The sequence below is a fragment of the Argopecten irradians genome, chromosome 3 (genome assembly GCF_041381155.1).
Source record: "Argopecten irradians isolate NY chromosome 3, Ai_NY, whole genome shotgun sequence".
Lineage (NCBI taxonomy): Eukaryota > Metazoa > Mollusca > Bivalvia > Pectinida > Pectinidae > Argopecten > Argopecten irradians.
In genome coordinates this window covers 16006483-16078571 of record NC_091136.1, presented here as the reverse complement: position 1 = coordinate 16078571, position 72089 = coordinate 16006483, and the positions used below count along the sequence as shown (strand labels likewise).

General features: G+C 35.2%; 2 protein-coding genes across 13 annotated transcripts; one reads left to right on the top strand and one right to left on the bottom strand.

Annotated features, from left to right (window-relative positions):
- Positions 1–31742: 31742 nt before the first annotated feature.
- On the top strand, positions 31743–62157 carry LOC138317668 (uncharacterized). 10 transcript variants are annotated; one of them, XM_069259481.1, is made up of 18 exons: positions 31743–31901; positions 39211–39234; positions 40927–41169; positions 41886–41948; positions 44431–44481; positions 45645–45683; positions 46986–47024; positions 48364–48423; positions 48858–48905; positions 50044–50088; positions 50653–50697; positions 51552–52118; positions 54180–54275; positions 55027–55059; positions 56901–57118; positions 57764–58024; positions 59773–59885; positions 60120–62157. In XM_069259481.1, the coding sequence occupies exons 1-18, from the start codon at positions 31889–31891 to the stop codon at positions 61297–61299; spliced, it is 3138 nt and encodes a 1045-aa protein (XP_069115582.1). In that variant the 5' UTR covers positions 31743–31888; the 3' UTR covers positions 61300–62157. The 10 variants fall into 10 exon arrangements, with proteins under 10 accessions (XP_069115582.1, XP_069115585.1, XP_069115586.1 ...); XM_069259482.1 differs by lacking the exon at positions 31743–31901 and adding an exon at positions 38914–38936; XM_069259484.1 differs by lacking the exon at positions 45645–45683.
- Positions 62158–64094: 1937 nt separating this feature from the next.
- Positions 64095–71823, bottom strand: LOC138317670 (NXPE family member 2-like). Of its 3 annotated transcripts, none has more exons than XM_069259494.1 (5): positions 71603–71823; positions 69213–69307; positions 67956–68912; positions 67540–67592; positions 64095–66274 (listed from the first exon to the last, which is right to left on the bottom strand). In XM_069259494.1, exons 2-5 carry the CDS (start codon positions 69302–69304, stop codon positions 65478–65480), a joined length of 1899 nt encoding a protein of 632 aa, XP_069115595.1. In that variant the 5' UTR covers positions 69305–69307; positions 71603–71823; the 3' UTR covers positions 64095–65477. The 3 variants fall into 3 exon arrangements, with proteins under 3 accessions (XP_069115595.1, XP_069115593.1, XP_069115594.1); XM_069259492.1 differs by lacking the exon at positions 71603–71823 and adding an exon at positions 70034–70761; XM_069259493.1 differs by lacking the exon at positions 71603–71823 and adding an exon at positions 69712–69973.
- Between the last annotated feature and the right edge of the window lie 266 nt (positions 71824–72089).

Sequence of the window (72089 nt, the reverse complement as noted above, 5' to 3'; positions counted from 1 at the left end):
TAAAGTTACATGCATTAAGAATTGGTAATTGTTAATGCCGTCATATCTATGCAACTCGATCTGAACATACTGGCTTTACACCATCGGTACATTGTTGTTTAACACAAAATAATAATGAATTAATTGTTTTGCTAAGTCATATAAATAGATGAATCTTTTTAGAGACAGATAGACATTATAACTAAGGATATACAATGTATACGGAATGTCAAATATTGATATAATGATAAAAGAAATACACGTACTTACTTAGTCCGCTAAACATGCCTATATTATTAGTTTTTCGCCATTTTTCCTTATTATAAAGTCTATATATTAGGCCATTTTTTTAAAAGCCTAATAATATTGGCAGGTTTAGCGGAATAGTACATAATATCATGACAAATGAAAATAAAATAATGGTAGAAGCAAGTATAAAACCATATAATATAATGAAAACCCTTCTTTATGGCTACAATAAACCTGTACAGTATAGGATTATTTACACTTAGAAACTCTTCACAAAACTTTTGCATACGTTTCAACGTTTATTAGATTAACACAGTAATCAGGAACCTGTAGTCGATAAATTTGTGTTTTCAGTCGATAGTAGACATGTCCATTAGACAGATGATATTTCGTTCGATCGGATGTTCGGAATGTTCACGCGTCGCGCATGCACATAGGGGTTGTTTACACTCGCCGAAAGATAATAATATGAAATAGTGACTAGGTCGGTCCTATTTATTTTCAGTTTTTCTCCATTTTGAACAAAATTGTTATACAAACTTTTAAATATTGTTATTAACACAAAGTACACAACTTTTACAATTAATTTTAGTCCTATAATTCTTTTTATCTTTTATTACATGATTTTTTAGCGATTTAGTCCCTTTAAGGGCAGTCAGTTAATTAGAAGACACATATTCCCTTCTTTTGATGATTTATATATGTGGCCATGATTTTTAGTCCCCTGTCGGTGAAAGCGGAGGGGACTATAATGTTGTCTCCGCCTGTCTGTCCGGATTTGATTTCCAGATGATAACTCGAGAACGAATTAATGGATTTAGATCAAACTTTACACAATCGTAGCATATGAGAAAATACCGTTTGAGATTTAATTTGGGGCCAAAAGATCAATTACAATGGTCACTGCGACATAATTTGTTCAAACTTCATTCAATGATAGCATAACTAAGCAATAATAATAACCAAGATTAGAAAATATAATTGCTAGCAAGGGACGTGCGTTGCTTGCAACACTTACTGAAGGCTTAATTCAATAGTTGGCTAAACGAATTGCGGAAAGTAAAAATACTGTTAACCCGCCTTTCACATTCTTCTGGATCCGACCCTTTTATTGGTATTATTACCCTAACATTCCCTAAAAGGAGTATAGTTTACTCTAATAGTTTACCTCACTTTTTTAACTCATTTAAACAATAATTGGCGTTTAATCGTGTATGTATATGTCTATTTAACACAAAAAAATAATATAAAATAATTTATTTTGCCTTTTGTGTGTGAGCAATCAGTACTTATTCTATATAGGATATAGTGGCACGGATTTTTTTCGGGATGCAATTAATTATTATTCATAGTTTTAACCTATAGTAAAATTAGAAGCTCAAACTTTTCAATGGTGGTAAGGCTGTAAAGTAAGTAACTTTTGTAACTGAAGAAAAATACTAAATGGTCTGCTGTTGTTTTTGATAGTGAAAAAATAATATTTGTCAGTGGTGGAGCATCTTTAGGTAAGGAAAAAAAGACTAGAGTCTGTTTGAGAACGTGCCATAGATACATTAATTGATTTGCTTGTTGATCCTGTTTATTAGTTCTACTGACAACAAAGTTATATCGTTATGTTTTGTGAGTGGTTAAGGAAACAGTCAGACAAATGTGATAGCATGGTTTTGGAAAAATCAATAGTCGTATCTAAATATTTTATTGGTGCAGGATCGATGGAGCGAATAAATATTTTGGATCAAATAGGGCATAACATTGTAAGATGTTTAAATCACAAGGTTCCTAAGACTTATCCTTACACGCTCAAGTTATTAATATTAATGCCTGATTTGACATTAGTAGGAAAACCAATCCGTGACTCCATTAAGCCATAATGATGAGGCATAATGCTTCTAAAAATCAATGTTGTCCAGTCAAAGCATCAAAAGTGTAATCATGTTTGTTTTACTTTAATTTTAACACTGGATATAATATCATTTAGTGTTTCATGCTGAGAACGAATTGTTTGACTAATTTACGAACAGATACATACCATCTACCAGACAACCAGATGGTGGTCATCACAGCTCTGAAGATGATAGTGATGGTATTGATCGCTATCAGATATGTCTCTGGTGGATGTCAGAATGTATCACTTGTCCAGACAGGTAACCGGGCAAGGACCATACGTCAACAAATCACCACCGTCTCCATACTCAGCTGTACCCGGGCATGTTCACGTACGGACGGCTGTACTTCTATCAATTTCAACAAGAAAAAGAACATATGTGAGTTGTTAGAAGGAGGGGACCAACAATCTATCTATTTGAATGAAGACTTCGACTTTGTTGGCGACGGAATAATCAAAGAGGTAAGATAGTAACAATGGTATATGAAAACTGACTTTAATAGCGATTGGAAGAGGTCGAAAAGTTTCAAATCTGAAAAAAATATTTTTAAAAAGAAGAACTTTTCAAATGCCAGCTTTACTTAACTGATGGTGGGAAGACAAATATTCACGAATTTCTTTGAATGTTTTTTCATCTTAACTCGACTTATACTATCTTTGAAGTAATTACCAAGAGCTGAAGATCTATTAAATATTTACTCTTGTTTTTTTCCAGACAGGTAAGATATATTCGGACTGATGACTACGGACTCACGAGCGGATATTGCTAAGTATACATTTAACGCTATTATCATTTTACTATTCTCCCCACAAGAAAGGTGAGAGGACATGAAATACTTGACTCATCCTGTCTTCATGTCGTCCGCAAATATCCTCTTCCACTTCTGGAACAATTCCAACGAAACTTCACGGCTTTATATTCTACATTTTGGTTGTTATAGTAATCAAGTAACTATATACAGGTTTTGTAAAATTGTAAATAGCTCACCAATATATTTTGTTTAAACGTGTTTAAGTGATGTGATCAAAATGGAGGTTTCTGCATGTTGAAAATATGAAGAATGTGCGTTTAAGCTGAAAATGGCTAAATAGAGGCTTTTTAAGATGGTTTTGAAGACGCCACATATCATTTGTCTACTATGTTTACAACATGGAACAACAAAATGAACATAAGTTACATTTGTTTATGGATAATTGGTTAGCATGTTTGGTCATATCCAAATAGATTTGGTTGTCATGGTCTCAAATGAGGGCTAGCGACGGTATTGGTAAGCCATTGGATTACATTCTAGTTATAATTTTATGTAAGTTATTATACATATACTTTTAATAATTTCATTTGCGAAGTTGGTATGTATTTATATTTGTATGATTTAATTAGCATCCATAAACAATCAAGGTCATGTTTGTTTGTTTATTTGTTTGATTATTTTAATGTCCTATTAACAGCCAAGGTCATGTAAGGATGGCCTCTTATGTATGCGATATGCAGCGTATGTCATGCGTGTGGTGCGTGTTTTGGGAAACTGGTATATCATTATGTAAGAATGGGACTTGGTAGAATGCGTGTATTTTACCATGTCCCTGTTAATTTCGAATGTTTATCTTTACCCTTTCTCTTCTTCCCAAGTAACGTTCGTCTCCCTTGATACCACAGCACTTTGGTAGTGGTGGTGTCTGCTCCTCTCTGGTGCTCAGTATAAAAGTAGTATAATGTGACCAGGTGGGGGTTCTTTTTGTGATCTCAGGGCATGATTGAGGCGGTGTTAATAGTCGCATTTTACGATAATATACAATGAGGACATCAGGTAAATTCTAAAGCCCTACGTGGAGGGCAACTATTTTTCGCTTAGCTTTGATGGTTGATTATATTAACAGCTCATTTAAGGACGAAATCCCGTTAACGCGGTATGTCCGAGATGTACGTCGGATGGGGTGTGTTGCTTGATGTCTTTGGCGGCATGCTTCAGTGATATATCACTGTAAAAAGGACGGCAAGAGTTCCAATATACAAGAAGAGATAACATGAATATACTGCAGTCTCCCAAAACTCGCACCACGCATTTCATATACACTACTCACCACATACATAGTATTATTATAGTGGATCTATTTATAGAGTTATCCCACAGAAGCATACCGCCGATGACACCAAATAAGTACACTTGGTCACATTTTACTGACAACGTACAATCTAGTGTGTTGCTTTATGTTTTCGGTTGCATGCATCAGTGATATAGCACTATAAAAAGGGCAAGAGTCCTGCTATACAAGAAGACACAACACGAACATACCGCAGTCTCCCAAAACACGCACCTCATAAACACTATATACCGCATACATGGGAGGCCGTCCCTACATGACCATAGCTGTTAATAGGACGTTAATTAATCAAACAAACAAAGTTTGACTCATCCCTTTACCCTGAGTGCTAAAGTCGAAGCAGAAAATAACACTAGTAGCGGGCATGGGAGACAGTCTACCTCAAAGGGACGAACGCTCAACCAAAGGCCGAATGTGAGGCGGTGTTAAGGGAGACTTTAAGGGGTAAAATTCAGTTACGAAGAAGAGAAAATAATTATCCTTTTATTCGCCTTTAACGATCATGCAATAGGGGCAGCATGTATAACTCTAATGCTTTATGTACAGGGCCACGATTTGTCGAAATATGAATGTCTTAACATCTTGAAAACAGATGCATGGTCAATTATTAAAAGCGGATGAACAAGTTTAGCATTTACATCCACAGTGTCCTGTCCGGTTGATCCGGTGTCTATACCACATTCAGATGTGACCGTGACCACAGGCAGAAGTGAAGCCACGTACAGTTGTAAAACTTCCTATGCTCAGACGTCAGGCGTGGCACAGGTGTACTGTGTTGAGCCTTTGTATGATGACGACCCAACCATAGTTCCGAAATGGGAAAATCCCACCATCGAATGCAAAGGTAATATTTACTTAGGATGTAGATTACATTCAAATTATTGTGATCTCTTCTGTGACTATAATGTGTGTTACGGTACGTTAAATAAGCACCGTACGTCTAGTTCTTTTCATTTCACATCTTGCGATATAATGGTACCTTAAAGCTGACAATGCAAGTTTAAAAGTATACATTAAAGATTAAAATCTTCAAAAATCGTTTCTGAGACAACCCCTTGCGTTTCTAAGGACGGGCATTCGCCATTTTGTTTTAACTCTGCTTGGATACAACACCCGGTACCGATCCCTATACATTTAAAGCGGGTGAACCACACACGTGCAATCAGTCGAACGCTCGCTGTTCAAGGTGTAACAACTAACACCTGACCGGCTCTAGATCTATTGTAGTATATACCCAAGACGAATATATTTACGTGTAACCGAAGGCCGTGCTATAAGAATAAAATGGTTAGTACGTTCAATGTCTTCTCAAATAAAGTTTCAAAGAACCATATATAGATCTGTACAGTTGAATAAAAAGTAATGAATGAATGAATATCTTTTTTCCACGTGCGAGATCCATTTTGATTATCACGTAAACAGTTTTTAAGAAGCATATATAGATCTATACAATTGAATAAAAAGTAATTAATGGATTCATAAATTCTTTTCACGTGCGAGATCCATTTTGATTATCACGTAAACAAACTCGGAAATTCTAATAGCAGATAACATTGTCAAACTAAATATAAACACCGCACTCACCTGACAAGGTTTCATTGAAGTAATATTGTCAGCTAGATCCCAAAATATATCAAATACGAGCAAATAAAACACTTCAATATACATTAGATATTACACGCACATGTACACGTGTCTGCCTTCGGTAGTTTATATATGGAAGCGTCACCTGTTTGGGACAGGTGGTCACGTGCACGTGGCCAGTCGAGTACATCGGGTGCGATAGTATACGTGGAGATATATGGACGGATTATTATTAGGATTTCTATTCATTTGTGTGGAAAGTTCAATTTGTGAAACATCTAAATGACAGCTTAGAGGAGTTGACATGCTTGCTTGCTAAAACAAGCCCTACACAAAATATTTACAGGTAAAGGGTTTGCTTATATTATTAGTAGGTGTTCAAACAAAATGGTGACTGCCCGTCCTTAGAAACGCAAGGGGCGGTCTATGAAACGAATTTAAAAAAAAAAAAACTTCATATTTTTTTTAATCTCAAATGTACATTTTTTAACATGCATTGTCAGCTTTAACATCAAAATGAGGTTGACATCTCAGCTGGTAAGGTCAATTAAGGTCAATCTTTTCTTTTATGCTCTACGGTATGTTTTATGGACTCGTTGTGCTGCCCTGTTTGCAATTCTTGAGAGATTAGTATAAAACATTTCATCGTTTCATCAACAATATGAACATTTTCTCATCTTATCATCGTATCAACTCAACATTTCATCTTTCATCAACATTGTGCATGAGTTTTCTCATGTGTTTAGCCAAAACTATTTTATCCCATGCAACTCTTTTACAAAATCAACAAATACTGTTAGTTTAAGTTCTTACTTATCCTGATCTTTTAGATGCAATCATTGTGTATATCCTGATATTAATGCCTGACTTGAAGTTTGGCCCTTAATGTGACTTCAGTTGTCGATGGGCCGTTAAACGCAAACAAACAAGTTCTCCCTATGTCAGTGCAAATTGCAGGACTAGAGCAAATCATGTACTGAAAATATGACATAGATTGAATCTGCCTGTAGCAATATTTTGTGAACACATTTTGGAAAATGAATAATATTATATATACCTACTGTTTTAATAATACGCCTGTGGCGCTATATTGCATCCATAAACCAATTGTTCCACAAATAGAGCGTCCTTCATCCGATGTTGCATCCAAACATTTTGTATTTGTAATTGTATTCCTGCATTATGTCATTAATTGAATGTGCCGATAATGTGTTTTTGTTGAATGGTTTTACTTTTTTACCCTTCATTTTTAGCACAATGTCAAGGTCAAATCATCGATGTTGCAAACGCTGTTGGTGTTATCAGACAAGATCACACAGAGATCACCTACAGTTGTACGTATCCGGCGGTCAGAATGTTCGGCGACTTTACTTATCCGTGTGTGGAGAACACGAGAGAGTGGGCAAAGCCTAATCTAGAATGTAATGCAGGTAAGATACAAACGGTGTTTGACAATGCAACATCAAACAGCATTGTTAAAATAAAAAAAATCTCATCCAGCATTGTCTAGATGGCTGGAAAAGTTGCCTAATCCATTGTCCGTCAGATATTTTGATTACATTGATAAGAAGAACAAATTAAATTAAACAAAAATAATAAAACATCTTAATATCATTATGTCCTTTTGCGCTCTGAATTATTTCGATGTCAGGAATACTGGGGCGATATCTGACGTGTATAATGACCTTACATCAAAGCGCATTTAAATAAACATCGATAGAAATAACAAGATCATTAAGGTATACTCAAACATCGACGATAATTGACGGAACACTGGGTTATATCATTCTGTCTACTATAACGGTGTTTTGCTTACAAGTTTGGTATGAATGGATCTTTCCGCCAAAGTGTTTTCCGTTGGTTGGGAGTTAAAAAGGTAATTTAATTAACGATGGCACATGATCGTGCACGTGGTGGTCACGTTCCAATATGAAAGCGATTTCTGTCAAGTGTAAACGTTTCTAGATCTCAAGTTGCCATCTCATTTTATTTTATAAACGTTACGCTTGCTATGTTAATCTATTTAATGATTAATTTGAATAGATTTTTTATGTTATGAAGATATAACACAACAAGAGGCCCAAGAGGCCTTGACGGTCACCTAAGTGCAGATACAGAAAGAGCATTGCAAAGTTGGTTCGAATCTGTAAAAAGTATTTACGAATTAGAATAAACGAAAGTTGAACCTTCGTATTAGAATTTTTATTTTTTGTTTTTGATTTTGATAGTTAGTGTATTATGTTACCGAACCTTATGTTTAAAATTCCAATTTGCTTTGCCAACGTTAAACAACAAAACTAAACTAGAAGTCAGTCAGTGTCAGTGATTTTATAAATTTCACTTTTTAATCTATGAAAATTATTTGGTTCCATCAAACCTGCGAATTCAGAAGAAGATTTTTGAAGTTTTAGCCTATTTGACCCCTTTTGGCCCCGCCCCTAAGGCCCCTGGGGGTCAGCCAGGACCAATATGGATATGACGATAAAATGCTATCCCAGGCTAATAATTCTAACCCAGTTTGACTAATTTCCTATGAATAATAAGCAAATGACGTTCATAAATGTGTTTTTCCTATATAAACTATAGTAAACTTGACCCTCTCCCCAGGGGGAAAACATGAGACCCCAGGGTCATATAATTCACAATTTTTGTAAAGGACGTTAAGACCTTTCCATCTATGAAGAGTATTTGATTCTACCAGTTCCAGAATTTCAGAAGAAGATTTTTGAAGTTTTAGCCTATTTGACCCCTTTTGGCCCCGCCCCTAAGGCCCATGGGGATCAGTCATGGGAAATATGTCAATAGGATTCAATGGCCATCTTATAGGGATAATTCTGACAACAATTGACAAATTTCCTATCATAAATGACCAAATAATGCTTCAAAATGTGTTTTCACTATATAAACTATTGTAAACTTATATATATATAATATAACCCCCTCCCCAGGGGGAAACCTTAGACCCCCTGGTCATATAATTCACAATTTGTGTAGAGGGCCTTGAGAACTTTCTATCTATGAAGAGTATTTGATTCTACCACATCACTTGAGACTTCGTCTCAGGTGACCTAACAATCTGAGTGTACTCTCATCATAAACCGCTTTAATCCTTATAATTCAATTTACTATAGATAATCTCTTCAATATTCAAAATTCATTTTGGGACTCTTTTGTCGATGAAATCATTACGCCGTCATCTCAGCGAATCAGAAGCAACTTTACAAACGGTGGCGCCATTTATTTCCTTTATTGGCTGATAAAGTTAATTTTTAAGCCAATGAAAATGCTCGTAACAAGCAAAATTGAATTATTGTAAAAGGGAAGAAATCTCATACAAAGGGACAAAACTCGCGAAGTCGAATTTAGCGACCGGGCAACATACAACCTTGAAAGAGCCAAGACTGGCTGAGAACATGTAATGAATTAGTTCTACCAAATTTGTTCAGGGTAAAAAATCAATTTTAACAAAGTGGTTAATTCAGTGTTTCATTTAATATGCAGAACATATTTTATACAGATTTTTATGTAACAAACTTCAATTGTCATACTAAAATACGGCTGTCGTAATTGGTCGGAACATACAATATGCATAACTAGGCACCAAGGGGAAATCTAAGGAAGCACATATCAGTATTTTCATAGAAAGAACTATATAACAAACTTCCTTTGTCAAACAATCTAGGCGCTATGGGGTATTATTAACTTAACTTTCACATAAATAGTGCTGGAAATTAATTGCTTTATTTTTCTTCTAATATTAGAATGAAAATATCATGTGAAATAGCATCAGAAATGTTAATTAGATAATTCTAAAATTTTTGATTTTCAATTTTCTAGTAAGTACAGTACTGCGATAAAAATATGTTTTTTTTTTTTTTTTTTTTTTGGGGGGGGGGGCAATGGGATTTAATTTTGTGCAATTGCAAGGTAATTATTGGGCTCTACTTGCAAGTAGTTTTGAAAATGTTTTACACCCCTGAAATTTTTCCCAATTTCTTCCAAATTCCGAGTTATTTTCTCAATTGAAAAGGCATGGGCTGTTGAAAATAGTAAGTGAAAAAAAAACACTTATTATTTATGGGCGGAAGATAATACAACGGTATTGAAAAGTCTATTCTAAATTTTGATACATTACTCTGTTCTTGTTTTAAAAGTTAATATATTTATCACGTTAACAGTTGTGTGCAAAGCCGAAAACATCCCACTGGAGGTACAACATGCACAAGTAGAAGTGAATCCTGAGCGATCTATCGCCACCTACACATGCAAGGACACCTACATGCAAACGTCTGGCGAAAACACTGTGCTATGCAAGTCGGATGGTTCAGCTTGGAACCAACCAACCATTACTTGTAAAGGTAATAAGAAACATATTTAAATGATTGACCCTCTTATAAGTAAGTCCTAGAACATATCTCCTATCGATTTTCTATTCATTTATTAGTATAGTTTGCCCTGTTAGCGGGGTTATAATCAAGGTACAGTCGCACAACTAAAAAACCAAAGAATATCTGTTTTTTTTCTGTTTTTGCTTTCGTTTAGCCTACACGCATATGTTGGAGACTATTATTATTTGAATGTACAAATTTTGTCATATGTGCATCTGGATATCATGCAGGTCGCGTATTGACAGCAGATAAAGTCCAACTAAATGCTTAAAGACAATATGGAAAACAAAACTTCCCCTCAACAATGATTGGTAGACGGGTCTCCTCGACATAAAACAATGGTTGGAATATACTAAATGAAAAATTCAAAACCTACGATATCACGGGTTTTTTTTTTAAAGTTTTGGCTTGTTAAGTATTACTAAACCTCCTAATTAACAGCCAAACTACCGAATAAAACCGTTACATCATTTAAGTTAATGTAGCTAAAGCACCAACATATTATAGAACTCTTTTTATTTTTATTGGGTTTCATCACTTGAATCGTTTATACTCCTAGCGGCATGCGTTGACGAGCCGATTCCAGATGTGGAGAATGCTGTTCAACTGTTGAACGACTTGCACACACAACTCACCTACAGATGTATAAGCCCTCCATTGACTGAGGAGACAGTGTATTGTGAGGACCAACCAAGGAAGTGGCCTCAACCAGGATTGACGTGTTACGATACCTAAACCGTTTAACGTTCCCAAGTTTGCGTTAGTGTAAGCAGTAGTTTATCGTTAGTTGCGTACAGGATCGTTTGCGCTAGAAATCGTTTGCGTTAATCGTTAGCAGGATCCACTTCCGCTAACATAAACCACTAAATATAGAAACAAATGCCGGTGATCCGAATTTAATATATATTTTTTTCTCCGAAGATATTACAGTTACGCTTCATGTAATAACGATTGTCCTGACATCCATGAATAAAAGTCTTGAATAAATTATATTCTGTTGAAATTTATAATTCTTTTGATTGTATATATGTTTGTTAGATGTAGTTGAAATAAAACAATGATTTTTAAACATATTTTTATTGTCGTAAGTTATTGACAACAGGGATTGGACACAAGTTTTGCCAACCTAGTAACGTCCTCTCCCGAATACATAATATGAATATATACATAATGGACAGCAATGAAGACAATACATATATATAATATGAATCAAAATTTTCTATTTTAAGAATGAAGGAGAAAAGGGAAAGATGAAGGAGTATAGGAGAGGAGAATAGTTATTTATTAACTTATAATTATTTGTAAACGTGATAATTGTGTACATAGTTATCTGACTGACTGGGAAACATCGATCGGTTACTTCCTTAAAACGTTGTCCATTATACACATTCCATAGAAAACATTGCACTGGAGATCCACTCAAAGCCATTCCTTTCCTTGAAAATCTTTCAACTACACCAGCCAGCAGATACAACTGATTTATACTGTTGACATATGTATAACATGTAATCTATTAATCAACTAAGATACGGAGTAGATATAGGAAATGGGGTAGGATGCTCATAATGTGAAAACCTGCCAGTACTATCAATATAAATTTGGACTGCCTTTGCAGTATTAAGGTTAGCATCATTTTCTAAATCTGCATCTCCTCTTAGTAATGTATCTGAAGTGATGTCACCGGGGTAATCATATCGCATGCATGACGCTGATCCGTGTATGACGTTAGATTGATCAAGCAGTAAAACATTCTGAAATAAATTGAGACATTCAGTCAATTCACAGAAATAAAGGTATTCATTAACAATACTGAATAACTTATATTTTTTATATTTTACTTTTTTCTGCGTACAATATTAACGTAAATGTCCTATAGCACAGGGACATCACATGACACGATTTTTTTAAACTAACAGTACACATATGTATATATTATAGTATCAAGGGTATGAACTCGGCAGTAGAGAAAAACGGACCTATTTTTTTAAAACAGTGATTATTTTAATAAATGGGTTCTATATAACATTGACGGATACCTTACCTTAAAGAGAAATAATTTATCTTTCCATTGAGTGCTTGATGAACAAAATTGGCCAAGTATTGACGAAGTCATGGCTTGATGAATCGGGAAATTTACGAAAAATATGCTAGGTAGACATTTCCCTGTTCGGTCGAAATGTCGTCTCGGCTGTAATGGGCACCTCAAAAACCAAGCCAAAATCACAAAATCTACGCTTGTGGTGGTAAACAGTACCAATAACCGTGTTCATCCACAATCTCCTTTGGAGGTGTCATGACCCGTACTTTGTAGAAACTCCATTTAAACATCGTGTAGCTCACTTTAACCGTCACCGCCATATTCATTTGTTCTTCGGAACGCTTCTCGAGTACAACATTACATAATTTGCATAATGTAGTCACGATATGTAAAGTCGAGAAGCGTTCCGAGAGAAAAATGAACATGCCGGTGACGGATAAAGTAAGTGAGTTATAATTAATTCACGTCAGGAGCAGAAACTACCACTTTTATAGACTTTAGTGTGTCTCGGCCATGGGATAGAACCCAGAGCCTTCTTCAAAGGGGCGAACGCTCAACTCAAGGCCAAAAGTGAGGCGGTGCCAAGGGAGGCATTAGGAAGGATAAAGTCAGTTAGGAAGAAGAGAAAAGATAAGATCCTAAATTTAGTCGCCTTTTAAGATCATGCAATAGGGGCAGCAGGTACAATTCTAACGCCCTAATTACAGACACATCGAGTTATTTAATGTACGAAGAATGACAAATTAGACTCGGGAGATGTTTATAAACATTCGTGAAGTTAAAATTTTATTAACACGAGGAGTTTTGAACACGGACAAGAGGCAAGATTTGGCAACTACGTGTACATATGTTTTAAAGGCAACAAATAAGTTCCTGGATTTATATGAAAAGGGTGAAGGGAAATTGAAATGTGGAATCACTTGCTTTAAAACTAGAGAGGGAGAGCGGCTAGCTCATACAATAATTACGTACTGTATGAGCATTTGTTTGTTTGTTTGTTTGATTAATTAACGTCCTATTAACAGCTATGGTCATGTAAGGACGGCCTCCCATGTATGCTGTGTGTTACGTGTATGTTGTTCGAGGTGCATGTTTTGGGAGACTGCGGTATATTCATGTAGTGTCTTCTTGTGTAGTGGAACTGTTGCCCTTTTTATAGTGCTATATCACTGAAGCATGCCGCCGAAGACACCAAGCAACACACCCCACCCGGTCACATTATACTGACAACGGTCGAACCAGTCGTCCCACTCCCTGTATGCTGAGCGCTAAGCAGGAGAAGAAACTACCACTTTTATAGACTTTGGTGTGTCTCGACCAGGGGACAGAACCCAGAGCCTTCCTCACAGGGGCGAACGCTCAACTCAAGGCCAAAAGTGAGGCGGTGCCAAGGGAGGCATTAGGAAGGATAAAGTTAGTTAGGAAGAAGAGAAAATATAAGATCCTAAATTCAGTCGCCTTTTACGATCATGCAATAGGGGCAGCAGGTACAATTCTTACGCCCCACCTGCAGGGCCAAGGATAGAAAAGAATTATCAATGTAATTATTTTTGGGAAAATTCGTTTTTAATCCTGAACAAACACTTGTTTTAGAATACTTTCGTTTGTATTTCAGAACGTCCAGATCCGTAATTTATTTACCGTCAGTCCGTGTTCGTGATTATATTAACACTTCCGGTTTATTGTAACACGTTGATCGTTTTGCGTTTACCGTTAATAGTTAGCGGGTTTGCGTTATTTGTTGATCGTTAACCGTTTGCGTTTGAGTGAGGTAGGCTTGGAATGTTAAACGGCTCAGGAATTGTAGTGGGCTAGTGATGAGAGGACATAACTCTGGATGTTATCCTTGAAATATATAATTTACAGATGATTTTAAACTTTTTGACACCTTGAACTTGGATGACAGTCAAAGTCATTCGTTTGCACAAACTCATTAGCCCTTCATCCAAGTAATCTACATACCCAGTATTAGGTATTTAGAAGTACTTTTGATATAGGTCTTACTTATCCGATACTTCCGACTTTAATTTGAACAGCGAGACTGCTTCAATGTTAACCCAACTGCTTCCTTACTTTCTTATTCGAGACGCTACAAACAAATCAATTTCCCTTTTGCGTTTTTTGGGCGCAATCCTTAACAAACATTCGGTATCAGAGCATGAATTACAAAATACGTTGAATAGGCACACGTGCGTTTGCTTGCACGAGGCGTGGCTTCATACTGCCTTGCGATCGGTCAATTGGGCTGTATGTTTCATTATAAACTATTGAAAAGGGAACTGACGGATTTTTAAAGTTATTACTTTATTATTGTACGTGTTACTTTAAAGGGACATGAACCTAAGTTAACCCTGTAAGTTTGATTAAAATACACATTTATGAAGTTTTAAATACCTTATAAGTAAAATATATGAGTTATTGTGCAAATATGTCGAATAAAAAAGTTTAAAAAGAAGTTTGCATGATTTTGTAATTAGCAACAGTTCAGTCAGGATTTGTAGACTGAATGTTATAGAAATAATAGCATTGAACTTTAGTGACCTCCAACAATGCACTGCTCAAAATAGGGGAAAGTAAATAAAATGGCGGGTCGAAAACGTGGTTGATGCAAATACAAACCGATTCCAATAAAAAACGAAATAAAACCGCAGTAGGACAATGTACTGGACTGACTCTCCCTTTGCGTTGCCATGACCAAATGAAAACTTTCCTTTGCCATTCTAATGCTGCTATTATCAACAAATATGACTTATAGATCATATGTCAACGAGCGTCAATTTGAAAACCTTCAAAGGATATGGAAAATGAATGTTAATTGCCGTGTCAGCAACTTTGTTATTCATCATCACTTTCAACCACCTTTCGTTTTCTGTTCCAAAAAAAGGAATATGACGATCAATTTCTAAAATGTTTGTGGCTGGAATTCCCCACGTTTTCATGGAGTTTTAGATAATAAAACCATCAGTAAACATCTGATATTGTATGTCAACATTTTGGGTCCATGTCCGTTTAATTAGTATCGATAATGAGTATGTATTTTCTTACATTGATTGCATATAATTGGTCCTCAGATGTAAATAAATATAACATCGAATCAATGCGAGAGGGTGCCATTTATTTCTTGCATATCATTATTTATTATTGGAAATACTATAGCTTGAATATGGATGAATTGGAACGAATAGAATATCGACGAATGCGTCAGATAAATATGATATATACCGAGTTTGTAATGTTAATTGTTAGTATACCATTAGGAAGCCTATTTTTTAATATTGCGTTAAATATATGAACTACAGTTATTTTTTATTAGTTACATTTAAACAATTATTAAATTGGTAAGAAATCAATCCGGAATTCCAAAGTTAAGATATTTTTGGATTTCGATAACTTAAAAAAGTACGATACAGATTTTTTTCTGTCTATCTTACCATAAATAAAGCATGTACTTTCTAGACGTGATATATTACAAATGTTTTAATGTTCATGACTAAGATGTCTGTCACTTTTTAGTCGAATTTCATGTCCTTTCTTAATTTAAAGATTTTCTTAATACTTAGATTAGCGTTTTCAAAGGTATATTCAGAAGCTGATATGCAAAATGCGTTACAGCTTAACGAATACCCTAATTCAAATGTTTTTATTTAGATGTGTGCACAACTTTATAAAATTGAGTAATATATAATGATGAGTAGAATTATAAATGTATGCATGCTAATTTATAATTTGTATAATTTATAATGCTATAAATTTATTTAAATACGTATCTATTATATATACTCGGAGAAAACTTAGATTATTTGTGTTGTATCCCATGTTGTTTGTATTTTCATCAATAAATAAGTTCATAATTATAATCAAAGTATCAATCTTAAATCAACAGGACAATATTTAAGAACAAATAGGAGATCGCTCAGAGCTGTCCTTACGAGGTGAATCAGTATAATGTGACTGGACGGGGTGTGTTGCTTGGTGTCTTCGGCAGCATGTTTCAGTGATATATCAATATAAAAAGGGCAAGAGTGCCATCATACAAGACAAATCGCGAATATACCACAGACTCCCAAAACACGCACTTCATAAACGCTGCACATCGTATTCATGGGATGTCGTCCTTACATGATACTGACTGTTATTAAGACGTTAATTTAATCAAACAAACAAGCACTCAACTGAAGATTTTTTGTTTGATTAATTAACGTCCTATTTACAGCTATGGTCATGTAAGGACGGCCTCACATGTATGCGGTTTGTAGCGTGTATGTTGTGCGAGGTGCGTGTTTTGGGAGGCTGCGGTATATCCATGTTGTGTCTTTTCTACTCCTGCGTAGCGCTCAGCATACAGGGAGTGGGACGACTGGTTGGCCCGTTGTCAGTATAATGTGACCGGGTGAGGTGTGTTGCTTGGTGTCTTCGGCGGCAGGCTTTAGTGATATAGCATTATAAAAAGGGCAACAGTTCCACTATACAAGAAGACACTACATGAATATACCGCAGTCTCCCAAAGCACGCACCTCGCACAACATACACGCAACACATCGCATACATGGGAGGCCGTCCTTACATGACCATAGCTGTTAATAGGACGTTAATTAATCAAACAAACTCCCAATTTTTGTGTTCTATTTGGCATATTTTTTGGAGTGGCCTCCGCATAAAACCGTCGAAGATATTCGTTCAGTTCTTGGTTTGAAATTTGTTGGAAATCTATCTTTTTCCCGTTAGATTCCAGGCTCCAATCAGGAAAAAAATGCTAATCTTGCAAACATTTTCAATATAACAGATCCATGTAGCTCAAATCAGAGCGTGCTTTATAAAAGCAAGACTTAGGTTCGAGTCCTAACATGGATTCACTGTACCTTTGCAAAATCAGCATTTTCGTAAATTTGATTATTCTAGAGCTATTATATGACGACCATTTAGTCAATTTTTTGTAATTCATTTTATTTTGTGAAACTAATACAATACACTCGGTCAGGTCGGTAATATTAACTACACAGTACACATGTGTACTACATTGTATGTGTATCTTACCTTGGATCATTTTTACACCCCATTTGTACTACATTGTATGTGTATCTTACCTTGGATCATTTTTACACCCCATTTGTACTACATTGTATGTGTATCTTACCTTGGATCATTTTTACACCCCATTTGTACTACATTGTATGTGTATCTTACCTTGGATCATTTTTACACTCCATTTCTACTACATTGTATGTGTATCTTACCTTGGATCATTTTTACACCCCATTTGTACTACATTGTATGTGTATCTTACCTTGGATCATTTTTACACCCCATTTGTACTACATTGTATGTGTATCTTACCTTGGATCATTTTTACACCCCATTTGTACTACATTGTATGTGTATCTTACCTTGGATCATTTTTACACCCCATTTGTACTACATTGTATGTGTATCTTACCTTGGATCATTTTTACACCCCATTTGTACTACATTGTATGTGTATCTTACCTTGGATCATTTTTACACCCCATTTGTACTACATTGTATGTGTATCTTACCTTGGATCATTTTTACACCCCATTTGTACTACATTGTATGTGTATCTTACCTTGGATCATTTTTACACCCATTTGTACCACATTGTATGTGTATCTTACCTTGGATCATTTTTACACCCCATTTGGTGTTGTTTTGTGGTGATTTGGATTGTCATGTCTTCTTCTGATAGTTTCTTGAAACGCTTGTTGTCATTTACCGATGGAACTTCTAGTAGGCCTACAGGTTCAGAATAGTTTGTCAATGCTTCTTGTATTTCCATGTTTACTTCAGTCGTACTGACACATGATCCGATTTGTCCTATTTCAAGAACGGCCATTTCATCAAACAATTCGTTAAAAAAAATCACTCTCGGCATTTAAGCCAAAAACATCTCCAAGATCGAAATCCATGCTCATATGCCTTTATGCAAACTTGGAAAAGCAGACGGAGATGATGTTTTGTTTTGATGACGTGATATGACGTTTACATGACGTAATATTTACATTCACTCCAGAGTTCGCTGTCAAAAGTTTGTGTAAAATACAAAATATAGACTAAGCTAATTAGCTGACAAATCTATTATTTAATAATATTTTTGTATTTTATTGGAAGATAAATTGATAATACTGTTAAGTAATATGGTGTTTACAACGGGAATGGTACTAGATATTCTCACACACATTATAGTATTCATAGTAAAAAGGTATTCCATTCATCAAAAGTAGTCCCGACAGGACTCCTCCAATCATTATCAAGTGGGCGGAGCTTATTTATTTATTTATTTATTTATTTTTTGCATCGGAAAATGAAAAAAAAAATTCTGACGAATCGGAATGCAGCATTCAGTGTCAATACAACAAAAATGTAATTAATTTTTTAATTTTAAAAAAATGCAAGAAATAAGACAATACACATTAAGTGATGTATTTTTTTATTTCCTCATTTTGTTGCAATGTCAAACAGAAGAAAATCTTTGGGAAAAAATTCCGAAAAAAGTGGATGAGAACCTAGTAATTAATTTATTGTAGCATTATACGTATGGTGCGCTGTATCATCTAATACTCATATAGTATTAACAAACACACGACACCATCTTTCTACAAAGTACGAGCTAATGATATGGCCGTATCAGCTACGCAATAATTTCATCCTCATATGATAAAGATAATCATTGTTTGGTGATGTTCGTAGAACAAAACATCAACTCTATTTAAGTCATTTTTCTGAAATAAGTTTCTCCACTTCACTTTGGGTGCCGAAGCCTCAACATTCGTGAGTATGACATCAGAATCAGACTTTTTCCTTTACTGGAAAGTGTTTTATTTTGGCGCCAATACCTGTTATGGCATTTTTTGGAGTCGTTATCAACAGTGTCTTACTGCATGTGATGAGGAAGGTGGGAAGATGGGACACAGTTACTACGGCTTTCTGCATTTTGACAGCGTCAGATTTAATACACGCAATTTTAGCTCTGGTCTGTTCAGGTACAAGAGCCGCAATGCTTTACTTCAGAGACACTCTTTACCCAGTCATGATGCCGATATTTTATTGGTATTTGTACCCTATACCGCTCTATTTTTCTAAAACGTTATTGACACTCGTGTCAATCGAGAGGTTCATCGCTGTATGTTACCCTACAAAACTGAAGTCCATCTGGACAAAAGGACGCCTAATCATCATGATGCTGACCAGTTTTGGACTGATCACAGTTCTTGCGATACCGAAAGCAATCTACGTGTCCTACTCCATCGATCAAAATGACACAAGCATGACTGGCGTAAATGTCATTTTCTTGGACAGCAGATATTCAAACATATTCAATGGGATGTTCACTTTTGCGTTTGAAATAATGCCTATTTTCATCATTTGCGTATTGGCCTTAGTAATCGTAGTGATGTTACGGAGGCATGGTTCCAACATTAGAAAACGGAACGATAAAGAACACTCCGACAGGACAAATAAAAGCACGTCTAGTGACAAATCTGGAAACAAATACACACCAGACACAAAAACTCCAACTGGTCCCAAGGCAGCTGTACCATTACCGGAACCACGGGAATCAACGACGGCGCCATCTATTGGCAATGACCCCAAGATCAATCCGCAGTCACGATCAACACCTCGTTATTCTGCTTACCAAACCAAAATAACAGTGACTTTGTTAATCATCGTACTAACAGCGGTCTGCTTTTACCTCCCAGGAAAAACCCTCGGCAACGCATTCATCGACAATTCGGAGATGCAGCAACATTTTGTAACACTTGATTTCTGTAAAGGGTTGATGTATTTCGCGGAACTGATCAGCTCTGTGGTCAACTCGGTGTTGTTTGTCGTGAGGGGTACCAGGTACAGGCAGGTTGTAAAAGGTTTGTTAAGGTGTTGATATAAAAAAAGGGTTTGAACATTAGGAAAGGTTTGGTTTAGATAATGAAATGTAAAATTCTATGTATATGAATCTTTTTTTAGATAATGATTTTTCAATCAATACTCAAAAGTACAATTTCCGCCTATTGATGTGCATTACAAAGGTTTTTGTTCAGGAGCCTTGCTGAACAAATTAGTAATTAAATTTAACTTACAATCAACAGTCATGATAACTTAAGGACGGCCTTCCTTGTCTGTGTGTTTTTAGGATGCTTCGGTATACATATATATCAATTGTAACATATTTTTATTGCAAATAAGATGCAAATGGATTAGGAATCAGGCAAAGGCTATGTTAGCCATCTCCAAACCGATCCAGTATGGTACAAAATATTTTAACATTTAATGTTACTTGAATGAATATTCTTTATTGCATGATCGTAAAAGGCGACTAAATTTAGGATATTATTATTTCTTTTCTTCCTAACTGACTTTCTTTCCTAATGCCTCACTTGGCAACGCCTCACTTTTGGCCTTGAATTGAGCGTTCGCCCCTGTGAGGAAGGCTCTTGGTTCTGTCCCCTGGCCGAGATACACCAAAGTCTATAAAAGTGGTAGTTTCTGTTCCTGCTTGGCGCTCAGCATACAGGGAGTGGGACGACTGGTTCTCCCGTTGTAAGTATCATGTAATCGGGTGGGTTGTGTTGCTTGGTGTCTTCGGCGGCATGCTTCAGTGATATAGCACTGTAAAAAGGGCCACAGTTCCACTACACAAGAAGACACAACATGAATATACCACAGTCTCCCAAAACACGCACCTGTTGAAGTATGATATTGCTTTTTAAATAGATTGATCACTATAACGTATTTGTAGTGAATTTACAGACTTAGTCTGCTGTTATGTTGATGCATATGGTAGATAATTTTGACATATTTTAGCTGTGAAGTATAAAAAAAATTAGTTCGAGAAGTTGACAGTCATGGTCATTTAAGGATGTGCCAAGTTTATATGGTTGAGGAAAGTCAGAGTTAATGGAGAAAAACCACCGACATACGGTCAATAAATGCCATTTACCCCACCTTGCATCCCACCTCGTGGTAATACGTTGGGGCATCTCAACCACTTGTCCACCGCGGTGACAAATAAAGAAAACATATTCGTTAATTATTTGTTATTTCAGTAAAGATAGGAAAGAAAATATCGTCTTTGCGATTAAATAAAATACATAATAATACTTATAATTTTGAAATGTTAATGTTGATTTAAAAAAATAACTCAAGAGTTGTATTGATTACGTAAAATTGCTTTGATAGTGGTAAAGGTAGAAAAGAAATTAGGTAAAGTTCTGTACTCTGCCGGAGACACCATAACATTCACAGCAAACAGGATAATTTTTTCTTTGAAGTGCGAGATGTGTGTTTTGTTAAGCTGTGAGTTATTCATATTCATGATGGCCCTGCAGGTAGGGCGTTAGAATTGTACCTGCTGCCCCTATTGCATGATCGTAAAAGGCGACTAAATTTAGGATCTTATCTTTTCTCTTCTTCCTAACTGACTTTATCTTTCCTAATGCCTCCCTTGGCACCGCCTCACTTTTGGCCTTGAGTTGAGCGTTCGCCCCTGTGAGGAAGGCTCTGGGTTCTGTCCCCTGGCCGAGACACACCAAAGTCTATAAAAGTGGTAGTTTCTGCTCCTGCTTAGCGTTCAGCATACAGGGAGTGGGACGACTGGTTCGCCCGTTGTCAGTATAATGTGACCGGGTGGGGTGTGTTGCTTGGTGTCTTCGGCGGCATGCTTCAGTGATATAGCACTATAAAAAGGGCAACAGTTCCACTATACAAGAAGACACAACACGAACATACCGCAGTCTCCCAGTCCACTCACCTCGCACAACATACACGCAACACACCGCATACATGGGAGGCCGTCCTTACATGACCATAGCTGTTAATAGGACGTTAATAAATCAAACAAACAAACAAATTCATGACCATAGCTGTTAATAGGAAGTTAATTAATCAAACAAACAAACAAACAAAAATCATATTGTGTCTTCCTGTATAAGTAACAACCAACTAAGCGGCCTCTGTGTATAGAAGAATGAGACCAGGATAGTTTTGACTCAACCACTGATTGGTTGTTAATTATGAAATTCAAAAATTACAAAAATGTTACAAGGTTACATTAATATGAATTTAGAAATCCAGATTTGTGATTTGTGTTCTTGTAAAGTGAAACTCTTGCCCTTTTGATATTGCTATATCATGTCGTCACCCGGTCAAATTATACTCACAGTTGGCGAACCAGTTGTCCAACTCCCCTAAGGCTGAACATTTCAGCAGGAGCAGAAACTACCAAATTTATAGACAATGGTGTGTCTTGAACAGGGGGCAAAACCAAGAGCCAACCTCACAGGGTCGAGCGCATAACCGAAACCGAAAGTAAGGCGATATCAAAAAGAAGAGAAAATATCCTAAATTTAATCGCCTTATACAATCATCTTACACGCTCTACCTGATACAAGAGAGGTCGCGCAGAACAATTACCTCACAAAATGATTTTTTTGATCAGTTTTGAACACGATGATTTCTTTTCTAGCTTTTCAGATTATACTATCTCTGTTGTTTTTTTTTCGATTTGAATCATAGCAGTATATGTTATAATTGAACTTATTCAGCTTTTCAACCCAGTAATTACTTTTCCAAAAGTATAACCAGGAATAATTTGTCGACTATAATTAAGCTACAATAAATTAATTACTAGATTCTCGCTGAAAATCCGAATGTAAAGTTATCATTGACATAAATGTAAATGTTCCACTATACAAGAAGACACAACATGAACATACCGCAGTCTCCCAAAACACGCACCTCGCACAACATGCACGCAATACACGCATACATGGGAGGCCGTCCTTACATGACCATAGCTGTTAATAGGACGTTAATTAATCAAACAAAAAAGCAATGTCAAACAGAAGAAAATCTTTGAAGAAAAAAAATCCGAAAAAAAGTGGCTGAGAACCTATAATTAATTTATTGTAGCCTGATGCGTATGGTGCGCTGTATCATCTATTACTCATATAGCATTAATAAACACACGACACCATCATTCGCCATAGTACGAGCTAATGATATAGCCGCATCAGCTATGCTATAATTTCATCCTCATATGATAAAGATAATCATTGTTTGGTGATGTTCGTAGAACAAAACATCAATCCTACTTAAGTCATTTTTCCGAAGTAAGTTTCCCTACTTCACTTCGGGTGCGGAAGCCTCAACAATTGTGAGTATGACATCAGAATCAGACTTTTTCCTTTACTGGAAAGTGTTTTATTTTGGCGCAATACCTGTTATGGCATTTTTTGGAGTCGTTATCAACAGTGTCTTACTGCATACGATGAGGAAGGTGGGAAGATGGGACACAGTTACTACGGCTTTCTGCGTTTTGACAGCGTCAGATTTAATACACGCAATTTTAGCTTTGGTCTGTTCAGGTACACGAGCCGCAATGCTTTACTTCAGAGACACTCTTTACCCAATCATGATGCCGATATTTTATTGGTATTTGTACCCTATACCGCTCTACCTTTCTAAAACCTTATTGACCCTCATGTCAATCGAGAGGTTCATCGCTGTATGTTACCCTACAAAAGTGAAGTCGATTTGGACAAAAGGACGCCTAATCATCATGATGCTGACCAGTTTTGGACTGATCACAGTTCTTGCGATACCGAAAGCAATCTACGTGTCCTACTCCATTGATCCAAATGATACAAGCATGGCTGGCGTAAATGTCATTTTCTTGGACAGCAGATATTCAAACATATCCAATGGGATGTTCACTTTTGCGTTTGAATTGATGCCTATTTTCATCATTTGCGTGTTGGCCTTAGTAATCGTAGTGATGTTACGGAGGCATGTCTCCGCCATTGAAAAATGGAACCATAAAGAACACTTTGACAGGACAAATGAAAACACGTATAGTGACAAATCTGGAAACAAATACACAGCACACACAAAAACTCCTACTGGTCCCAAGACAGCTGTACCATCACCTGAACCGCGTGAATCAACGACGGCGCCATCTATTGGCAATGACCCCAAGATCAATCCGCAGTCACGTTCAGCATCTCGTTATTCTGCTTACCAAACCAAAATAACAGTGACTTTGTTAATCATCGTACTAACAGCGGTCTGCTTTTACCTCCCAGGAAAAACCCTCGGCAACGTATTCATCGACACTTCGGAGATGCAGCAACATTTTGTAACACTTGATTTCTGTAAAGGGTTGATGTATTTCGCGGAACTGATCAGCTCTGTGGTCAACTCGGTGTTGTTTGTCGTGAGGGGTACCAGGTACAGACAGGTTGTAAAACGTTTGTTAAGGTGTTGATATGAAAAAAGTGTTTGAACATTAGGAAAGGTTTGGTTTAGATAATAAAATGTAAAATTCTATGTATATGAATCAATTTTTAGATAATGATTTTTCAATCAATACTCCAAAGTAGAATTTCCGCCTATTGATGTGCATTACAAAGGTTTTTGTTCATGAGCCTTTGCTGAACAAATTAGTTATATATTTGGTTTATTAGATTAAACTTACAATTAACAGTCATGATAATTTAAGGACGGCCTTCCGTGTCTGTGTGTGTGTAGGATGCTTCGGTACACATATATTTCAATTTCAATATATTTTTATTGCAAATAAGATGCAAATGGATTAGGCATCAGGCAAAGGCTATGTTAGCCATCTCCAAACAGATCCAGTATGTCACAATTCTCAACAAAATATTTTAACATTTAATGTTACATCTTGAATGAATATTCTGTAAGTATATCTCCCAACCAATCCCCGTAGGAAAAAAAAACATCTAAAAAATACATGTATTCGTGTTGTCATTTTGCAAGAATGAAACTCTAACCCTTTTTATAGAGCTACTGAAGCATGCCGCAGAAGTAACACACCGCACCGGTTCACGTTATACTAACTCCGGGCAAATCAGTCGTCCCACTCCCTTTACCTTTTACTGCAAATATAAAATTCCGTGAGGAACTGGTCAATGATAGTCTTATTCGGGGAACCTTGGATGTTTTTTGTAACAGTAGCGACATTTTTTTATGTTGTAACCTTGATACACGTTTTATTTTGATATGAACCATATTGACTGCCTGACAGGCAGCCTTTTTATCTTTGACTGTTGTATTCCATCACTTTGTGGTGAAAATAGATAAGATCTAAAATAATTATCTTTGTGATGTATATAGGTATGACCTATTGTTATACTTTATATGTTGTAATATTGATGCATATTTTGATGTGGATTGAGAAAACGGTAAATGAGTATACTTTTTATTTAATAATAATAATATAACTTTATTTAGAGAGGAACACATGGTTAGCCAAAGGCTAATCTACCGCAAGGTCCTCTAAGGCTAGTAAAACATTTTATGGTTAGTAAAAATACATGTTAGGCCTATATAAAACCATATGTCACAGACAGTTATGATTATATCGTAATCATATCAATATCAAAATATTATCATTAAGATAATTGTTTCATACGTCACGTGTACATGAAATGATTACACAATATATATCACAGTCAGTGTTAAGTAAAATTATCACAGAATGCACAAACAATAGTTGCACAAAGTTGTTTTATCATTTAAATGGCATCACTACCGTATATACATATATGCTAACATAGCAAAGAGTAAAAATTACCAGAATATATGCTAACATAGCATTCCATAAAAAGACATTTCACTACAATTTAAAAGAATGAGTTAAGAATCTCAAGGTATTTGACCAGGTTTTCTCTACCTGTTGAAGTATGAAATTGCTTTTTAAGTAGATTGATCACTATAACGTATTTGTAGTGAATTTACAGACTTTGTCTGCTGTTATGTTGATGCATATGGTAGATGATTTTGACATATTTTTAGCTGTGAAGTATGAAAATTATTTTGAGATGTTGACAGTCATGGTCATTTAAGGATGTGCCAAGTTTATATGGTTGAGGAAAGTCAGAGTAAATGGAGAAAAACCACCAGCATACGGTCAGTAAATGCCAACTACTCCACAGGGGTTTAAACCTTGCATCCCACCTCGTAGTAGTATTTTGGGGCATCTCAACCACTTGTCTACCGCGGTGACAAAAAAAGAAAACATATTCGTAAATTATTTGTTATTTCAGTAAAGATAGGAAAGAAAATATCGTCTTTGCGATTAAATAAAATACATAATAATACTTATAATTTTGAAATGTTAATGCAAGCTTTATTTTAATTATAATTACATCAGATGTTCATGATAACACCAACAAACAAGATAAGTCTACATCCAGTAGTAAACAAAATTTGAGTTTTGATTTCATTTTCATCTTTTGGAAAGCATAATTATTTATTAAGTAAATCTTGCCAAGAAATTCAAAAATAAATTTTCTGGAAGTTGTAGTATTGTTCATTTGGGCAGTTTTAAGCCAAACCACACTTACTATTTAGTCACGGTGTGTGCGTTTCTGTCCTTCATTCTATCTTGTTATATTCATTATCTATTTTTCGAAACTAAATGGTTTATCAATGCGTTATATCGCATAAGATTGACGTTAGGCTTGGTAAGTGAAAATACATTGGAAAAGTGAAAAACAATTAATAACAGTCCAAAGTGTATTTATAATGTGGTTACTTACAGTGACGATATATGGTGTTTTGTTGTTAAAGCAAACTTCATACAATAAGAGTGTCAACAATATTGATTACATATACATGTACATAGTTTTTAACAGTTTCTATTTCCACTTATGATATCTGTTGTGCATTGAGTTAGAAGTAGAAATATCTGTGTTAACTATGTAACAATGAGAAAATAAAGATTTAATTCTTTGGAGTTTGGATGATGTGTTTATATGTGACTGATGTAAAATGATCCCTAACCCTCAATACTCATTGATATATAGTCTATATCTATATAGTATAATGTAAACCAACTTAGTTTCCCAGTGTCTTAATTTTACGGTTTTCTGTCGAACTACTTTGATTTATTTTTGCGATTTCGAGTTACATGAGTTGGTTATCACCATTAGCAATAGTCAATAACCAATGTTCCCCATGCTTAACAGAATGGACGTTAAACGGTGTTTGGCAATTAATTTTGTTCTTCATCTCTTTTTGTTGCTGCTAGGCAGCCATCTTTGATTTTGGCAGTTGAAGTTTGTTATGGATATTTTTTGAGAACTACTGAAGGGATTTTATTCAAACTTCATATGGAGGTTACCCTTGGTCCCTAGTTGTGCCATACAGATTTTGAGGCTGATCGGAAAAACAAGATGGCCGCCAGGCAGCCATCTTTGATTTTGGCAGTTGAAGTTTGTTATCGATATTTCTTGAGAACTAATGAAGGGATTTTGTTCAAACTTCACATGGAGGTTACCCTTGGTCTCTAGTTGTGCCATACAGATTTTGAGGCTGATAGGAAAATCAAGATGGCCGCCAGACGGCCATCTTGAATTTTGAAAGTTAAGGTTTGTTATCGCTATTTCTCAGATAGTACTGAAGGGATCTGTCTCAAAAAGTTTGTTATCGCTATTTCTCAGAAAGTACTGAATGGATCTTTCTCAAATTTCACATGTAGGTTCCCCTAGGGCCATCTTCTGGCAGAGACTTCCAAATTTCTCGGAAGCCACAGCCAACATCTCGGAATTCTGCTTATCAACGCAAAATAGCAGTGACCTTGTTAATTACCGTACTAACAGAAGTAAGCTGTCACATCCCAGGGAAAATTCTCGGCAACGCATTCATCGATAATTCGGAGATGCAGCAACATTTTGTAACACTTGATTTCTGTAAAGGATTGATGTATTTCGCGGAACTGATCAACTCTGTGGTCAACTCGGTGTTGTTTGTCGTTAGGGGTACCAGGTACAGGCAGGTTGTAAAACGTTTGTTAAGGTGTTGATATAAAAAAAAATGTTTGAACATTAGGAAAGGTTTGGTTTAGATAATAAATCGTAAGAATTTACGTATAGAACAATTTTTCACAATAAAGTGCATTTGTATCACAGTCACAGAATATTATATTATTTTCCATTACATATTAGACCTGAAACGACCGTTTGATAAAATGGAATGGAGTACAGAAGAATTTGTTCATGGATCAAACCAGTCGTCCCACTTTTAAACTATTCCATTAGTTACTAAAAATTGTTCGATAGAATCCCGTGATTTTTGGAGATTAGGCTTTAATATTCTTTTCAAAACGAGTTTTCATTTAACGTTTTACACTGATTTGTTTTTTAATGTTGTAACCTTTATACAAGTATTTATAGATGTTGACCAGAAAAACTGATAGGCAGTTCGCTTTTTATTGTTTAGCTGTTAAAATAGATCACCTTTTAGTAACGACAGATAAGAAATTATTGTCTTTGCGATGTATTTGGATATTGTTATAGTGCATATGTTGTAATGTTGATTAATGTTATATTTTGATACGGATTTGGAAAACGGTCAGCTTGTATATATACGATATACGTATTCCATTATCATATTGCGTTTTCGTTAGCTAGAGATATACAATTACCAATATTACGAAGGATATGGATATCTTATATTCAGAGGACCGCGCAGTGATAGCAAAAATCAGATGACCTTTAAGAATGTTTGTTTGATAGTATACTTAGATATACGTTAACAGTATATTGGCTATTCTTTTGCTACGTTGAACATATTAAATATTCAATTTTTATAGTTAGATATTGTATATATATTTGTCAATGTGACAAAATATATTTCCTTAGTTATTTATTATAAGTAGATAATTGATGAATATATATATATATATAAAGCATATTAATTTGCCCTGTCAGGGCCTCCAACTCACGATCTACGGCAACCAATCGCCTAGCCAAACATACCTGCGCCTTCTACCACGGCTCCACATTCATATATATATGGCGCGATAAATTTTCAATAAATTGCCATCCTTTGTTAAATTGTGTTTATTTGATGTATATATGTATATTTATTATACTAATGCTGATTTATAAGACACTAAGTATGTTATTGATAATTTTATCTATTTTTAGAATACTCTGATGCTCATTTATAAAATACTATCAATGCTTATAAATTTTCATAATATTAATATCTTTTACTAACGTGTTTTAAGCAGTTTATTAATAACATGTTTTCATCGTCTCTTAATCGCCATTTATTGAATGGCTCATGTAATTGAAATTATAGGATACAACAGACATTGTTTCGGAAAGTCTGCTACTGTAGACGTCTATGGTAGAGCCAACAAACAAAATAATTCTATGTAAAAATAATTTCTGAATTTTTGATGGCATTTTCATTTTTTGGAAAGTATATTCACTTTTCAACTTGTCAAAATAAAACGGAAAGATAAATATATGTATATACCCTCCACAGAGTATCTGAAATGTAGTTCCTTACAATGAAGATGTAATTTTTCCAGTATTGTTAAAGCAATTATTAGCTATTAATTATTAATAATTAGTGTAAACAATATCAGTTACAGAGTTTTGAACAGTTCACATAAACAAATTCCTCACTGGATATATATATTAGATTGATGACATATATGATAACTGTTGTTCAATGTGTTCATAGAAGGTACATGTGTGTTAATATGTGAAAATAAGAAAATAAAGGTTTAATTCTTTGAAGTTTAAATTATGAATTTATGTGTGACTTGTGTAATATGTCTGATTTACATGATCCCCAACTCGTATTACAAAGAAACCACCCATCTTATTGGAATTTCTCGTTTTTTTTTGGTTTTTTTTTAGAACGACTTATTCACTTAATTTATTAATTTAAATTAATTTATTTTCGTGATTTTGATTTACGACGAAAACAGTTTAGAGTATTTGACATCAGTTAATTACCAATGTTTCACATGTTCAACAAAATGGACATCAAATGTCTTTTGAATTTTAACCTATTTTCTCAGCACCTTTTGGTTAATATTTCGAACTTGTACATTATGCTGTCACCTGGTATAATTATATCGTAATCACCTCTTGTCTAGGGTCAACGGTAATGTTTAGCCTAACTGGCCTGAATGACCAGTGTGATGTCACCACGTCAATGTTCGTGGTCCGTCATTGGTTATGTTGGCTGATTAAATCAACGTCATACTACGTAACAACAAGGGTCACGTAAGGACGGCCTCCTGTGTATGCGGGGTATTGCTTGTGGTGTTAAGGTGTGCATGTTTTGAGAGACTGTAGTTTGTTTGTGTTGTGACTTTTCATAAGTATAATCTCACTGAAGCATGTTGGGGGGGGGGGGGGTAAAAAAAACTGTTCACAGATGGATGATTACTATTAAATGACCAGACTTGAAAAACGGCATTTCACTATGGCTGGTTGGTTGGTTGATTGAATTATCGTCCTTAACAACCAGTGTCATTTAAGGTCGTGTATGCAGCGGTTGCGTGTGGAAGTGTGTGTCTTCTTTAATAGAGGAACGCTTTTTATAGTGCTATCTTACTGAAGCATGCAGTCGAAGGCATCAAACAAGTACACCCCACTACAAGTACGTGTTGCTTGGTGTCTTCGGCAGCATGCTTCAGTGATATAGCACTATAAAAAGGGCAATAGTTCCACTATACAAGAAGACACAACACGAATATACCGCAGTCCCCAAAACACGCACCTCGCACAACATACACGCAACACTAATACATGGGAGGCCGTCCTTACTGACCATAACTGTTAATAGGACGTTAATAAATCAAACAAACAAACACCCTACATCTCAGTAACATTATACTGAAAACGGATGAACCAGTCATCCGAGTCCCTTAATGCTAAGCGGGGGCATAAACTATCAGTTGTTGTATAAATTGTACCTATAAACTTAATACTGCAGTCTTGAAGAACATACAAACTCACCCAACAAAAGTCCTAGTGTATATCTACTTACTTGGAATACCACAAGGACCTACATTTAGGCCTAATTTATTTCTTAATAATAGAATTTAACAATCCTGTTCCGACTTCCTCAATTTAATCAACTGATAACAATCGATCTTTTGTTTTAATGCCTTGTATACATCAGTAAGGGATCATTATATACATTGTACATAGACTATTTATATGTCATTGCTGTTAGACTAACTTTAAATCACATAGACGTATCTTGTCTCCGACAACACGCGCGCTAACTTAGTGGATGTTGTTTGTGATCAGAAAAAAACTATCACATCAAACCAGTAACATTATGATTTCAGTTCACACATATTTTACTTTTTCATATACACGTTCGAACAAATATCATAATTTTGGTTCTGATATAGGCATTTATAATACAAGTTAGCAATTTCTGTTCACTTAAATCACAATTGGCCGATTAAGGGGGCATAAATCGTACAACACTAGAACATTTATTTTTATACACGGTGTGTATGTAAGCACTGGCGTGCTATGGTGTTTTAATTTATTAATTAGTTAACTTTGTATTGTGTATATAAAATACAAATAAAATTAATGTTCTGGTTTCATTATATGATAAAATATATATAAAATATGTGTAGAGTTTTTTTTTATATTCGATTGTTTGTAAGCTAACAATACTGCTTATAGAGGTGTACCCTGACTACTTCCTGGTTGCGGATATATAAATAAGGGATGTACCGGGAAATCCGGTGATACCAGAATCCTTGCGATCAGTTCCGGAGTAGTCTTGGTAATCTTCTGGCCACATACATTAAATCCCCAGTACAGGGAAACATTGATGGAGATCGAGCATTGAATGGTATGGGAAGGTACGTATCTTTATTATTATGTTTTTGTAAACGTGCTAAAAGGGTCACACATGTACACATATTATTGTTCGTATGTGTGTAACACTTGTTTACATAGCAATCACTACCATGTACAGCTATAGAATGTCATAGAGAGTATGTCATTGTGTTGAACAGTACCCGAGTTTCCGTTGATGTTACTACCAAACAAAGACATGTAACTTCAAACACCTTATACAATATACATATATCACAATTAATGTTATACAATATATCATACAGTTATCAACAGGTGATTTGACGGACCTCGGGCAACAGTTTGTGTGTGAGGGTCCAGAAAATTCGTCTGTTGCCCAAAAACCCAGTCGATAACTGTTGTATTATACCCATTGATTCAAAACAATGCATAGATGTCACGAATGGTCAGTGTGACGTCACTCCGGTCCAACAGCACATATTAACAGTCGATTTTAAGAGTTCTTTGGACCGCTCGACGGAACAGTTCATTTATTGGCATTTTCATCGATAGAGTTTAAATATAGAAACTAATTTATAGGGGTATAACAAAATACAATAAGCTAGGAACTACATACCATAAACAATAGCTTGTTTTCTTTATTTAAATGTTGAATTTATATGTGCTGTATTTGTCATGCTGACGAGTCGAAGAGAGCTTTTAATATGTTATACAACAGATTTAATTTTAATTTTAAGTACAAAATAAGAGTTGAAAATGATTTTCAGCAGTATTGCCTAAAATCATTATATTTACATCCTGCAATACAGTGAAATTAGTGCATACGGTCAGACCATACAGCTAATGGTCTACAATTTCATTTTGCGTTTTTTTTTATCTAACGGGTTTCATTTAAACATTTACTGCTATCAGAGTTGAAAATGATTTTCAGCAGTATTGCCTAAAATCATTATATTTACATCCTGCAATACAGTGAAATTAGTGCATACGGTCAGACCATACAGCTAATGGTCTACAATTTCATTTCGCGTTTTTTTTTTATCTAACGGGTTTCATTTAAACATACACAAGGCATAAAAAACAAGAATTTTACAGTGCATAAATTCTATGTTGTAACTAATGCTTATTAAACATCATACATGTCGGTCTGTCCATTTGAATGATTTTTACAGCTTAATTCATCAAATTAGATAGTTTTCAACAGATTACTGAAGAAAAAAATCATGTTAAAATGTTCGCCCAGTTATGACACACATATAACGTTAATGTCTAGATACATTAAAATGAAGTCCCTTCGATCTGAATTACAAACGCAAATTTCAATACTGGAAATCTGTTAAGTTTTTGCATCGTGAGTGTAAAACAACTGGATTATTAAATATATAATAAGTATTTTATTTTATATGAATGTGTAAAAATGCTTTTCAAAAACTCTGTAATAAAATATATCGGTTATCTCATGACATAATGACGTGTTAAATGTCTATACGCTATATACATGACTAATGCATATTACCTAGAACAGCGGCTGATGAACCAGCTTCCTTTTCCGTGCATTTCCGAAATTCGGAGTAACGTCAGTGTAATTCCCAGTTATAATCAGTGATGTGTGCTATAGAGCTAAACATGTTGCTATATATAGACTGACCTACAACTGCATGTAAGCTGGTATTTGACCTGACCTTACGTCATGACAAAAGATGACAAATTTTTAAACAAAAATGGTACGTTTAGGTTGATGGCCAGTGTGACGTTGGTCTATGAAGAAGAAACCAGACAAGATCTTCAATTAAGTCGCCCTTTACAATCATGCTATTTTAACTGGTTATATGTTTGTAGCTATAGTGATGTATGGGCGAAATGACTACGCTTACAAAAATATTATATCAGTTCTGCAAGCAATTTTGTCCACAGAAATTTATAGGCAGTAATCTGATTGGTCAGTTGGAAAGGTCAGCAGATCGTGACCTTTCTTTGGATAATCTCTATGCCTGCTGATCCCATTGGATGATCGTAAAAGGCGAGTATATTTGGATTGTTATATTTTTTCTTTATATTTTTGTTCTATAAGCGCTCAGCATACAGAGAATAGGACGACTGGTTCGCCCGTTGTCAGTATATATCACTGGGTGGGGTGTGTTGACAGCATCCGTGTTTTAGAAGAGTGTGGTTCGTTCGTGTTTTGTCTTCTTGCAAAGTGGAGCTCTTGGCTTTTTATAGTGCTATATCACCGAAGGATGCCGCCGAAAACACCAAGAAACACACCCCACCCGGTCACATTATACCAACAACGGGCGAACCAGTCATCCTATTCCCGGGGTGCTGAGCGTTAAGCAGGAACAGAAACTACCACTTTTTAGACTTTGGTGTGTCTCGGCCAAAGGTCAGCACTCAGAGCATACCTCATAGGGACGAGCGCTCAACAGAAGGCCAAATGTGAGGTGGTGTCAAGGGAAGAGGTTCGGAAGAATAAAGTCATTTAGGAAAAAAGAGAATAGATAAATTTAGTAGCCTTTTACGATCATACAATAGTGGTAGACAGCAGTATAAAAAGGCAAGAGTTCCACTATACAAGAAGACACAACATGAATATACCGCAATCTCCCAAAAAACGCTACACACCGCATACATGGGAGGCTGTCCTTACATGCTGTTAATAGGACGTTAATTAATCAAACAAACAAACAAAAATCTTTCCACAAATCTTTATCAGATAAAAGCGTTAGTTAGAGAAACATTTTGACTTTTCAGCAACAAAGTTCCTTAATCGTACCGGTTGCGTTATAAAGCCCAACCTACCAACGGTCATGTGATGAGGGCAGCAAGTATAAATGTAAGGCTCATCTTAAAGGTTTACCTTAGGGCAGCCATAAAAGTATATATGTGTATTATTTTGATATAAAGATTATGGATGCAAAGCCATATATATTGACTTTGTTTACTATGGGAATGACACCCATATATTGTAATAGTGCATGCGCCACAACTTACATAAAATTATGTTTCTTATTCCTAACTGTCTCCATGTCATACGCGATTCATTGTTGGCCACGATTATCTATTGCAGTAGTAAATAAGATATGAATTTCCGGGTGGGGAAATGAGTGTCATCATGACTCAATGGCAAAAAGTGGTCAACTCTCTTAAATTAAAGTTTAAATATCTAAACATCTAAAATATATGGGGTATTCTTGGTACATCAAATACATTATCATCGACAGTGAATCTTCCTTGTTAAAACAAATAGACAACACCAGTCAAGGCAGGCAGTACTGACGGCAGTAACACGAAGACACTATTGGCACGGCAGTAACACGAGACACTATTGGCACGGCAGTAACACGAGACACTATTGGCACGGCAGTAACCGAAGACACTATTGGCACGGCAGTAACACGAAGACACTATTGGCACGGCAGTAACACGAAGACACTATTGGCACGGCAGTAACACGAAGACACTATTGGCACGGCAGTAACGCGAAGACACTATTGGCACGGCAGTAACACGAAGACACTATTGGCACGGCAGGCACGGCAGTAACGCGAAGACACTATTGGCACGGCAGTAACACGAAGACACTATTGGCACGGCAGTAAGACGAAGACACTATTGGCACGGCAGTAACACGGAGACACTATTGGCACGGCAGTAACGCGAAGACACTATTGGCACGGCAGTAACACGGAGACACAATTGGCACGGCAGTTACACGAAGACACTACTGTAATACCAGCCATTGTCGTCTTGTTTTCCTTTCTACATTCACCCTGGTTTCATGTTGCCCGTTAATGACACGTAATACTATATACGATATCACAATAACATTTAATTTCCCGTTGATAATAGTGAACTATTCAAGAGGCTTTGTTGAAGGTTGTATAACAAGCTAAGTGAGAATTTCAGTTTTATGTAACACACACTATCATTTAATAACTTCATATGTATTTTACTCGGAAAGCATTCTTAGACTACTATACATGTATAAGCTGTCCTCCCTGTAAAGTGAAAAATACTCCTTTAAAAAGCTAATGGGATTCTCGAAAACATAATAATTGTTAATATTTATCTTTTGATCATCTTTTATATTTGTATATATTAAAATGCTAATAAGATCAAACATGTACCATACCCAACTGTGACGCTGCAATACCCCCGTTAAGTGTAACCATACTATAGCACAAAACGGGACATTTATGTTTTTGTCAGACTGTATTCATATTGTTATTGAATCATTATTTACACAACCATCTATGAATGCACTCTATGTGGAAGCTAGAAAAGGCTATAATGTCGATTCAGTCTTTTGTTGATATACCGTTCTGTCGTTGATGTCATGGTCTAAAATCAGGAAGTATTGATGTATATATCTTCCTCGCGATAACCGTAGCCGCGTATAACCATTTGTATACCTATTCACATGTTTTGTCGACAAGCACAGGTGTTGATAGAACATATAAGTAGACGGCGTGTAATTATCTGAAAATAGACTAAGTATCTTTGTTGTATGCATCTCCGAATGTCGTCAGCGACTAAAACATTTTTGTCCTGCTAAAGATTAAAGTTATATACATGTTTACGTTCAAATCAGTAAGGCTTCTTGGTCTATACCTCGAGCTTTGTTTGCTCAAATTTTCATGAAATAAAGAATAAACAATGGGATGGTTCTTAAATCTTGGCATACCCCTGATAAAGAGGGGAAGCCGTTTATTTTAATAGATTTTTTATAAGGAAATATGATTTTAAATTTCTTGAAAAAAGTTAGCAATGGTGAGCGAAGATAACGCAACAAACATATAACCTAAACGACAACAAAGGATGATGATTACAATATGCGTGATACAAAGATATGTTAATAAAAAAACAACCATAAATTTACACATAAAGGTTGGAAGGACGGGGTTGGTTGGAGGGATGTTTTAAATTTCTTCTACCTTCTAAAACAGTATGTAAATGCTGACATTTTTTAGAATTATTCCCAATTTTCAAAGATGGCGTCTGATGCTGTATGGATGGGGCTCTATAGTGGGGACTCCCTTTGTCTTACAAGGGCTAAATCAGGGGCTTGACCAATCAGAAGACGTATAAATCTACTATGGGGCTTACAGCGGTCAGTGACCTATGGCCGATCAAACTAGGCCTAATTAACATATTTATTAATGGGAATCATATTATGTGTGAATCTTTATGGTACACAAATATGTCTATGAATAGACATTTGTTGTTTATTTTCCTATTTGATAGTAGTACTTTCATAAAACATCGTAAAACAACTTGCATATGAAAATAATTCTTGAGCAACATTTAAGCAGACCGTAAGTGGCCATAGGTAAAGTGTAATCACAGTATATTTAAATGGAATATTTAATTAACCGAAACTAATTTTATTTATAATTATCGAAGCAGTGTGTGTGATTTAAGTCTTTCAAAAACTGGGCTTTCCTTCCCAGTGTTATGATGCCTTTTAATGTAATGAATATTCCATCGGTCATTTTTTCCACCAGGTGTTGAGGTGGGAATCTTTACAAAAGTTCATAATTCAATACTTGTATACTTCGACTTACATGCTACACGTACACCACATACATGAGAGGCCGTCCTTACACGACCCTGGTTGTTAATAGGACGTTAATTAACCAAACAAACAAACCAAGCCCGTTGTCAGTATATTATGACCATATGTGGTGTGTTTATTTTGAGCCCTGCAGGTAGGGCGTTAGAATTGTACCTGCTGCCCATATTGCATGATCGTACAAGGCGACTAAATTTAGGATCTTATCTTTCCTTTTCTTTCTAACTGACTTTATCTTTCCTAATGCCTTCCTTGGCACCGCCTCACTTTTGGCCTTGCGTTGAGCGTTCGCCCCTGTGAGGAAGGCTCTGGGTTCTGTCCCCTGGCCGAGACACACCAAAGTCTATAAAAGTGGCAGTTTCTGCTCCTGCTTAGCGCTCAGCAAACAGGGAGCGGGACGACTGGTTCGCCCGTTGTCAGTATAATGTGACCGGGTGGGGTGTGTTGCTTGGCGTCTTCGGCGGCATGCTTCAGTGATATAGCACTATAAAAAGGGCAATAGTTCCACTATACAAGAAGACATAACATGAATTTACCGCAGTCTCCCAAAACACGCACCTCGCACAACATACACGCAACACATCGCATACATGGGAGGCCGTCCTTACATGACCATAGCTGTTAATAGGACGTTAATTAATCAAACAAACAAACAAACAAAAGTGTTCCTGTCGGTATGCTTCGGTAGGATAGCACTACCAGAAGGGCAAGAGTTACACTATTACACAGAGGCACAAATAAACTACAATCTCCCAATACAAGCAGACAGTTCATACACGCAAAGCATCGTTTACACGGAATGTTGTCCTCAAATGACATTATAGTGACGTCAATCTAATCAACCAACTATAGGATAATGTATACTTCGGCTAGCTTTTTTACCTAGGTCGCCTATTAGTACTAATACAGATATGTAATTTGAGATACGGGAGTCCATCAGTTACTCAAATAAAATGATTTTTTGATATGGTATCGATACATATCTGACCTGTATGTATGTATTTTTACTGGCGTATACGTATTTATGGATATTTATAACCGAACCGAAGGTAATGTAGCCTATGATATATATTCAGAGGTAACTTACCAACAGTACGATTCCACCGGGTTTGTGAGTTTTCTCTAAGTCAGTAATCCGTGTATATTGCTGGTGTCAGCTACACAAACATGCGTTTCCTCTTTTTCTCTATAACCTACTTGGCCGTTTTGATTTTTTGTTGATCAACTGTTCGAATTTTAGGGTTTCCGTAATTTCTCATCTATTTTAATTTTTTTCCAGTAAAAATATTTTATTTCCCAAGTTGTAGAGTGATGTGTATATATATTTGTGGCATTGCAACAAATATATATACACATTTTTATTTTGATAGGAGCTCCCAGGGTTTTGGCGCCCTGGGGTCAACTCCCCGAATAACATTGTTCCCACACAGGAGGACTATCATACAGCTTACATAAATATAATTTGAACTAATACATTTCTAGTAATTCTAATTAGACTTGACCAAAGGTATGTCTTTTGATGATCATTTCAATTATAAGGTTATTCTGAAGGTATCAGAATATCTTTTGTTTACGTTACCTGTTATCATTCAATATTGTGTTTTATCCTACACAAATATTCATGTACGTTTGAAAATAGCATTCTCCAACTGTTACAGATCCGTAAGGGTAAGTTTGACAAGTGTTTAAATGGTAAACATATATCTATTAAAACATTTTACCGTGCGATTACATTTCTATATAAAGATCATATTAACGTTTTTATTTTTCTTTATCTGCAGATAGAGCTTCCATCACTATGGATAGTAAGTATAATTACTTTTCAATCATTTTCTGTTTATTTGTTTGTACGATAATTTGAACTTAGATAAACAGCATACGTTTTATAGCGTTATACGTTTACAATAAGGTTTCTTAATCACCGTACCATTATTGTTATCCAAGCAGGATATGATGTTACAAAGACAACTACTCAGCTCGCTCTAAGTTTCTAAGCGTCTTTTGTTTTTGCATTTACAAAATGGCGATGTGAAATAGTAACTATAAAATGAGTTAGAGTTTCCACTAACACAAAGGAAGACGCCAAGAACATACCACAGCCTCCCAAAAAAAAACTTTCACAAAAACACATTGCATACAGGGAATGCTGTACCAGCTAATCCCAACTGTTCATAAGACTGATAGGATAAAAATAGAACCAAATACAGGTCGCGAATACACTCAGGAATTTTACTTAAACAGGATAATTTACTTTGAAAAAAATAATTGTACATATACCAACCGACCAAAACATTATATAATATTGACATTGCCCGTGATAACAGTTAACCCTGGTAACAACACTCTGTATTTTGCACCATCATCCGGGTTGATAAGTCGATCATTGCCGATATCAGCTTCCTTGTGTTAAAATTTGTATAATGAAATTTATCTATAAACAATGTGTTTTATCACACATACAACCACTGAGTATACACCTCCATACGTTAACATCATATAGACAGGTTCATGTATCATTTCTACGTTTATAAAACACCTAGAAGATATTTACCGTTGCTAATATCTTTTAGATTTCAGATACATGTAGTTAGCCTTGAATATGATCTTCATAGCTCGAAACCGATGTATATTTAAAGTTTGTTTTCCATCTGATAAATAATATGGACTTACTGTTATAGTCAATTGCTGATATAACATATATATAAATTATCACAAATCCTACCAACTATGTTCAGTTTATAACCATTGTAACGTTTTTGTCTGCATTTGGTATCCATTCGTTCATTATTATTTTTATTTTTTAGCATTCATGAGAATTTAACAGATTTTGTAAACTGAAAATATGTTTTTATATTTGGCAGCATACTTCAGTGAGAGCACACTATAGAGAGTTTGTTTTATCAGGTTTAATGACCTATTTACCGCCAAGTTCATTTAAAATCCTAAGAGAAAAATCAGGAATATACCACAGCCTCCCAAGAGATTCATACATTCACACACACAAAACATTGCATATATTAGAGGTCGTCCATAAATGACCCTAGCTGCTAAAAGGATGTTAAAGGTCCACTACCTTTCCGAAAAAAAAACCCCACAATTTTCTTAAAAACAACAATTACAACATGAAATATATATTGATGGCCTTAGATGAGGTTACAACACCAAATAAGTGCAAGATTCCCTTCGTTATCTAATCTAACCGTGAAGCTTCATTTCGATGTTTTGCCGTCTGTGCAGTAATAATCAACTAACGCGTGGTGATTAGAACGACGGCGGGAAACAAAAGACGATCCGCGTTATGAAAATAAACATTAAATCTGTTTTAATTTAATTGTTCAGAAAGTGATTTTTAGTGTATTATTTACGGTAAGTTCATAACTTTTGCAAATCTACAAAATTATTACTTTCGTTTTACATTTCTTTAAAAAAAATAAAAGTCGTTTCGGAATGGTAGTGGGCCTTTAAGCCAAATAATCTCGCTTTTATTTCGGTAACAGCAAGTGGGGATTTTGCGCAATATCTGGAAAACGAAGGGGTCAACAAGTCGACTCTAGAAAGGTTAAAGAAAGAAGCGATTACCGATTGGGAGACACTATCCATTTTGACCTCTGATGACCTCTCCGAATTAGGGCTACCTATAGGCCAGAAAGCTATTATAAGGAAATTGACCCAACGACAAAAGTCCAGTAATGAAACAGAACCAAGGGATCTCCGAGTCATGTCAACAGTGCAGGACAAAGGTAAATCTGACGATATTATTGGCTAAAAACTTGTAAGATATTCCTGTGATGTCGTGTGCAATGTATTTACAAACAGTACCGTTATTCATACCCAACATTGTATGCGGTGTATAGCAAGGGCGATTAGTCGTGCTGTCTTGAATCTGTGTAAATGTAAAAACGTTTTGTCTGGCACAGCTATAGTGAAACCTAAGTAACATCAATAAAAATATAATGATTATGAATACTGTTTTTAAAAGTAATTTATTATCTTTCTGAATTATAAATCTGTCCGTTGAATCACCAGGTTCTATTTCGGGTCTTCCAGGTCTCGAAATTCACACTTCTTCATTTTAAGAATGAAATTATTTGTAATTGGTATTACGTAGTTTGGAATTCAGTTCAAAGTTCTGAAAAATAAACTACATATTGGAAAGTTGAAAAAAAACTTGAAAATCTTGGTTAACTAGTAATTTAGTATTTATATATTATCATATACTTTTCAAGGCTCTGGAATATCCTTGCCTCCCATTAAGTCTTATTCGACACTCTAATGTCAGTTCAAACGAAGTGATGTCTCTTTATATCTAGTGTTTCATTTGGGAAATGTTCACAGCTTATCATTGTATACTGATTGTGTGTCCTTGCATTCCATTGGACGACCAACTTACCGCACTATATAGGTACAGTATGAGAGTCCCTAAAGTTATTAGTTTTACCTTATTTGTTGTTTACAGCAAGAGAAAGCAAACTATCCGAGACTGCCTCTGAATACGCAGTACATCGAGATCTGACTAGAGGTACGTTATAGTTTTATTTGTATTAATTTCCCGATCCCGAAATTATCCTTACGTAATAGACTTAGACTTGAAGGACAGGAATCGTATACATTGGAAGTTCGAATACGGATTAAATGCCTTATCGACTAAGCCAAAGAAGCTTGATCCGTCAAGCGTTATTCCCCGAGTTTGTTTTACTACTCAAAATACTAAAGGTCAATAAAATCTTGAAACGTTCCTTCAGACGTTGGTTCAAGGTTGATAATGCATCCAATACTGCATCCTTAGTCCACCAGATTAAGAGGAAATACATCATCATTGCAAGTAATGCCATGTATCCATGGTGCTTTTACAAACCATCGAAGACATGGTTGAAAGCAAATGGTTTTAATGTTCTACTTCCTTATCTTTATGGTTTCTGCGTTTATTTGACACGGCAAGAACATTTAATTTCAAAATATATGTTTTATGATCTAATTTGAAAAACAAAAAATATTTTCACCAAAAAAGGTAAACGATTCAATTTAATACTTACTGGTATCGGTTCTTTGACAATGAATGTTATTTGATCATTGGGAAGAGCTGCTACAGGTTTCTAAATAAGTTATTGTTTTAAATCTTTTATTTTTATATTTTGATTTATATGTTAATAGTTGCATCGTCGATGTAGAATTTTACATTAGATAGAAAACGACAAAATTTATCTTTAGAACATAAAAAGATATCTATTGTACAGCACATTTACTTGACGTTATAGTATCAATGAAGACTTTCATACTTCAATATTATAATCGTGCCATCTTGCATCGACAACAGTTTGAATAATTAACTTATTTATTTAGGAGGAAATTAACTATAGTTACATTTAAATACATAATACAAAAACCTCAAATATCTTGGTACTTGTATAGTATCAATACCAAAATTGTTCGCCAGATAGATAAAACATAAACCACGCACGTTGTGGTAAAATGTTTCGTTTCACTTTAGCATGCGATATATCATTTTCTTAATATGTGCAACGTAATATCTGTAACATTGTATATCCGGGTTGACATAGCTGTTAATAGGACGTTAATAAATCAATCAAACAAACAAAAAGTATATCCGGGTAGTGTTAAGAATATGTCAATTGCTTAATGTTGTGTAAAGCACAGACAATTTGCAAGCCACGAAGAGAGAACACGTGATTGTGGCGATATTTAAAGGACAAAACTTCTAAAAATATATTTACTATGGATTTCTAGAGATACACTCGAAATACATCACGTGATTCGGCGTATGGGCGATACGTGGGATACTGGTACTGTGCGTTACTGATCAGATCACCGCTTACATTCGTCATACTTATCAAACTCAATTTCAAGTGGGATTTCCTAATATGCGTCGCATCCTCGTTCTTAAAGGCAACATGTTCTTTGCTGTTGCCTTATCTGTATACAGTCTGATTAGCAGCTAACATATAGCTAGTAGATTTATTTATGTGTTTGTTTGATTTAATTAACGCCCTATTAACTGCCAAGGTCATGTAAGAACGATCTTCCTTGTATGCGATGTGTTATGTGTAATCAGTGCAGGTGTGTGCTTTGGGAGACCGCGGTATATTCTTGTTGTGTCTTCTTGTATAGTGAAACGCTTGCCCTTTTAGGTAGCTTTATACAACTGTGGGAAAAACACAACACGAACATACCGCATTCTCCCAAAACACGCACCTCGCACTTCACAAACGCTACACACTGCATACATGGGAGGCCATCCTTACATGACTATGGCTGTTAATAGGACGTTAAAATAATCAAACAAACAAACAAGTTATACAATTGTGATACAAAACTCCTTTTCCCTTTTCCGTTCATTTCCTTTATGGTTTCTTCTTCACTATTTCCTTATTTTATTGTAATAAAGTGTACATATATAAAGTATAATTACCTCCTGTGTGGCTCAGTAAAGGTCGGGGAAAGGTAAACGTATTGTTCTTGTCGCTTAATCATCTCCTATCAAATAACCGTTTCAGGTTTTATGTATTAATTAGGATGTTTGCTCGTATAGTTAATAACTATAGTCATAAATTATTATCGCAGTGTACGGATGTATATTCGTTAGAAGATCGGCATTTTTCGAGAATAATGACTACCCCTCTGTTATTAATATCATTTAATACGAGAACTGAACCATGAAAAACTACACTAAAACCACTGTTTATTGATATATGTGACTTAGTGGAGTCATGTAGAATTATTATTGCTATGGGAAATAGCGTCGAAGGAATGCCTTGTGTTCTTGAACTTTGAAAGGTACATACATTTGTGGATGCATTTATGCAGTTTTCATTAGGGATTTTCGACATTGTTGGATATTCATGGTTGAATGCACATTGGTAACGGAACATCATACAGCCAATTGATATACAATATATATATATATACAATTTATATCTTGGCTTATTTTCAAAATCGTTAAGATATTACAACGATGGTAATTAATTATTGCTAACACTGTACAGACGATGACGATGATGGAGATGATTATGACGATGCCTTTACGGTGACAAGGCGTAAGTGTATACACGTATGCAATGTAAACACTACTGCACGTGATAAAGTATTTTGTCTATATATAATTGTCATTTCCTTCATGTGTAGAGTTTGATGTAAATAATTGTCGTTTCCTTCATGAGTAATGTATGTACTATACAATACATTCGAAACTTCATTGTATTGACACACGCTAGTTTATGATTAACGCATATCACTTACTATAATAAAACCTGTCTTATAGACCACCTCTTTATAACGACCACTAACTTAATAAGACCACAATTAACTTTTGTTAAAAGACTACTTTATTAGTTATGATAACAATTTTCTTCTGTCCCTTGGGTGGTAGTTATAAATAGAGTTGACTATATATGTTAATAATTTTATGACAATGTTCACTCATTTCTATACTTTCATGTAACTGTATTATTCTAAATCAAAAATATACCAAACAAAAATGTTTTACTTTTCTTCACACGTCAGTTCAATATATATATATATATATATAAACATCTTTTGATTGAAAATAAATTAAGAATGTTTTTTAAACTCACCTGTATGATATACTGTATACCTGTATACATTTCGTTATATAATACGAAGTTCTATAGTTTACACAATATTGTTTATATGTATTACAACTAACGACGCAATATATATACTTTATCGTTGTATGATTAACACCGGGTACTGTATACAATTATATGAGTCATGTATATTATGCTTTGAATCTTCTCAAGCGTTTACTTCGCAGATGCACAATTCTGTGCATTATAACAATGAATCATAAAACATCATTCCCTTTGCAGTAGGAATATATGATCGTGTAATAAAAGCCAAACTATGGAGCGTTACTACTGTTTTTAAGATACTAACATGTACATTTACAGTAAAAATTCTATGTGTAAACAATACTTAAGTGAGAGTTGTACATTCGTATCTGATAATATATAAATCGCTCTCTCAAGAACCACTTAAGTAAAAATAGTCGAAGTTGCACTTAAGTGGAACTAAACAACACTTAATACAACTCATAATGACCTAAAAGTCAATAAGCACTTAAGTGGTGAAAATAGACAGTTAAGTAGTTTTGACATTTTATCCTGAAACTGTCGCCCGTACGCATCAAGTTAATAACACGATAAATAAGTTGATATAATAACTTGTTGATTCTTGACAGAGGACGATATTTACGACGACGCGATAAGTCTTGATCAGCGTAAGTTTTGACGTCCGCATGGCATCAAAGCGTATACAGAATTACACATACCATAATATGTTATGTTATTCTATAACAATATTGTTATGAATATATTTTATATATGCTTAGCATTTTTCTACATACTGATGAGCTCAAACCATCAACGATGAGCTAGCTTGTTATATACATTATTTCAGTTCTCTATTAGTGTTGTAGTGTGGCTGATTCGGGCCATCTCGCGTTGTCGGAATGGCGAACCAGCCATGCGACAAGAGGTCATGCGACAGTGTGTTTCGGTCGCACCATCGCCTGACTCATTGTTGCATGGCGCATTGTCGCATGACGCGTTGTCGCTCTTCGCTTAGTACACTGTCGCATGACGCGTTGTCGCTCTTCGCTTGGTACACTGTCGTTCGCCGCACTGTCGCTCTTCGTTCGGCGCATTGTTACTCTTGAAGGGCCAAAATCAGTCACCATAGTTTTGTATGAATTTTCCGGTCCGTTTATCAGTATGGCCGCCATATAATGACTTAATGTTAAAATTAGATGCGAAAAGAATATTTTATTAATGTGTAGGTCACTCATTATTCTAAGTTTTGTTATGTGTCTGACAGTCTTGATATCTGAGTATGACTTCTCATATGTATATTAAAAGAAAAACCTCTAAACATGTATCATGATATAGAAATAAACATAGTATAGCCTATCAGTATTTATGATTTTAGTTGTTATTACACAACGTTGTTTTTATCTCATATCACACTATAAACATATTCTAACACATTAGTAATATTTATGTTCGCATTATGCAGAGTACCTCTGGTGAAAAGATCTTTGATTGGAATGTTCTATTTGATTTGAGACAAATACGTCGCCCGCTCGCAATGTGATATAGTTCCTCTCAAACACCCATGACGCAATACTTTCAAACAAAGTCAGTGTAATGGAAAGACTTTCAAGGTTGACCAAAGTATTTGCCCTCTTCTATACGATATTTCGCATCGTGTTATCAAATAATTTTTAATTTGTGTTTGATTTGTTTGCATATGGCACTGAACCTGAAAATCTTTCATAAAAATCACATGCAATGTGAAAAATCTCATAAATAAGGATTGCAGACACCATAATAGTATATGTAATATTCCGATGCATACATGTTACATTAATCATAACGAAATAAAACAAATACGTTAAATCCGCAAACTAAGAGGAATGACCTATCATTTTATTAAAGGAAGACTATTTGAGTTTTCTAATGAGTTTTAACGATATGTATTTAAATCAGTCATGCATATATGACATTGTTCATTTTACCAACAGATATCGCATCAATGAGAAGCCAACACTCTCCAGAAGACGGTGAGTGGTCACAACCACATACCCTTTAACATTATAACGGGGAGTATGTGTGACTGTGACAAACGCATCTTACCATCTAGATACAAAATATTTTAATCGCTGATGTTGGTGAAATGCCAATTGATAGCATAAAGACAAAAACTTTCTGTATTGAAAATACCAGAGGTTAACGTCACCAAATGTATTGCATTCAATACATCATGAAAATTGCAATATATTTAGAGATAAAGTAAAGAAGTTTCACCTTTTGAATCATCGTTTGGTTTAGGCCAAGGACGTATATGAGAAGGATAAGTCACACTGGGTTTTGGGGAAGTCCAAGGCAGGCGCTTTTGTGTTTGTGCACTGACCGTGACGTTGGGCGACGACTGATTTTCCTTTGATATCCGCCGGCGCAGCCTTTGATGTAGCTTGCGGGTGCGAGGGTTACCGTTTTACTTTCTGAAGCGGGCTGTCATTTCATGAGCTATCGTATTTTTTAACGAAAATTTAAGACATATCCTCTAAATCTAACTTTCTTAAAGCAAGTGATAAACGTGATAAAGGCAGTCACGAATCCTTTCCCACTTATAAATCCTTGGTTTAGGCTTTGCATTGTATCTGTAAAAATCCCTATCCCTATGTCCACCAAGCTTCAATTACGTGTTAATTGACCGTGACGTTGGGCGACGACTGATTTTCCTTTGATATCCGCCGGCGCAGCCTTTGATGTAGCTTGCGGGTGCGAGGGTTACCGTTTTACTTTCTGAAGCGGGCTGTCATTTCATGAGCTATCGTATTTTTTAACGAAAATTTAAGACATATCCTCTAAATCTAACTTTCTTAAAGCAAGTGATAAACGTGATAAAGGCAGTCACGAATCCTTTCCCACTTATAAATCCTTGGTTTAGGCTTTGCATTGTATCTGTAAAAATCCCTATCCCTATGTCCACCAAGCTTCAATTACGTGTTAATTACTGTTCAATATAGATATTCGTTATTCGGAAATGTTTCAAATATTTGCATTGTGACTAATACATGAACATGAGTTATGTAAGCTCAATGGTTTAAGAGGTAGTACCACAATCTTAAGTTCCCCTTGAGCTTTAATCTGTTGCTTTATCTTTGTGTTAACAGAAGTATATGCAATTTACATAATTTGCCTGTTCGAGAACTTTTTTAGGCATAAGATTTTTTTTGCCTAAACGGTGGATCCGGTTACTGGTATGTTCCTTGTAAACATGAGATGAAATTATTTGTTGTAGTTTGAAAAAAAATATTGTCATGACTCATTCGGAGATTTATAACAAACTATAAATAAATGGGAAAAAATAGAAATGAATTTTATTTCACACCATAGACGAACCACCAGAAAAACCCCCGAGATATCCAACAACATCGCACAACAAACAAAAGCCTGGTGAGTTCCTGAATACCACTTCTAATCAATGTACAGACAAGCACTGTACATGTTCTCTCAAACAATGTGAAATTACTTACAGCACTAAACTAAGAATAATATTCCGAAGTTATTTTTAATAGAAATTGTGTGAACTTTTAATATACATGTTCCGTTATAGCCGGTTATTATCGCCGGTCGCAATTTACCCTTCAGCTAAAAAAAAGCGATTTGGCTATATATTTCAAGAATCGTGCATGACGATGACCTGTGAAATTTCGAAAATATCATCCATGCGAACGGAACCGGCTATATGGTACATTATGCACATTTAAAACAATTGTTTTATGTAATGTTTTAATCAAGAATAATACTCTTTAGCCGAATTCGGAGATTGACACACTCAACTCACAATCAAACAAATGTCGATAATGTTGTGATGCTTTCTTATACAGATAAAAAACCAAAGGCATTTGAGAAGAAACCACCAATCTCTTCTCCGGGTAAGACTTGTGTATAATTGTGATCAAACTATGGCAAATACAATAATAAATACATTAGAATGTCGAAATCTGTTTTCTCAAATTAAGTCTTTAACTCATTTCAGATTCATTACATTTTTTTCCAGGAAAAAAAATTGTTCTCTACAGTCTTTCTAATTTTGAACATAGATAACTAAACATAATTAAAATGCGGATATTGATCAAATATAGGAATTTGTTATTAAAAGATAAATAACTTTTACACATAAATGTATCTAAATGCCTGTGAATGCTGTTTTTCCCTTCTTTGTCAATATTTATACTGACTAAGCATATTCCCCAATCCTAGTTACTCCATCCCATATATCAATCCCTCCTGTTGTTTAACCGTTATGATCCCGGAACAGATAATGCATCTTGATTTTTAATACAAATTAACCTGAACATTTTACAGATGTATTCTTATTGTAATTATACGTAAAACTCAATCTTATTTACACGACCACATACAATTTAACCCGATTTGTTTATTCAATGATCCTTGTGTGATTTGCTTATTCATAGGGTCTCCATTCCTTACCATACACTCTCACTGTACATTCAACTATAGTTTATTATCATTTCCTCCTCCGGGACATTTTACCTTTGAGATTTACACACAATGTATTGGATTGCATTATCAGTTTAAAAAAAAAACTATGTGTGTGACCACCTGATTCTATAATTAGCATTCCGGAATGTTTGATTTTCCGAAGTTTAATCTATATGATATAGTGGATTCACGATAATGAGGATAATCCGGAAAACTTATAATCGGGACGGAAATGTCAAGGACAGATTTAACTATGGGCTAAGTAGACGGATTTAGTGTATTCACGATAATCATTTTATTTATTATGGGATAAGTAAACAGAATTCGACAATCCGGAAAAAAAATCGCAGTCCGGACGGTTTGTGTCCGGATTACCGAGGGTCCACTGTAACTGAGTTTTATTATCACTCTTCCGGCGCATTTTATCGGTATAAGCTATGCGATTTTCTGATTCACATATATAATATACCTTTCTGGAACAGTTTCTCTCTCTCTCTTTAACGCTAAACAATGTACACTCCTACGAATTTTACCAGCTAGTATGATGACGTGTTAGTGTTTTTACAGCTGTAGAAGATACCGGTGATATCTATGACGTTCCTGAGGATGAAGGTAAATGTTGTTGTTCCATGAACGTTTTCAATCTGCGAATATTGACTTTTGCGAACTTGTTTTGAAACGAAAATCGTGAAATTTAGTAACCGCGAAAAAAGTCAGTTTACAGTATCCTTGTCATTGTAGTTTTGGTATCTATCTGTTTTGTATTTTGATATCAATCACATATGGACATTAACCAAAAATTCAAAAATATATCATTATGGTAACATGCAATAAATATAATCTGCTGTCAAATAAAATTTAAAAATTGGAACATTCATTACATTGTGTAATACCAAATATCATTTTGGTAGTTCTTTTTTATCAATCAGAACTCTCTTTGGGTCCAATCCAGAAGTGCTGATATACACAGTGTTTCACACATAAGTGAAGCCTAACAAACTGCTTTTTTGAAAATTTCTTTTATAAAAAACTGATTGAACATATTTCAAAAAAAACTTATTTTAACAAAATTAAGTGAAGACTTGTTTGTTTTCTCTGATACTGGCATAAATATTTCAATATAACTTTTTCATTATTTAAGAAATGTTCTTATTTTAACTCATTTGAAACTTTCAGACATGACTGGCGGTGGCATACAGGACGATGTCTACGATGTTCCGGGTAAGTTGGCCACACGAGATGTGCATTATATTGGCTCTATAATGACCAAATTAGCTCTGCTCTAAAATTTGCTGCATTCATTATGTTGAGGGTTATTGATTTGATAGAGGTAAACCGTTCTCATATGATGCAACAGTATGATTTTAATCAACAAATAAGATAAACATCATAGTAACTCATAATCATTACGTCATTTGTCATAGATCTATTTTTATTAAACAGTATTTGTACTAGTTAAACATTTTAAGGGTGAAATGGGTGTAGGATTTTTTATTTCGTGATTGTCAGTGTAATTTTTTTAATACAAACAATTTCGAAGTATTTTTAAGGGACAATTCTTTAAGAGTATATTAAAATATGTACATATATCGTAAACAAACCTGTTCTAATTTCTCTAGAACAATTCAGATCGCTCTTATAGTAGTGTGTTAACTTAATTAGTCATGCTCTTATCTGTAAAACAATTTTATCAAATTTTTGGTGAATATTATATTTGTGTAACTTGTGTGACACTGGATCGAATATGGGTATAGTGTACATACTGTATTTGCTGAAGTGTATAGCTACACGATTCAACAGTATCGATTGAATTTGAAATAGTTTCATAGTAGTTGTCGATATGTGTTTGTTTTATTTTTGACAAAGATTGTAGAACGATACTTTTATGTTATATTTGGCTTCGTGGTTATGTAATAAAAGTAACCTCGTTAAACTGTCCCTTTAAACAGCCGTTAATGAGGTGATGCGAGGAAAAATGAGAAAGTTAAGCATCTTCATTTTTTTCTAGTGTAGGTTTTGGGATACTATGTGGCATGCCTATTAATCTCTATGTCTTTCCCCAATATCTGATGTAGAGGACACAGACGGCGGTGATATATACGATGAAGCCATCTCGGATTCACCTCCCCAACCGCAGATCACTTTACCACCTCGCACCACGTCCTATCCTAAACCAGCGACGAAACAGGTGTCAGGGACAGCACGAAGGGAGAAATCGGCCATGAAATCAGAAACAACACGTGGGCGATCAAATATATCAGAGCCGGCACGTGCGTCTAGAAATAATGCGACGTCAGATTCAACACGTTTCCCGAGATCCAATATGACGTCAGAGTCGACTGTTACGTCACAAGCGGATGTGACGTCAGAAAACCAAGGATCACAGACAATAGCACCAGAAACAATACTCTTACCAAAGGCTGGCGGCGGAGCCTCGCACCACATATCGAAACTGATCTCTGTGTCGGGCGATAATATCATAAATGCTGCAAAACATATCATGAAATTTGACACAAAACCAGCAGTGAGGCCAACCATTGTTAAGGTAGAAGCTACTCCTATGGGTGGCTCTGATTCAGTACCTAATCCAAAACCCGCTGTACAACAAAGACTCTCCGGCGGATTTTCCTCAGACTCTGGGAGTAAGTTACGTGCATGGTGCATCCCTCGGTACACATTATAATACTGCAATGTAATCGAATCTTTCTAATTTATAAAACTTGCCGGTGAAGACCAAAATCTAAAAATATAATTATTTTTAAATGTCAGTATCTATTATATATTACCTATTCCAAAGCCATATAAACCAAAACAATCTAAAAAATATCTTGGCAAAATTGCATGAGTAGTTCCGAAATTGTACTATTCAACCTAGAAATAAACGTGTTTCCAAATTGCGCAAAGTTCACAAATTTAATACGTATATTTTTATTTATATACGGTATCCTTTAAAGTTTGTTGTAGTCTCATTTATAGATAATTTTGCTATAACAATATTTTTCATTGGCTGAAAAAAAAATTATCATCTGATAACGTAAAAGATTGACGTTGTCATTGAGTTGTAATACTATCTCTGATTTACTGGAACAACGATTCAATACTTGATTTTATTGTTGAATATATTTTATGTTATGGAACTATAACGCAACAATCATTCACATATTTTAAATACATACCCTAAATATGAATTTACTGCATCCATCTGTATATTAAGACCACTTTCTCGGGATCCCAAATGGCCATTTCCAACACATATTTTGTATAAACACCACTTGCCTATAGAGTTTTCCTTGTCCCCTAGATGGTTTTTAAAGAAAGATTTGTCTGTATAGTGTGTTAATATACAATGAAATAAATGTGAATGCAATTTCTTTTTAAAATATACGTTTCTTTGTAAGCTATTTTAAAATTTATACTAATGTATGTTTGTGTAACCAAATATATCTCTTTTACACTGCTATTTTGTTTGTTTATGTTTATGGAGTCTTAATTCAAAGGTTCAACCATACAAGGACAACATCGTGGAGTGGTTATCCAGGCTGATAATGGGTAGAAAGTAAACAGATATTGATCACAAAATGTACTGGACAACCAACAAAATGATGGAAAATTACAATTCCAAAGTGTACTTATTTTTAGATACTATAACGTGTGTGTAGTAACCATAAAAGAGTCTTGAATCAAAGGTTGTGAGTGTCGTTTGGATTAGCGTACGTTTTATGTCTCGAGACAGGGTTTGCTCACATAATCTCGGTTGTCATTACGTTATGTGGAATTGCCTTTTGCATAAATATGTTTATCCTAATGTACAATGTATAAATCATACCCTCTTCATCTCGTGTTGCTTTCTTCCTCATGCAAGCAACGAAGCACATTATCATGCATATTGGTTATTTTACATTTGTTATAAATTGTCCACATCAATTTCTTTCATTCAGCAAGTATTCATTTGCATATTTGAGAGTTATCTGCCCTTGGAGGTAGGTATTGATTATGACATCATGTGTTTGTGAGCGGAATGAAGTTAATTTCGCTCACAATACAATGACGTGACAATGGATACCTTCTTACAAGGGAAGTAACTTTGTAATACCGGGTATGTAATTATCAATGTTATTTTGTAATTTTCTTCAAATGAAACTGAGGATTGCAGAGCTTTACATTTAACCTCACGGTAACCATATGGATATGTATATGTGTATCATATAATTAGTTCGTTCATTATATTATAAACACTTGTATAACTGTAACGTAGCAGGTAATAATGACGTCATAATCAAAGTTTTATGTGGTATACAAATCCGTGCTTGATGTTGTCTCTTATATAGAAAGAAAGTTGAAAAATATCTATATTTTCATAAATTCTAATTATGTGATAAATAAAATCTTATATACATGGCTTCGCAATATAAAATGTCTTAAACGTTTTAATAGTTTGATATGCCACCCGCCTAAAGGTTCGATTCATAGCATGTAAAATATATGCGACTCGCCTTAACGCTCGTGGCATATCCAATTCTTGTTTAATTAAGTTTTCATAGCTATGTATGTAACGTCCTCCATTCCATGTTGTAAAAATTATCCCTTCAGTTGTATTCTTGTTGTCGCAGACATTCACTCTGAAAACCATCCCACCAATATGCCGCCATTATTATTCTCATAATTACATGTTCAATATATGTATTTTTCATTTATCTGAAAAGGTTCCAAGCAAACTGCACCAGATGGTCTTCCACCACGTGCGTTACGAGAACAGTCTTCCTCAAAGGGAGTCCACTTTCCTGAAGACATGCTATTACGTAAGTTAGATTTTCTTGAAACATGAGTTTTACAAATGTCAGCTTCACCTGTGAGGTTTAGGAATATCTTACTCCCATCAAGATAAACATCTACTCTTTTTATGGAAGATAGTTACACTTTCCACTCTGAACGTGGACATGGATTATACGAATTCGTAATTTGCGATGTTGAATGATGAAATACTCACACTGACAATCTCGGCATTAGATTCATTTACATCCTACACTGACAGATTCGAACAAAGGGAGGCAAATGTGATATATTTTATAAATATTGAGCTAAGACCGATAGTCAAGTTTCTGAGCTAAGAAAATATAGGTCTTCTGCATATTTCAATTTGGTAGTCTTCTTTATATTCCATTGTTTACACTATGGAATGTCATGTTAAGACAGGAAGATGACCGGATTTTTCGATTGCTAAGTGTTGAGCGATATTACTGTAATGACCTTCATAAATTCCAAAAACGCATCCACAATTAGTATTCCGTCTAGCATATTACAGAGTTAGCTCCCTTAAGCGTATGAATAGGTATCTATTGTGAAGTCATTATTGTGAGCGCAATTCACGTCGTTTTCTTTGAAAAGTATGACGTTACGCTCGCAAACATATGACGTCACAATCAGTACTTACCCGCAAGGGCAGATAACTCTGTAATATGTAAATACAGAATATTCGGTTGAATAATTAGTTTTGTAAGGTATTTTAAATATGTTGGGACGTCAGTTCATGTTAAATTACTACTTAAACAGCTGACCCTGACGATTTATACGAGGAACCGATGGGTAAGTCACGTGACGACATTTACTACGTTTTTAGTAAATTTAGTTACCAAATATAGTATGTTCCTGACTAAATAGCCTCGCAGTGAAATAAATATATAGTTTATATAGTTATTATCCTATCCTTCAAGGGCATGTTATCCGTTAACTAACCACCATAGTTCATAGAAATTCAAGTTTTAAGACTAAATCGTTTTTATGAATATAGAAAATCGACAAACACTAAATGTCTGATCTAATAGAATCTGTCAATTGCTACCTTCTTTCAGGTAAAACACATTTGATAATGCGTATAAGAAAAATCCGTCACAGAAATTGTTAATAATTTCGAAATAATGCTGTAATGTAATTTGTTTGCAGGTAGGGCGTAAGCATTGTACCTGCTACCTTTATTGCATGATCGTAAATGCAACTAAATTCAAGTTATTATTTTTTCTTTCTTCCTAACTTATTTATTTCTACCTAACTTCTCCCTTGACACTACCTCAAGGCCTTCGGTTGAGCGATCACCCTTGCGAAGACTGTTTTGCGTTCTGCCCTGTGGTCGAGACACGCCATAGTCTATCAAAATGGTAGTTTCTGCTCCTGCTTAGCGCTCAGAAGTTAAAGTTCAGTCAGTCAAAAATATCCTCATTTTGGTAAAAAGCAAATGTCTTAGTTTTCATGACAAAGTCCCATCATTTTCCTCATTTACTATATGTACTTGAAAATTATAGTATTCTTATAATATACGTTTTCGCATATTGCATGTACTTTGATGGTTGTTGAACTATACTCTATACTATATTGGATGCTTATTCTTTCCTACAATTGGTAATGTCATTTGTTTAGCTGATATTCCTATAACACTACACGGGGCCGAGAGTGTGTTCAGAGCTGCGACTTTTGATTTAGAAATTTCCTACATTTTATAGATGAATATTGTGGAATGGTTTGGAAAGGTTTTACATTCGCAATAGTATCTGGAATCTCTCTTGATTCTTGACAGTTAATGTTTGACCTACTTTTGTATAGAAGTTGTCGTAGATGACACATAAGACGCTGAACGTTCCGAAACAGCTAGTTATATGTTGTGTATGGAAAATATCCCAGGGAAATGACGTATCATCACTGTACCCATTTACACAATCATAAATACGATGTACTACGATTTGTGAAAATACACAAGGAAAAGACATATCATCCATAGACTACCTAGACCAATACACATGGAATATTCTAATATACTATCTTTGTTCTTGTAAATCAGAAAGTTCTAAACCAGACGTTGGAGATTAAGTGTATTTGTATCAAAGCTAGCTGAACCGTTTTAATTGGATCCTCCTATTACTGACTTGTAAAGTGTGATTGGTAGACGATACTGTATTTAATTTCAGAAAGAAAATTCCAGTACACAATTCATCCTCCATTACGATATAATGCTAGACTCACTTTGGTGTATCGAACTCGTTTTAGATCATTTTTAACTAAAGAAGGTTTGTGAGTGTGTCCAGGGCCATAGCAAAAGTTTCTTTGTTACATTTACATAATCTACCCTTCATGATTTATATACTTTGTTTTTACATCAAACTTGTATTGGTAGTCAAACCTCGTTACCTCAAAGTCGCTCGGACCAAGGTAACACGTCAAGTAATTCGGGTGTTAAAGTCAGGTTTACTTAGATATATACTGGTAATTTAAAAACAAAAATCAGGATCAATATCATAATTCAAATGAAATGGGATATTCGACTTAATAAGGATTAACTTAACTGTAACTACATGTGGAAATAAACAAAATATTTCTTTTAAGGTAAATTGTGCTTTATTTGTATTTTTATTTGCCCGTCTTACACTACATTTTAGCCACCAATGACAAACCTACCGTAATGTCAGTTCGACAAGACTCTATTCCGGACGAAGAAGCACCAGATATCCCCCGGAGATCGCCGAAGAATAGGTCAGAGCCACAACAAAGGTCACGCGACCGGGTGACAACCAAACCCGTCAAAAAGATAAAGGAAGATAACTCAGGCGAACACGAGGTTGAATTGAATGTTTCGTGCTTGGAGACAGAAAGAAAGGTTTGTACAATACAAAGGACAAACGTCACTGTAGGTTGTCAAAATCACCATTGTTTTCGAACTGTTTTGGTATTTCATTCATAACACATATAACATAAAACGTTTCATATTAAACAATTGAAGGAATTTCAGATTGTATTTATTGGGGATAGAAATGCAATTTAGTTGGCAGATAAATAGAATAGCGCTCTATGAATATGAATCGTTATATTTACATTTTGTTTTCTATTTCAAAGTAAAACATAATTTTGATGGGAGTGAATATTTGAATTTCTCTCTTCAACTATTTAACTTGAACAGCCAAGGTCAATGTGATAAAAGATAGTCGATATAAAAAATGAAAACACAACAAAAGCTCAGTGTTTTTCAATAGTTTCTTAGTCTCCTATTAATAACAAATATATTTAAAAGATTTTTATAACCAAACTGGTTCACTCAACGACAATGTTGATTTTCCAGCGCGGACTAACTTATTGTCAGTAAACAGGTTTCCCATTTATGTATATAGATATTACTACACTAAGTCTGTGCTACATTTGTTGTATCAAGTAATGGTAGGTAATGTGTCAAAATATAAATATTGTAAAATCAAGACAATTGTGGATGTTAAATACCAACAAATTATGTCTTGCTACTTTGTTTCAGGGTAAGATCATACTGGAGCTGACTACTGTCCACGAGGATGTTGTTAAGCCACTTCCGGCCAGGATATTACTCCTGGTTGACACAAGCGGAAGTATGGGCATCAAAGTGGGAAGGAGGCGACTCAGTAAGCTAACTCGTCTTAAAAAGTTCGTCATATCCATGGTGAAGACTCTAGATGAAGGAGATCAGGCTGCACTAGTAACGTTTGGGGAGGAATCAAGCGTCCTACTGCCCATGTCAGAGATCAACGACGGAACGCAGGTATCCATACATACTAAATTCGGAAATAATCATTAAAGTAAAACATATGCTTTATGCAACAGGGTTATGTGTTAATTATCTTTAGCCTGGTGGTAGTGTATTTGAATGAGAGAAGTTTCTGATCGGATCAATACCACTGACATTATATTTGTATTTCCATCACTGATGCAATTTTTTCTTACATAATTAACATTTTACAAAATTAGGTCACTGTGACCTTTTTGGACACTAAGTTATATTTTCTAAAATATTTGAATTTTAACATACAAATGCATTATAATTCATAAAAAATAATTCAAATATATAATTTGGTTCGAACAAAACGGGACAAAACAGAAAATTGCTCCTCCTGTTTAACCCCCATAACTCACAAGGGACTCCGGTCTGACCTAAATAATATGTCATATCATGATGTCCTAACCCCCGGGTATCTGTAAACAAAAAATAATGCTTATCGGTAATGGCCACCAGAGGGCCCAAATTGACACTCATCCTTTGCCCACGAACCAATTTTATAGAAATTAAATGTTATATGTAACATAGCAACATAAGTGCAAACCCTTGAAATACGTTTAGAAAATTCAAAAGGTACCAGGGGCCTGTGCTATGGCCAAATTAAAGTTGCCCAATAGAGGTGTATGACAGGGTCCCCTTTTTGATCCCAAAAGGTATCAAAATAATATCTTATGTCGTCAAACTGTATTATTTTCAAAAAGAATATTTTGAAAAATAAAAATTGTGGACCTCTGAAACTTTGGCTGTTTCATTAACTTTAAAAGACCCTGTTAGTTGTTTTACTACAAAAAAAATCTTAGTGAAACTTTATGGAATTCATGAAAATTCTGAAGAAAATTCAAAAAGTTTAAATCAAACTTCAGTTCAGTGATCACAAAATGTTATGAACAATTTAAATCTTAAACTGCTAAGAAATATAAGATATAGTAAAATTAATACAATTCTAAACAAAAAAAAATCATACATCAATTTGTCTTTCAGCTGTAAAGAAAAAAATATTTCTGAGAATGCAGTTGCAATCATTATCTAGCTTGAAATGTGAATGATAATGGCCTGAAATTCCGAAATACTTTGTTATTGTGATTCAATATTTTTATTATTCTACAATGTATAGGTTATAAAAGCATATATTACTTTAATTTAATTTATTGTAACTGATGAGTATTAAATAATCTTAAAAAAATTACTTTCATTGTTTTCTCCATTTTATGATTGAAAAGGGCCGTGTTGCGACCATGATGTAATATCGCTAAAACTTTTTCTGAAATGTTTACTTCATTTACTTCAGGTAATGAGCAAACTTTTAAGAAAATATTTTTGGTGCACTGAAACTGAAAATGGGTTAAGCATCATTGTTAATAATTGACCTGGGCGAAAATAACCCCCTAAATTTCGACATTTTCTATTTTAAAAATGAAGCTAAAATTTTATTTGTTTTATTTTGCCTACATATTTGTGATCATAATATGAAATTATTTATACTCTTCAGAAAATAATACAGTTTGAAGACATTATTTTGATACCTTTTTGGATCAAATAGGGAACCCTGTCATACACCTCTACTGGGCAACTTTAATTTGGCCACAGAACAGGCCCCTGGGACATTTTTAATTTTCTAAACGCATTTCAATGGTTTGCATTAATGTTGCTACATGTAACATATAGTTTTAATAAAATTTGTTTGTGGGCAAAGTTCCATTGTTCGTGAAAGAGGTCGTTTAATCTTCATCCAGGACACCCTGACCACAAAATTGGACGAGCTGGACAAATCATTCCTTTCGAAAAAGACAGATTTGAGTGCCGGATTAATGACATCTCTCGATGTGTTTGGTCGAGTCTGCAAAAGGTGTGTTCCTTTTATTTGTTCCATCCCCTTTTTGTTTGCTTTTAAAATCTTAACAACGTAAAGTAATAACTCCTATTTGAATATGCTTACCTTTCCGGAGTTTTCGACATATCGAGCGTATTCCACAGAATCAAAGCTTAACATGACGCCATGTAACTATGTATCATATGATTAGTTAAATTATATGGTATATATGTGTAGTTATACTCTATATATAATATCTTTGTTTAACAGCCAGGAAGACCTTCTGGGTTACAGAAACAGCATCATTGTTTTCTCGGACGGAGAAATTAATCTAGGCACACAAGAACCATCAAGACTTGTTCACGAGGTTCGGGAAAAGATCCGTGCTATGTCATTTGGACTGGACAACACCCAGAATCAGTGGGTATCCATATCTACAGTGGTTACTGGGAGTAGCCCCTCCGAAATAATGTACTCTCTGTCAAAGTTCTGCAGCAGCGATGCGTTCTACCATCTGGACATCGAAAAGTCATCTAAAACGGATGTTGATTTGTTCCTTCCGGTCATGATGCGCAAGACTGCCATAGCATGGAATGTATCGCTTCACGTCAAGTCATTAAACGGTGCTACAATTATAAACGCCGACTGCACTCAAGAGAACAAAGTCCGCTTACGAGGACATAAAACGGCAGAAGGTGAAAAGACAGAGAAGGCTTACTTCTTTTACGACATCCCTGCAGCTTCAGAAAAGCATGTAGGGATCGTCATCGATTTATACGACGTAGAGCAAAGACCCGATGTGAAGGTTTTGTCTGCTAGCATCAATTTCACCGGCATATCTGGTAAGCGACGGTCGGTTACAAGGGAGGTTACTCTTGCTGACTTAATGCCAACTGATGAGTCAAAGAAGAAAGAGGCGTTAGAAGATATTTACATGCACGAGGCTCGCATTGTATCCCAGATCGCCGTTAATAAGGCTGCCGAGGAAATAAAAACCGGCCGCGCCGAAAAATCACGCACGCGCCTTATTGAAGGTCAAAGTGACCTTCAGAGGTTAATGGAGAGTTACGGACAGAAAGCGCAGGAAGAAGATGTCAAAATTGACATTACCCCGCATGCAGAATCCGTCATCAAAAATCTACAGTCTCTTTTGGACGCTATCGAAGAGTCCACCGGAAATGACGAAGATGCAAACGGTAAAAACTGGAATCGGATGAAGGCGGTATCTTCTGCAATCACACGGGAAGCCCCGACAATTTCCGAAACTGTTGACAATACCGATATACTTTGCCCACTTCCAAGGATCAAGCAGATCAACTCTGATAACATTCGAGAACAAATGGTGCATGTGTACCGGAAACAAGGCGTTCGGAACAGCAGTTTTGTAAGCATGGACCATACAATAGTCGAACTGGGGCATAGCTTACGAATGAGACCCATATCGGAGTGACAGCTGTCACATTATTCCACCGGAAACTATTTGACATTTCGGTACCATTGTACTGGAACAAATTAAACGCTCTCTTTTCTTTTAACTTGGTCTGCTATTATACCAGTCGCCCCTATTTCTAAAAATCGAAATATCATAGATAGGGTGTTTAAATTTAGTTATAAAATTGATTGTTTTTAATGTTATTTATCTGTTAAAGATGCTCCACCGCTGACAAATGGTATTTTTTCACTATTAAAAACAGGAGCAGAAGATTAAGTATTTTTCTTCTGTTACAAAAGTTACTTAATTTACACCATAACCGCCATTGAAAAGTTTGAGCTTCTAATTTTATTTCAAGTTGAAAATATAAAAAATACTTAATTCCATCCCGAAAAAAATCCGTGGCACTATATCCTATATGGAATAAAGTACTGATTGCTCATGCACCAAAGGCAAAATAAATTATTTTGTATTATTTTTGTGTTAATTAGACATATATATATATACGATTAAACACCAATTATTGTTCAAATGATGAATATCATTTATGCTCTGTCGGCGGTGGAGCATCTTTAAGTTAAAAACTAGCCTTATAGATGTGATTTTCACTACAGTCTATTTACAGCATGCACACGCGTGCATGGTAAACAAATATTGATATTATTTTGTTTAGATATTAGTATTGTTTTCTGCAATTTTATAGGACAAAGGTCTCACGACCAATTTATATTAAATGCATGTTTTGAATATAAAAGCCTCAGATAAACTATTTTTATATTTCATTCATTTTATCACATATTCCAACAGGATTGTTTTTTATCATGTTTACATGTTTATTTATGAAATGTAATAAAATAGTTGATATTAGGAAAAATATATTGATAACTGTTTTTTCTCCATTGATTCCTTCAGTCTTTTCAAAGCCATTAACTTCAAACCTATGATAATATTGTAACGAATCTTGCCACATAAGCAATTTCACTTTGACACCATGGCCATGGTAATTTGCGTCTGATTATTTGCTACAACAATTCACTGTAACTTTCTTGGCATCAACTTGACTTATAAAATCCCCTGTGAAGCTGTAAAAGTGAAATTATCTACCCCGAGTTCTAAAGATGTTGCGCTGGAGTTGTGGTATGAGTGTAATTTATTTTGCTGCCGTGATATGACCGATACGGAAGAATTTGAATTTAAAGAAGATCTTATCTAATTTTTGTAGAAAGGAGCATGTTTCGACTCGTTCATCTCCACCACAAGAAAACTCACAAGAAATAAAATGAAATTTTGTCGGGACTGTAACCTCCTCCTCCCAACTTACCCCCTCCCCCCCACAAAAAAAACAGGAAAAGAAAAAAAATACATATCCAATAACATTAAACTACATGGATTCATAAACACTACCATGCAATGAAAATATGAAGAAACACCCGTTTGGGAACAAAAAGATACTAATTCCTGCCTTTAGAACATCAGAAGTTGAACTTTTTAGGCAACCCTTCGTACAAACAAAGCATTTGTTTTGAGGTGAAACAACGGATGGAAATCATTTTCATTATCTTCATTACTAGACCGAGCCCAGTTATGTGCTTTACTGTGTCTCTGGCCTACCCCATACACACACACATAGCATGACCTTATATAACCAGAGTTACTTTACTCTGTCCCTTTATTTGACCATATGTTACAATGTACCCCATATCGCGACAATATCTATGTTTACAGTTGGCTGTTAAATATAAAGGGACACTAAACTTAACACGTCCACTGACGTCGAAAGTCCTTTGTAACGAATGTAAACCCTGCTTTGTCTGTTCAGTGTATGTTTACTGAGCCACAGACAATGCTGAAGGCTTTAGATACAGACGGTCATACCTGTCTTAAACCATAATCTGCTCATATAGTTAAGTAAACTATAAATTGAATACTATGAAAACGAAAACGGCTGAGTGCTTAAGCAATTAAATTTACCTACAAAACACAACATGCATTGTACAGTGAAGGATGAAAGAGATTTCTTCGGTTTAACGATTGTGTAGATACAATGCACATTCATATCATTTGAGACATTGAATTGCTCATGCGGTACCAATTTATAACAATATTAAATAAACCCCGAGGCTACCAATATGACGTAGTGTAACACTCAATAAGCAGACAAAATAATGTTGGTCCTTAAAGTTATATTGCATGCTAATTTCACTATAACGATATGTCACTTAAACATTTGATATTTGAACATTGACATGTAACTTGATGATTTAGCCCCCCAAAAGGATATGTCGGCCTATAAAAGATCCGAAATCTAGGGATCTTATATTCCTGATTTTGAATAAAGTGACTTTAATCAAGGGATCTTATATTCCTGATTTTGAATAAAGTGACTTTAATCAACGCCATGTTTAGTGACTTCGGGTTTTGTCTGATTCCGTATATTATCATGTGACTAACGTTCGACACGACCTGCACGTGGTGAGCCAGGTAACTAGCGTAATATGAGCAAATCATGCTGGTATATTTCCACAGATTGAGTATTTGAAACATCCAATTTACACATTACCTTAAAATATTGTGTGTATCAAATATTGTAATGTGCGAACATTATTTTCTTTGAAGATAGAGTCTGCTGAGGTCGATCTCATTGTTTTTGTTTATGGTTTATGAAAATTTTTGACGTTTCTCTTGGTTTCACAACTCTCGTGTTTCTTCGAGATTGTCGCGACGACGTTTGGAAGAGTTCGGAATGATTCGGCATCTTTCGAGCCTATTTTGCACCTGTACATGTCAAAAAGATTTTTTATTTTTATAATTAAAAATACTTCCAGAGCTGCAACTTTATAAAAAAAGGTTAAATTAGAAAGTTTAAATCTCAGATAGACGGAGAAAAAATATGTATATCACAGTTGTCACTACGACAAAAAGAGCGATAGTGATAGACCATACAACTTTAAGGTATTGTAGCTCTATATTTGTTCATGCTAAATATTAATAAACAAACACACACCCTCCCTCAAACACACACACCAATTCACCTCTCTTAGAACATAATAAACGAAATAAAAAAAGTCCTCTAAATACCTCAAAAATATAACGTTTGCTGAATACCCCAAAAAGTGTAGCGTTAGCTGAATATCCCAAAAAGTGTAACGCTTGCTGAATACTCCCAAAAATGTAACCTTCGCTGTATACAATTATAATCTTACCGCGAAAGTATGCCCCCTCGAATAGGTTCTGTTTACGAACCCGAGAAATATGGAACCTGCGAATTCAAAGCATTTTACAGTAAGTTCTATTCTATACCAAATATAGAAATAATTAAAATATATCAAACAAGCGTAATACATACATACAAAGGATATCAATTCAGCTATATCATTTGTGAAAAAAATCTTTAAACACGATTTAATCACGTATCATCAATTATCAATGGTCATTACCAGCCTTTTTTATAAACGACTACAGGACATGTGATAGAGTATACAGACGTGTACTTTCATATACTTATTAACGATTCCTATACAGAATTAAATGTATTTGGTCCCTTTAATTACAAAGAAATATAAAGTAACCTACGTTTTCGTGTGACGGCACCACTTATACCCGATTTAAATTACTTATTGAAATAACCTGGTACATGAATGTCTTTGTTTAAATCATTATGTATTGTATTTATAGTACCGTATTGTATTTGAGTACAGTTAGCTGTATTTAAAGGAAGGGATACCTTTACATGACTGATACACCTATTGAGTATATATCTTGACACTTTGTCTATATATCACGCTTTCTATTATGCTACCCTGACTGTCAGTGCTGGAGTATGTTTGCCGTCTTTGTTTGACATAGGTCATGTGATTACATACATATCACACATCTACACGGTCGAACCGAGGAATTGAGGACACTGACGATACACATTTCGAAGTTATAAGATAATTTCGGCCATATTTCAAACTACATATGATATGATGGAGATGCATTAAAATTAATCACTTCGAAAGAAAACAATAGTTTCAAAAGAAACAGGTACTTTTAAGTAACATTTACATATTTTATGGTTTCTTCGTCACAAATACATATTGATACAGGTTTGAAATCGATATTTCCACTCTGTCAAATTAAGCAGTCTGTGTATATGGCAATGAAACAAAACAAACCAAAACAAATAAACGAAAATAAACAAAACAATATCAGTATTATCTATAAGCATTTAGACATAAAAGTTGCATTAACATATGTATTTGGCTCCAGACTACTTTACTTTCTGGGTGGATGTCGACATTTTCTACTCCAACTGTTATATCCCAAAAATTAAGAAATAACACTCTGTTATGAAGTCCTTGGAATTCTTCGAACCAGATCTGCTTATGTTTCCGCCAAATAGCATCAACTGGTGTAATCCAATCAAAATACGTCATCGCGTGCGGTCCTTTAATGATGATATCAACATCCGGGGATCTACGAAGCAAATTTTCCACAGATGCCCGGATCTTACGAACATGCAATCGGAAAACTTTGTATGGAATTCGCATAAAATGTCCCCACATGTGTATTATAACAACGCTGTTGTTTGCCGATCCTATTTCATCCAAATGTTTTGAGATAGGTTGTAATTTATATTTTGGAATAAAAAAATTTGCGAAAAATGGGGAGCCATGAGGATACCAAGACAGTGAGTTATTATACTGGTTTTCAGCGTACGTAAAATCATGCCAACTGCTCATCGGCATCGGTTTTGTGCGGTAAGACATTTCAAGCATGTAGACTAAAAATTGCACGAAGGATCTCGTGTTGGAGTCCCCCAGGATAAGGACGTGGCGTCCCATCAGACATTTGTGGTAGTTTCGCACGGTCTGTGTTAGGTTGCTGTGACAGGAAGTGATGATCCAGTTACCTCTGTAGTTAAACCCAGACGGACTGGGCTCTCTCCACGACATCTCTCTTGGGCGCTTCGAACATAAAGTTGGTTTCGTTTTTATTACATTAGCAGGCTCTGTAAAAAGATAAAAGTTTGATGAAGTATACTGTATATCCTTCAAAATGCCTTTCAAAATGCATATTGAAGATTAAAAGATTGTCAAACTGAAAAAGGCAATTGCAAATATATATCTAAAATGTATAGTGAACTTCTAGAGTAAGTTTCGTTAGTTAAACTTTTATGGGACCGACATTCTACTCTGAGCAGTCCATTATTGGATTTGACCAAGTGATAACTTGACCAAACTCCAGTCCAATTACTGTGTACACTTGTGTGTATCGAGTTCCATTTTAAAACATCCCTGCAAATAATATAATATGTAATATAAAATGGTAAGTCTGGTTTGTGTTTATGCAACATCCTATTAAATGTGCCGGAACTGGGCGAAAATTTTGACATTTTTTTTCTTCAGTAATATAAAAAAATCCATAAGGTTTGATGAATTAAGCTGTGAAAATTGTTTAAATGGTCAGAGAGACATATATGATGCCTTCTAAACATGAGTTACAACACAGACATTATGCATTTTAAAAAATTAGTCTTGTGCCTTTGATATAGAGATGAAAACATACGTGCAGTATTCAATTTAAAATTACTAATAACACTGTAATAATATGAAATGAAATTCTAGATCACAGTTTGGCTTCACTGCACTGTAGATGTCCATATAATGGTTTTTGGCAGTACAGTATGTCAAATTACAAAGTGTACTACATAATACAACAAATAACACATACAGTCGTAAAAGGAAATGGTCCATACGTCGTTTTGCGACTTACAGCTCCTTAAAACCACTCCTTTCAATAGAGGATCTGACACCATCCCAAAAGGGGTCATATTCGGATGACCTTTATACCACCTGTACGTACGATCAAATACATTTTCTATACCTTGCTACATCAATTTAAAACGCCGATTCGTATATATTTAGCTCTGTTGTGCTCTTGGGGCGAAATAACTACATAGAGAAAAATAATTCTTGCAGCTTTTTCAGACTATTTCATCCACATATAAGATTCTGGCTGCAACAATTTAATTTGTCATTTCCAAAGGTCACCAGAACGTGGCCTTTCTTGGATGTTGTTCAATCCTCTTATCAATCGTAGTGATAATAAAGGATTTGTATTTTAATCAGATGGCTACAATTAGAACAATGTGGACTGTTGATGGCGTTGCTGTTGTTGTTGTATTGTTGTTTTCTGCTAAACAGTGTTGTTTTGTATAAGCTTGTGTGTATTTTGTGTTAACGTTGTTTTGCTGTTATTGGTGTTATTACTTACTTCCAATAACTGTTATCGTTATATCTTCTCCAATCTGTCTATGTTGTGTATATCTAAAATTAAATACAAAAACAGCAAATTGATTATATATTAAGTATACATATAAGATAAATGTCTGTTGTACACAAAATATTTACATGGTAAACACCACTACTGAGTTTATGCACACATGTTCTGAATGCCCAAAACTAAAACACGCAGTTCAAATGCAAAGTTTATCCTAAATGTTATATGGTAAATCACAAATTAATTATTTTCATTTTGTTTTATAATTAAAACATTCGTATAGTCGGATATTTTGTTAGTTTTCGCGCTTTCGCGGGATATTGCTGTGATAGCGAAGATTTGATACGCGAAATATTGATAACGATAATTTCATAAGATTTTGGTTCACATACTCACTGCCCTGCCCTTACCTTATTCTGTCTGCCACCAGATCTGGCACGGTCAGGTTGTTCGTACCTCTAATATATACCCAGTCATCACAGGAAAGTTTCGCTGAAGACGGTTTAGCACTATACCAGCTATACCCATAATTCAGCTTGGTGAGATTGCACATTTCTTCCTGATCCAATGAAAACACCGGTAATGGACCACATGGTACATTTTCCGAGACTGATTTATCCTTATTTATAAACCTGGCGTACATTTTGTTAAGGAGTCCATATTTGTTGATTGCTTTTGTTACAGTGTTAACATCTTCTTTGGTGTGGCTGAGTGCCACTCGAACGGTTGGATGCCCTGCCCAAGGAAGAAGCACCTCTCCTGAATACGTTCCATCACCGTTGTCAGTGACAACGCCATTCACGTGACTGTTGATTGACGTCTCTTTCAACCATATTCTTACAAAGTCTCCACCCTGCGTTACATTCTTCCCAAATTTATCCTTCATGTATACCGTTAACTGAAACTTGTCTCCTATGAGGAAGTATTTCCTGGACGATTTCTCTATCTGTATAACTGATCGCCCTGCTCTCGATGAGACATCATTGCGTTCAATTTCAGGTTTATAAGAATCTGATTTTACCTGTGCTTTTTCTTGGTTTTTCCTGAATATGTCTTGCTTTTGTAAGATTTTTTCGAGTTCTTTCATTAAATCATTTTCTGAAACCGCGTCTTCGGAATTGAAACCCGGATCCCATTGTTTTGGATTTCCTTTGAAAGATGTATGTCTTTGCAGTTTACTGCTAGCGACATCTTTTGTAGGCATCCCATGATGTTCTTTACCAGACGAAGTGTTCTTTATCCTGATGGGATTTCGACGGTAGAGATACCCTGTTGTAATAAAATCCTTGGAACCTCCATGTTTGACGTAGGTCTTTGACAAAGGCTTCTGTGAAACAGTTATGTTAGTCCAATACAAAGTAATGTTCCTGAGAAAAAAAATACGATATATATTATATACACAGTTGGAGGCTTACAAGACTTATTTAGGAAAATAAAATCAATTTCACGTGAACTCTTTTATTTTGACACATTTTTTCCGCATTTTGAGGCATTGATATTTATTTATGGCATTGACGAGATGGACTGTATGCAATACAACTTCACTGCAAATTTTCCTCGGAGGATAAGGAGTTTTGAAATAGCCAAAACATTATGATAATACTTAAAAAGATTTACCAGTTCTAACACGTTACGTGTCTGTCATCTTACTATGGAGACACACTTACCAGGTGATGAAGATTATCCCAATGCTCATTAGGATAAGTCGATACGTTGTGAACACAAAGACTTTTTTCCTTTTCTTCTGATGAGCGTCCATAATCTGAAATTAATGCAACAGACAACACAATCAGGCGGTATCATATCTGAACAAAATAAGGGTAATAGTTGTACATCTTTTTGATGAAATTTATTAGTGTACCAACTACATGTACTAACATTACCAACAGTTAACAAAATATCGGTATGGTGTATTTGAACATATCGTACCCTTGTATCATACCGGTTACATAACTAATGTGGTAACTATCTCTGGAAAATATTGGTAGTTAGTATTTTCAGTGACATAGATTTGTTACAGTAAATAACTGGTAGAATATTATATGTCAATTCAATATTGCATGAGTATCATATGTGCTTTCCCACGAATGATTGACCTTGACCTTCATTCGAGATAAAATATTTTCCTCAATCTGTCTTTTGTGTTATGATGGTTGCAAAGAGTACCTTGACCATGTTCCTTTACAAATTTAAAAATTTTATAACATTCCTGAGTTGTCTGTCACACTACCCAAACATAGCAAAACATTTTTAGGGCGAGCAGAGTACGCTCGCCCTATTGTTTTCCTTGTCGTGTGTAGAGTCTGTGTACATCCGTTATGCCTAGTGCGCATGAAATACCGGAAGTGAGATCTACGTATTGAATAACTATATTCTGTTGGTCTTTGGCTTATGGTTACATACACAGCTTATGATTACATAAACATAATTAAATATTAACTCTTTTGCAACGATTTACATATGCAATTGTCAGTAATCAAGAACGTACCTGGATTAAACACTTATCACAAAAATACGTTTGGAACTGGAAGCGTATAATCATAAAAACGCTTGCATCTCTCTATATATTCAAGCACCTCGCCGATTTTGTACACCAATGTGCATTAAGGTTTAAATAGTCGATAAAGGATTATGGAACTGGAAGCGTATACACATACAAACGCTTGTATGGCTCAAGAAATTCATGCACCTCACCGATGATGTATTAAAAAGGTTCAAATAGTCGATAAATATAGACGCATTGTGAAGCGCATTATCATACGATTGAAACAAAAAAAAGACAATATAAAATATCAGTCTGGGTGTCTGAGCTCTAGATCTAATGTACCCCAGAAAGGCGTTCAAGCGTGGCACAGGTGAGTCACCATGTGCACAGAGACTAGACAGTGTTCTAGCGGACGACTATTTTGAACAGCGAATCAAGTCTTGAGTCTATCGTATCAATATCTACAATGTATATAATAATAAACACGCTTCTATGTAACAAAGAACACACTTAACAAAGTTCAAAGGTATTTCACATTTAAAGTTCTGATGAAGTAAAGGAATGTATCTATTACAATACACCAAGGGTGTAAACCATCTCCTTGCAATAGTCCCAGAGATAATGAGCGAAAGTGCTATGTACACGGGGACACCTGTTGCCGAGGATTATTTCATACTGGAAATTAAGGTTAGGAAGTAGTTAGCGAGCACTTAATGTCTAACAGACATATTTCTAGTTAGCAAAACATTTTTTCAGTCTTTTTCAATATATTCTGGCTAATAAAACAAGTAATTTGACTAAGTTGAAGGTGACACCAGTGAACTTATACGCAAATGTTGATGCCGCCGCCGCAAAGAGCAACTTCGTAGTCTTCAATAAAACCAAACTAAGTCTTCCCAACTGATGGGCTGCGGTGACCGAGTGGTTAAGATTTCTCAACATATTACCACAAACCACCTGTTGGGTAGTTGTCAGGTACCGACTGGTCGATGGTTTTTCTCCAGGTACTCCGGCGTTCCTCCACCAACAAACCTGGCACGTCCTTGCATAACCCTAGCTGTTCATAGGACGATAAACTAATAAAACCCAAACCCTCTCAACTGATTACACTATAAAATGGTGTATTCACAACATGAACAGGAGGAAAGCCACCAGAGGTATTTGTATAATATATCGTTAGATTTCTTACTTACTGCGAGATAGCTTAGTGAAGATCAAACTGATACATACAAAACTTTATTAATTGGGTTCTTCTCCATACCCCCACAGAAATAATATAACATTTCCTATTATAACCAAAAATGGTATGCACGAAATACAAACAGCTCATATTCACTAAACGAACCCACCAGGGAATTACATATAGAACCGAGTACTACAAGTGTTCTTGTAAACCCCACTTTTTCGTTTTCTTTGTGAAGATATTGATTTTACTGTTGATGAAATACACATTTCCAAATACATGCAAATTCCTATGTAGAAACGTCACTGTTAATGGTTTTCTCAAAATAATATTCAGAACGATTCACGATATTTAAAAGAGAAACCAAATATTTGAAATTCAAAACTTACCCGAGAAAATCAGATGACACGATCCGTCGAGTGTGTGAGTACTTGTGTGTTCAGTCCCTCGAACTCCATGGCTTTTAATGCTGGGTTTTAAAAGTGTTGTCTGCTGAAGTAGGGACGAATAGGCTGATGCCATGTAAATGTCAGTTATAATGTTACGAATCCCCATACTGTCTTTGTAAAGTTGTTATTTAGAAGTATATTTCGGTCGACAGAATGGTAAAAAAAAATCTGAAAAAAACAGCAACCGAGACTTCTTAAAAATATAGGTAAACTCAGGCCTAAGCTAACAATACTAAAGCTAGCATGCATAATTACAAAAGTATACCGCAGCGACGGAATACTATTCTTTTCTCGTATTTTATTATCCGCACAATAAACTTACCGGTCAAATGATTAGGCTTACCGGCGATTTCGGGAACGTGGTCGGGACACCCAAAGAGACCTGGCACGATTTTTTTAAACTAACAGTATACATATATATATATAT

What these genes read in the sequence shown, in the direction of transcription:
- LOC138317668 (XM_069259481.1), top strand. An exon ending in ACCACCAATCTCTTCTCCGG is followed by an intron (nt 48,906 to 50,043) that starts GTAAGACTTGTG and finishes GTGTTTTTACAG; the next exon opens with CTGTAGAAGATACCGGTGAT. An exon ending in CGATGTCTACGATGTTCCGG is followed by an intron (nt 50,698 to 51,551) that starts GTAAGTTGGCCA and finishes TATCTGATGTAG; the next exon opens with AGGACACAGACGGCGGTGAT.
- LOC138317670 (XM_069259492.1), bottom strand. Translation starts at nt 70,087, where the DNA reads ATGATTATACGCTTCCAGTTCCAAACGTATTTTTGTGATAAGTGTTTA. An exon ending in GGGATAATCTTCATCACCTG is followed by an intron (nt 68,913 to 69,212) that starts GTAAGTGTGTCT and finishes TTTTTTTCTCAG; the next exon opens with GAACATTACTTTGTATTGGA. An exon ending in CTGGTGGCAGACAGAATAAG is followed by an intron (nt 67,593 to 67,955) that starts GTAAGGGCAGGG and finishes ATTTAATTTTAG; the next exon opens with ATATACACAACATAGACAGA.